The 72089-nt window shown below is 38.7% G+C and overlaps 1 non-coding gene across 1 annotated transcript; it reads right to left on the bottom strand.

Annotated features, from left to right (window-relative positions):
• Window positions 1-46960: 46960 nt before the first annotated feature.
• LOC114407895 lies at window positions 46961-47067 on the bottom strand. The gene has a single exon (XR_003665707.1). It is a non-coding gene; the product is annotated as a small nucleolar RNA R71 (small nucleolar RNA).
• Window positions 47068-72089: the final 25022 nt, after the last annotated feature.

The following is a 72089-nucleotide window of genomic DNA, read 5'->3' as shown; positions in this document are numbered from 1 at the left end:
AAGCATCGTTGCATAATTAAGTGAGGTTCCGTAACATTCCGTAAGTCAAAAAGGGGATGATTATGTAATCCGCAAGGTTCCGTAACATTACGGAAAGAAAACAAGTATCGTTACGAAATTCGTAAGTTTCCGTAACTTTACGAAAAAAGAATCACCAAAAAAAAAGCAGAGGGGGGTGTACTTAGTAAAAATGGGGGTGCAAATAGCACCCAGGCCCACTTGGGCTCTCCAGAATATTCCTCCAGAAGGCTGTTGCTTCTGGAGGAAGCAACCTGGCTCGCCTGGGCGAGCTGAGCTCGCCTGGGCGAGCTGGGCGGCAACCACCTCCCCTATTTTGCTATAAATAGGGGAGGAAGTGAAGAAGAAAAGGGTTCAGCCCCTTAGGCACTTCTCTCTCTTTCGAATTTGCTTGGAAAAATTGTTTCCGTGAAGAAAATCTAAGCCGAGGCGCTTCCAAAACGTTTCCGTAACGTTTTCCGTGAGGAATTTCGCAAAGGTTTCAACCGTTTTTCGACGTTCTTCATTCGTTCTTCATCGTTCTTCGATCTTCAACGGGTAAGTACCTCAAACCAAGCTTTTCGATTCATTCTATGTACCCGTAGTGGTCCACATTGTGTTTTGTGCATTTTTATTCTCGTTTTGTTTACTTTTTATACCCCCTCTTGACGTGCTTAAGCCATTTTACTTAAGTCATTTCTCGCTTAACTTAAAAATAAAATAAATTTCCACCGAACGTTTGAATTGTATTATCCGTTAACTTCGGTTAAAATGAATTCCGATCGTTTGGTCGTGCCGTAACCACGTTGGAAATCAAAAAAAGAGGTAAAAAATAATATAATAATAAAAAAAAAACATCTTTTAGCAAAATAAAGCGGAAAATCAATCGGACGTTTTTTCTTTGGGATTTCTCATTCTTAATCGAATTGACTAATAACTAAAGTGAAACTAAGGCTAAAATCAACTCGCCTAGTCAAGCTCGTCCACAAAAATAGGCTTTTGAAGTTTGTCATTTCAATTTCTCACTAAGTAAAATGGATCATTTTCAAGGTCCAACGCCTTAAAATGATCACCTCTTAAAGTAAAAAAGAATCACTTGATAAGAAAGAACTACGTAGGTCTGATTTCCTCATCGCAATTGAGGATACGTAGGAGCAAAAGCCCCGCTTTTGTCGACCACCCCAAGAGATCGTTAATGGTCCAATGCCTTAACGTTTCTCTCCTTTCAAAATCAAAAGACCGTTTAATGGTCCATCACCTTAGATGACCTTTTGTTCAATAAAAACATATTTTGCAAAAAAAGACAAAAACAACTTAACCAAACACTTTGTTCCGAAAGAACTACGTAGGTCTGATTTTCTCATCCCAAATTGAGGAATACGTAGGAGCAAAGGGAAACACCCTTGTCGACCACAAAAAAGGAAAAATATAAAAAGGATATAAGGACATAAAAGGGAACGTAAAAATCAAAGTCATGTTTGCACATTCGATTAAAGGCTGCCGTCCCTTGGGACGGACGTGTGGGGTGCTAATACCTTCCCCGTGCGTAAATACAACTCCCGAACCTTTCAACTTAAAAGTTCGTAGATCGCGTCTTTTCCGGTTTTTCCGACGTTTTCCTCGAATAAACGTTGGTGGCGACTCCGCGCGTATTCCTTTCATGGAACACGCATCCCGCGAGTCACGCGTCGCCCTCCCGCCGAAGGGTAGGTTGCGACACCTCTAAAACGTGAAGGTGCACACTATGGCTACCAATTCTAGATCATGCATAGGATAAATCCTTCTATGAGTCTTGAGCTTTGGAAGAACATAGGTCGCTACTTGGCCTCCTACAAGCACTTTTTCAAACTTAAATCTTACTTGGGATATTTTACTACTCCAACAAGGACCACCTCGACTAAGGAAGCACTTAATTGGTTAAGGTGACTGAATTCTCTATGAAACTTAGAATTTACTCACTACAAGGACCTTACCAAAGCTTCAACTCACTCGAGTCATCTCTAACAAGGGTTGAGGTAACTCAAGGAATCCTAGAACAACATCCAGGTTTGAATACTACTTAGGGGCATCTAATCTTAATCTTAGGTTTCCTCTCATCCCAAAGCAACTTTTACCTAAGAAAGATCTATAGTTATCTCTCACCTAGACGTAGCATACTCTACGGGCCATCCTCATCTAACTAAAATGTGTACTAAAATGCCTAACACGAAAGGTGATTACCAAGGGTCTATAAAAACTCTAAGATACTCCACATACTCCAACCTAACTCGAAACACACTAATGCACTAATCACCGAAACCGCTACAAGAACTAACTCAGGGTGGGAGATCCTGTCCATGCATCCCATGAACACACAGGGGCATCGATTAAAAACATTTTAATACTCATACTATACCTTGAACTATGCAATACACACAACTACTCAATTGTTCTTATAATAATTTTAACTTGCCACGCTTCAAAGTGATTAGACTCGTCAGGTTCCCATAGTGTAGCCCATCATAAAACTCGTCGCCCTTAAAGGGTCTTACAGTTGTGTGATTGTACAGTTCATAGCTCACAACTCAATGCATACAATATCTCAACACACATGTATCTTACAATTCAACGCATACTCAATTTATCATATACCCCCAATCTCAATCACAATGTTATGATCCCAAAGCAACATGTTATCACACTTCACGAATCATGTACACATCACACAATATTAATATTTACATGGCACAAAACATGTATATATTAAATCGAACTATATTATTTTCAATTAAAAAGAGTTAATAAATAATTAAACTAAAAATGCATTAAAAGTATTTATCATTGAATCTCAATTTATTAATTTCCTTCAATTTAATTTTATTAATTCCTAATTTATTTTAACCAATCATATACATATATATGTGTTATAATCATCAACATGTAATAAGCTTATGAAACCAAAACATGACAAATAATGTTTCAAACAATCTTATTCTCATGCTAATCTAGTACATCTTGTCCTGCTCTTTATATAGCTTTATGATTATCCAATTGAGTCAAGAGCAAAGCGCAACACTACACATTCATCTGGTATCATGGAGTATTATATAAAAATCTTTCCAATCATCATCAATAAGCAAAAAAATAGAGGTTGTCGACAGTTAATTGAACAATAATATATTAAAATCAAATAGATATCTCGTGACACAAATATACTAAAAGTGCACTCATTTCACAATAATAAAGCAATCAAACATATAATTTATAGGTATGAGAAACAAGAGAAAGACACACATTATAATCATAGATAAAATTTTAAAGCATGAAACAAGGGAATAGAACACACCAATTTCGTAACAATTTCGCATCGGGACATCAATTAGTCCGTCAAACATAGTTAATTCGCAATCAAAAGCATGAGAAAAAAATTGAATTTCATAAAACAACCCAAAACAACCTAAAATTGATCCTCTAGGGATCCCTACTGTTGGATTTCCCCTACGATTACTTTTTGTTCCACTTTTTCTTCGCTCAAATATATTCAAGGGAAATCCGGTTTGCTGGAAAGCGCACCGGATCGTCAAGTATTTAAAAATTAAAACGGATGAATCTGAGTATCGAACTCAGGGAAACTAGTCTAAGACCGGGTTAAATTCAGAAATAAGGCATTGTTGAAGGAAACATTGATAATTGATGGTTTAAAATAGAATTAAACTAGGTCTAGGATAAAAATAGTAAATAATGCAAGTAAGTAAAATTGACAGCAGTAGGTAGAAGTGTTGGGTCTTTCTAACAGACCAGCTGATGCATATAAGGATGTTTCTCTAATCGATCATGCTTTTGTGTTCTATGCTGTAGCCTAAATTACTAAACCTCGATCCCTAGTGGGACTAAATCAATCCAAGCTTCGTCCTCAGATCCCTTTTGTTGGACTAGGCTCAATTTAGATAGCCCTCCTATGTTTAGACTAACTTAAACTAAGCTTCATCCTCAGATCCCTCTTGTTGGACTAGACTTAGCTTAAATAGCTTACGGAAGTTTAGCCTAATTTAGCCTAAGCTTTGTCCTCAGATCCCTCTTGTTGGACTAGACTTAGACCAAACAACATTATTGTAACAACATTATTAAAACCAAAACTTAATCTGCAGATCCCTCTTGAAAGACTAAGTTTCAATTCTGCTTCATTCAAGTTCTAAGGCAACAATACATTTCCCAATGTTAAAATCACCTAACTAGTCACACAAATGGTTGATCAGACCAAAAGCATACAAAATTTAAGCATCGAAGAAGCATTGAACACAAGAAACAAAATCAATTAGATATGAAAATAATTACATCAGTTGTTCATTAGAAATCCCCAACAAAGGTATTTAGCCAGCCATTACAGATGAAACCCTAACAATAATAAGCTTAAAAAACCTAGGTATCTCTGCAAAAGCTGCTCCTCTTGCTGCCTCTAGAGCTCTTTTCCTGAAATAGGCACTGTGGTGTGCTGTGGAATTCTGTGCCCTGGCCCTTATTAAAGTTCTTAACCTAATTCTGCACAAGACAGGCTTTAAATAGGCTCTGAATTTGCGACGTTGTGCTTAGTGCTGCCCTCGCGCTTAGTGCTAGTAAGAGGATTTGAGCTTCGTGCCAGTCGTGCACTGAGCCTGGTTGAAGACAACTGTTGCGCTTAGCGCACCGATCTCGCACTTAGCGCACGGCCTTGATATTGATGCCCTGCCAGATTCTTCTATTGTGCTAAGCGCGTTGAAGCTGCACTTAGCGATGGATGTGCGCTTAGCCCACTGATGAGTTAAGCTCAACTGTCACTTTTAGCACTTCATGACTTAGCCCCATTTTCACCTGAAATTGCACATATTTCATCATTAAATCCAATAGACATATTCTAGAGACAACTTTAACCTTAAAACAAAATTTATTTACAAAATCACAACAAAATAACCATAAATTGGGTAACTATACAAGTTTTGGAAAATGTTTTTCTATACAAAAGTTAGTCGTATAAGACGACTAACACCTACACATGTTCATTATAAACCCCAAATGTGAGTAACTTATCCCTTACCTCTAAGCAGGTTCACATATGTAGTCAGGCAACGATAATGTGAATGTATGAATATAGGTTTTTGATGATGCCAAAGTATAGTCAAACAAGATTGCTTCAAGAAATATTCTAGGTTAAGCAAACAGAGATTACTTCAAGATTAAATCAAGACTAATAGTTTTTAAATTGATTAAAAAAAGGTTTTAGAATATTTTTAACGGTTTTTGAAAAAGGCATTTTTCCATTGGTAATCGATTACCAGGCATTGTAATCGATTACCAGAAGTAAAATTATTTTAAAAATCTTTTTCAGAAAGTTTGAAAATTGAAATTTGAAATTTGAAAATTTCAGAATTTTTTTTTGAAAAGACACATCTCTTCAAACCATTTTGAAAAGGAACAATGGTTCTATATATATGCGTGTCTGACTTCAAAAAGCAAGAGAGAGATTTTAAAAAGAGAACTTAATTTTGAAATGCTCTCTCAACAACTATTGGCCAAACACTTGCAAATCTATTGAGAATTCTTCTAGGATCTTCAATTTGTATCATCTACTCTAAAGGAGAGGAATCTTTCTGTTCATCTCTTAAACTTAGTTGTAATCAAGAGACTGGTTGTCTTTTGGATTGTGAGAATCTTGAACACAAGGGCGAGGGATCACAAGGTGTGTTCAAAGTTTGTAAAGGATTTATAGAGATAGTGGAAAATCTCAAGTGGGTTGCTTGAGGACTGGGCATAGGCACGGGAAGTGGCCGAACTAGTATAAATCGAGTTTGCAATTCTCTCTTCCCTTATCTCATTTATTTTATTGCAATCAATTTTGTCTTGCATGTTTAAAGAACATTAATTAAATTGATTGTTGCTTCTTCTTCTACATTTTGAGCATATCATTTAAAAGGGGTTTAAAGTTTGTTAGTGGGAAAATTTTAAAACTTAATTCACCCCCCTCTTAAGTTATTGAGGCCACTTGTCCAGCAGATAGCGCGTCTCTAGTGGTTCCCTTAGATACCTTAAGCTTTTATTCTGGTTGCTCTGCTAGGATTTCCAAGCATTAGAGAGAGGAAGAAGGAATTGGAGCCTGAATTTCACTGTCTCTATGTGAGGGCCATATCTCTCTCTTCATACATTTTTCGCAAATCTCAATGGTGGGAATGTGTGAAAATGAGCTTCAAAGGCGATGTCAAAATTTTAGGACATTTGAAGAGTTAACGAGTCTAGGATGATAGTTTTACTGGGATATGTTTAGATGTATGCTGGAAAAAGAAAAGATTTTGGAACAGGAAGAAGGGATAATGAATTTGAGAGGAAGAGAGAGAAGAGAAAGTATGTAGGTTTATAAAAACTACTATGACGTTAAAAGGGCTATTTATATGCCTGAGTACTTTGAGCCTATCATTTATCCTATTTTTTTTTTATTTTATCAGTTTATAAAAATGAACTCTATTTTACTCTTTTATTAAATAAATAACCAATTAAAACATCCATTTATTTTATAAAACATCATTTTACTATATTTATTTGCTAATACTATGGAACCCTTATTTTAATTAACAAAAACTATTTTCTCTCATTTATTTAATTTCTAAAGGAACTCTATTAATTTCTGGTCCACACAACTAATCATCAAAACTCAACTTCAACCCAATATCTCACCGCAAAATATTTACTTTATTCAATTAATTATAAAATTCAAAATACATACTTAATAAATATCATTATATGTTTATTTACCGAAAACTTGGGTAAATAAAAATAAACAAATACTACATTATATTGATATTGTGAAATAATTGTCAAAAAGGGAGAAAATGAAGTGCGGAGAGAAAAACGATGAGCACATCCACGATCATGGAAAGCAGAAACCACCGGATGGAAGCGGTGGAGTTGAGGCACAAAAACTATCATTCAAAGAGAAGGTGATAGGGAAGTGTTCTATATAATCAAAACCTAAGAATTTTCTTAAGGAGGGCATGATGAACATGGAGTATGAGGGAGGAAATGTATCGAAAAATGATTCACTACAAAAAAAAGCGCAACATAATGTCGATTATACAAAACCGATGTTTAAGTTAAAATAAAGTTTGAACTGAGTAAGTTTTTTTTATCGATTTGAAATCGACGACAAGTGATAACTTTTTTTTCTCTCTCACAAGTCGCCATCGCCTAAATTTTCTCTGCTTCAACCCCTGACTCAAATCCTCAGAAACTATAATCACAAAAAACTATAATAGTAAAAATGTTTCTTTCAAATATTCTTTGTTCTCTTTTCTCTTTATCCCTCTCTTCGATTGTTTCCATGATTGTTGTTGTCGCTATGAGGAGTGAAACGCCACCATGGCAACTAGTGGATCATTTGCCTTCATCGCCCACCAATGCCATTGATTAGAGCAATTCATTTAATTCCTCACCGAACCACTTCTTTGACACTGAAATCAGGTACTTTGCTTCCTCACTTTGAGAATAATTATCGTCTTTGTTGCATTTGGGATTCTTCAAAATTGATAGTGTGAAGTGTTGTTTATCACTCAATTAGAACTTAAACTGAAGTGTCATTTAGCTTGAGTGTGTAATTGTTCAATATTTCAATTTGTTGTTGCTTCAATGGAACCAATGAATTGTGGTTTCGATGTTGTAGGATGAATTTGTTCTCCGGAGTCTGGAGTCTTCTAATTTTTCACACATTCAACTAAAATTCATATTTCACTTAATTGAAGTGTTGTTTAGCTTGATTAGTGTGGAATTGTTTGAAATAGTTCAATTTTTTTAGTCTTCTAATTGCAGTTTTTATTTCATGTAATTTATATAATGTTTTTGGGAATGATGTAGGTGGTGATTGAGTTATTTCTTGGATTGTTGCTTTGTTTTTTGGCTACGCTCATTGTGTGATAGGATGGGCCTTTCTAGGCCCAAATATGGTGTTTTTAAGAGTAGATAGTTTTGATATTATCTTTTTAATATTTAGTTTTATTTTATATTTCCTAAAATACTACATTGTGTCACTTGTATGGTTGGCATTCTTTATAAATCCCTATTGAATAGGGTATGCACTATGTAAGGAATTATCAATGAATGAAGAATATGAGTTTTATCTAATTTTCCTTTGTCTCTTTAGCTTTAGTAGTAGTCTTTTTGGTTAATTTCTAGTAGATAGAAAATTGTTTTCTATCAATGGTGCTTTCACTAGCCTACTCATCTCCCACACCCACACCCACTACCACCACAACATATGGCCATTTATATTACCCTCCCCAGCCACTGCCACCACCGCAAATGGTAGACCCATGCCACCAACCATACAAAGTTTATCACCCACAATCACAACCATACCACAACCCCCATCCACAATCACACTCGTTCCCTTTGCACCTCCATGGATTCTTTTTTCTACCATTGGACCCTTAATGGTGGGTATCAAAACCATGTACAACAACCCACCCTTTTCCAACATTCCCAACCACCTTCACATACCAACGACCAAACTCTCAAATGCTACCCCTACAACAATTCACGCCTTTTTCCTCAACAACTCCCCACCCTCATACCATGTTTCCTTGCCCGTAATTGTTTTTTGCTCTACCCTATCACCAGCTCCAAAATGCCTCACCTCAAACACAACCACTCATTCAACCACTACACCCAAACCTTCATCGACCCCCCTCTCAATCCAAACCGACAACACCCCTACAACCCCCAAAGCCATGGAGGACATCTTTCACACCCTTACAACAACATTGAGTGCCTTAAAAACCCAAATGTCCCACACTCAAAAAGTCCACATCATGACACAACAACCCATAGAGAAGAAGGACCAAGAAATCTCAATGGTGGGTCACCGTTAAGATCTCTCTATCTCTCCATTCCTCTTGCGGAATACGTATCATCCTCCTCTTCAAACTCTTTTGGTCGTTGCCATTGCCTACCATAGACTTATTTGCATCGTCGTTGTTGTCCTTCGCACACACGATCACATCATCGCACCTTTTGTACTCGTGCACATCCCAATGATGTCGTTGTGCATGTATGAGAGTCCACCATGGTCGTGGACATGTTCATCATCGCTATCAATATAGTATTGGCAAGCTCCCATGATCGTAATCACATTTATCATCGTTGCAAGCGTCAACATCGACATCATTGATTTTGGGTGTGTCATACCCTAATTTCGTCTGGGGATTATTACTTGATGACATGCAACCTTTGATTGGCCGCTTTGAGATACTTGGCATCCTTTGTTGCACAATATGCGAAGTCCCGAGAAATGCCAGAAATCAAAAGGAAGCAGGCTTACGCGATCCGTGAAATTCCGTAATGTGGCGGAAATCGAAAAGAGGTGTTGTTGCGCGATCCGTGAGTTTCCGTAACTTCTTCGAAAGCTAAAAAAGAGTAAATATATGATCCGCAAGGATTCATAACCTTACGGAAAGAAAAATAGTATCGTTACGAAATTCGTAAGGTTTCGTAACGTTACGGAAAAAGAATTACCAAAAAAAGTAAAGGGGGTGCATTTAGTAAAAAGGGGGGGTACAAATAGCAATCAGGCCCACTTGGGCCTTCCAGATTCTTCCTCCAGAAGGCGGTTGCTTCTGGAGAAAGCAACCTTGCTCACTTGGGCGAGCTGGGTGGCAAGCTCCTCCCCTATTTTGCTGTAAATAGGGGGAGGAGTGAAGAGGAAAGGGGTTCAGCCTTCTTGGCACTTCTTATTCTCTCGAAATTGCTGAGGAAAATTGTTTCCATGAAGAAAATCCAAGTCGAGGTGCTTCCGTAACGTTTCCGTGAGTAATTATGCGAAGATTTTCAACCGTTCTTTGACATTCATCGTTCGTTCTTGGTTTTCTTCAATCTTCAACTGGTAAGCACCTCAAACCGAGCTTTTCAATTCATTCTATGTACTCGTGGTGGTCCACATTTGGTTTCATGTATTTTTATTCTCGTTTTCATTTACTTTCTGTACCCCCTTTTGACGTGCTTCAGTCATTTATTTAAGTCATTTATCACCTAATCAAAAAATAAAATAAATTTCCACCGATCATTTGATTTGTAATATCCGTTAATTTCTGTTAAAATGAACTCCGACCGTTCGGTCGTGCCGTAACCACGTTGGAAATAAAAAAAGAGGTAAAATAATAATATAATAATAAAAAAATACCTTTTAGTAAAATAAAGCGAAAAATCAATCGGATGTTTTCTCTTTGGGATTTCTCATTCTTAATCGAATTGACTAATAACTAAAGTGAAACTAAGGCTAAAATCAACTCGCCTAGTCAAGCTCGTCCACAAAAAAGGTCACTAAATGGGGTTTGAAAGTTTATCATTTCAGTTTTCCTTATCAAGTAAATGGATCATTTTTAAGGTCCAACGCCTTAAAATGATCACCCTTCAAGTAAAAAGAATCGCTTGATTCACTCTTAAGAAAGAACTACGTAGGTCTGATTTCCTCTTCGATGGAGGGTACGTAGGAGCAAGAGCCCCGCTTTTGTCGACCTCAAAAAAATAAAAAGAAATAAAAGTTAAGGTAACACAATTTCCACAATTCTTAAAAATAGGCTGTTGTCTTTTGAGACAAACGTGAGAGGTGCTACTACCTTCCTCAAACGTAAATACAACTCCTGAACTTAGAATTTTCGTTTTGACCGGTTTCCTTCAGTTTTTCCGATGTTTCCCACAAATAAACGTTGGTGGCGACTCCGCGCATCTTTCCTCCTTTGGAAAGCGCACCCGTGTGCCTTGCCTCGCTCGCCCGCAAAAGGGCATGTTGCGACAGTTGGCGACTTCACTGGGAACTTTTTGTGAGTTAGGCCTATTTTAAAGAATTGTGGAATTGTGAAACTTTGTGTGTGCCTTTGTCGAACTGTGTAAAATGTAAATAAATGTTGTCTATTTCACATTCTTTACACTGCATTCTAAGCACCCACGGGTTTGAGTGAGTAAAAAAGGGGCCCTATACCCGGGTTCATGGGAATCTAAGGAGTGGAGGTGAATCTATGATCATGCTAGGTCTCCGACTTGCTTGATCATAGTGAAACCTCGTCTAGAGCTTTCTCTCTTTATAATGTGTTGTCGTTGGTATTCCATACCGCCACAATATTATTATCTTGAGTGATGATACCTCTAGAAAATAGTCGTGGGAGCTATGAATTGGTTGGAGTAGTTATTAGAGACCCCTAGATATTATCCTATAGGTCCCTAAAATAGGGGCACGGAGCAAACACGCTGCGTGCCATTTTAAACACTGTCATGCATATAACCTAAAGGTCATGTACGCCTTTGTTGTATGATTATTTGAGGATATTGCCATGTTGTGTAAATCCCCCTGTTGCGCTTTTGCGCATCTGCATCATGCCGTCACACATGCATTGTATGTGGGTCTCGTCTTTTGTCGTGGGAAGTCGGAAGATCCATATCGTCTTCTTAACTGCACACATGGGGCATTGCATCCCCAAATGCGCAAGTAAGGAGAGATGATTTTCCGAGCTCTCGTGTCCGTAAATGCATTCATATCATGCATCGCATAAGCATCTCTTCATGGCATCATAATGAACATATCGTTCCTGCATTTGTCCGTTATCATATTCCAGCCTCACATTTTGCATGAGTCATTGCATCATCATACATATGCGTTCACTGTCTTTTTGATCTACAAATTGCATACCTTTTTGTTCTACATGTTTGCTCATACATGATCCTTGTGCCTTCCTCTACAAAACAAAAACAAAAAAAGGGAAGCGCGAAAATTCACGCTGCATTCTTAGTTGCATATATTCGGTACCATGAGCCAACCGTGTTGGGATCATAAACCCATTTCACTTAAAAACAAAATGATTGAACATGGTACCTAATGCATGGTTAACTAAGAAAGGATGTTTCTTCGGGCATCTCAATCTCATAATTACATTTTCCATGCATAGCATGCGTATTCCCGAGTCTTTCATCCCTATGAAATGTTGATGAAGTATTGGCGATCAAAATTGTCATTCCCTGGGTTATGGGGTTGAACCAAGCTCGTGCTTTTATGAAAAGATTCATCGAGTCAAGTTGAAGTATGGAAGTAACCATCTTGCAAAAGTTGGGGCAAAAGGTGGATTGTGTTACATCATTGCTTCAGCTACTGTCAAACACGTTTAGGATTGTTGATATCCTTGTTACTTCCAGTTTCACCTTGACAAAGATGTCATGGACCAAGTTGAAAATCTAAATTGATTCAACCCCATGTCCTGTGTAAAAATTCGCAATACTTCAACTATGCATCATTCGCATACATCCATGCTTTTCATTGGTTGCATTGCTCATTACATTCTTTCCTTGAAAAATAAAATAAAAAAAGGGAGAACTTAATCATTGTTATAAAAAAGAAAAGAACCCGCTTTATGACGCCCTTACCGAACCTGTGCTAGAGCTAGAGTAATGGGTGAAGTAGAGGAGATACAAGAGAAGATAAAGGCCGACATGGAGGCCATGAAAGAGCAAATGGCCACGATGATGGCCATGATGAGCATGAGGAAGATAATGGAAGCCAATGCGATTACAATTGCCGCTACCAGCATTGTTGCTAAGGTGAACCCGATGCCCCCATCTGGCCTCAACCAAATGAATCATCCAACCTTAGATATGATAGGCAAAGATTTGGGAAGTAGGGGCGGCCCCCATTATGCGCAAAACAAGCATGCCTTCCCACCATATGGCTTGCCTCTCAACTATACGCCACCCAATGTGGCGTACACTCCTAATAAGAATGTCAATAACTCCATTCCTATACCCATTGAGAGCCAACAACCCCAAACTGATCATGCACCTGTCTCTTAAACCGTGGGGGAGACACATGAAATTCCCCACCACAATCTAGCCGACTTCGAGCCTTGCCTCAGATATGCCACGGAAGGGCAAGCAGTTGGTGGTATACCGCTACAAAACCCTTTGGAAGGTCCTCAGTATCACCCACAACTACACCTCTTGCATTCCACAACAAGTAAAAACCCTCATGCTATGGCAGAAATGGGAAAGTTGGATCATCTAGAGGAAAGGCTCAGGGCCATTGAAGGAGGTGAAGATTATGCCTTTGCTAACCTAGAAGAGTTGTTCCTAGTACCCAATGTCATCACCCCTCCCAAGTTCAAGGTGCTGGACTTTGACAAGTACAAGGGGACTACTTGCCCCAAGAACCATCTAAAGATGTATTGTTGGAAGATGGGGGCATACGTAAAAGATGAGGCATTGTTGATACATTCCTTCCAAGAAAGTCTTACCGGGGTAGTTGTTACCTGGTACACTAACTTGGAACCTTCCCGAGTCCATTCCTGGGAGGACCTAATGGTTGCCTTCGTTAGGCAGTGTCGATATAATGGCTTCGGATAGGACGCAACTACAAAACATGTGCAAAAAAGGGGGCACGAATCTTTCAAAGAATACGCCCAAAGGGGGAGAACCTGGTAGCTCAAGTGGCACCTCAATGACGAAAAATGATGACAATGATAGTAGACATATCACCAGTATTCTACTATGGAAAATGGTGGGTTACACACCTTCAAGCTTCGCTGATTTAGTTTTCACCGACGAAAGGATCAAAGCAGGTATGAAAAGAGGCAAATTTAATTATTCTGCTTGGACGAATGAAAAAAAACTGGGGCAAGTGAAGAGGGTGAGAATGAGGGAGAAACCCATGCTGTGACTGCCATTCCTATACAGCCAAGTTTCCCACCAACCCAACAATGTCATTACTCAGCCAATAACAAACTTTCTCCTTACCCACCACCGAGTTATCCACAAAGGCCATCCCTAAATCAACCACAAAGCCTGTCTACCGCACTTCCAATGACGAACACCACCTTTAGCACAAACCAAAAACACCAACCAAGAAATGAATTTTGTAGCGAGAAAGCCTGTAGAATTCACCCCAATTCCAGTGTCCTATGCTGACTTGCTCCCATATTTACTCGATAATTCAATGGTAGCCATAACCCCAGCCAAGGTTCATCAACCTCAATTTCTCCGAGAATACGACTCGAACGCAACGTGTGCTTGTCATGGAGAAGCCCCGGGGCGTTCCATTGAGCATTGTAGGGCCCTGAAGCGTAAGGTGCAAGGTCTAATTGATGCGGGTTGGCTGAAATTTGAGGAGAATCGCGTGTAAATCCTAACATTGACAAGAGATGCCACACATGGGGCAATTTTGAAAGTTGTTGTTAGATGTCTCTAATGACTCATCAGGATTTTCAAGTTTATACCATTATTGTAAACCACAGTTACAACGCTAAATAGATGGATAAATTTGACATCTTTGTCCCTCATCCTCTCGTAATTACATCTTTGCTTCCACTGGGATGTGGGTGCAAGCCATTGGTTTGTTTGCTCAAGCGACCTATGCTCCTGAGTTTGGACTTCCAAGACCGTTCAATCAGAGATTACTCGTCTTGCATGTTGGTGGGGGTGCCGTAAAACAACGAGTAAAGTTCAAAACAAATAAGTTTTAAAAAAAATAATAATAAAAAAAAAGAGTTAAAAAAGAAAAGGGCATTTGATTGACTGTGTTTTCAAGACGTTCATGTGACCTCATTTTATCATTCCGGAAAGTTTGTCTTTTAGAGAGAAGTGAGTTATCAAGAATAGGATGTTGGACAAATGGCCTCAGTTACCTTAAGAAAAAAAAGGGTTGAATTAAGATACGAAGACTATTCCCCAATTAAACTTTCACTCTCTTCGGATTAACAATGCACCCTTAACATGAATTACTCAAAAGAAAATTCAAAATAAACTTCTTTAAAGCAAAAGATAAATAGCAATAAATAAAAGAAGTTTAAGAGAAGAGGGGAATGCAAACCTGATTTATATTGGTTCGGCCACTTCCTGTGCCTACGTCCAGTCCTCAAACAACTCGCTTGAGATTTTCCACTCTCTTTGTAAAACTCCTTTTACAAAGTCTGAACCACACAGGGACAACTCTTCCCTTGTGTTCAAGAATCCTCTACAACAAGAGACCCATGGTCTCTTAATCCCTTTTCAGAAATAAGAAGAAGAGAAGAAGAGATCTCTCTTAAAAGAGATAGATTGTACAATGAAGATCAATCAAAATTCCTTATTGAATATGCAAGTGGTTGACCAAGGAATCTTTTTTGAGAGGATAAAACATTTCAGTTCAGAAAAACTCTTAATCTTTTGAGAGGATAAAACTTTTTGGCAATGAAAAATCTCTTTAAATTCGTGTTTCCAAGTCACATATAAATAGACCTTTGATAGCCATTCATAAACCATTTGAATAGATGTGACTCTTGGGAATTATATTCTGAAAATCCCCTCTGGTTATCAATTACAAGACTTGTGTAATCGATTACAGGTTTTAAAAATTTGAATTAAAACATTTTCAACTGCTGGTAATCGATTACCATAGAGCAAATCTCAATTTGAAATGATAGAATTCTTTCAAACCTTTTGTTTGTTTTCAATTTGGAAACTTCTTCCTAAAGATTCTAGAGATCAACTTGATCATATATGTTGATTTTCTTGGATTCTTGTCTTGAATAAAACTTAGAAGCACTTGATCCTTTAGCATCATCAAGACATCAAAACATCTTGCTTCTACATAGGAGTCATTTGACTTAATCCATCAACTGAAAAATCCTGCAACTATTTCTCGTCCTTGGAAAATTCTTTTTGCAAGAATTAGCTGCTTCTTCCTCACTACGAGGTTGTGAAAACAAGACAACAATTGGTACCTCTAAGCCCTACACTGAGGCAATGAAAGGCACCATGCATAAACCTCAAATGAACCTAGGGGCAGATTAGAAGTTCTCATCCAATAGGTTCCTTGCTACAAGGTCATGACGAAAGACAACGATTGTACCTCAAAGCCTTACACTGGGGCAATGAAAGGTACCATGCAAAAACCTCAAGCGAACCTAGGGGCAGATTAGAAGTTTTTACCCAATAGGTTCCCAGCTACAAGGTCATGACGAAAGATAACAATTGGTACCTCAAAGCCTTACACTGGGGCAATGAGTGGCATCGTGCATGAGCCTCAAGTGAACATAGGGGCAGATAAAAAGTTCTCACCCGTCGATGTTTTTAAACAAGAAAAAAAAAGGGGGACAAGCCCTGGAATTTCAATAGATTGATTAAACGTTAAACGGCTCCATTGTCGTCACTCCAAAATGGTCAAGTGACTAAACCAAACAGAATATACACTCCGAGGGAGTTTCCGGAGAGATTTGCAAAAGATAGGATAAGGTTGCATGAATTATCACCTTTTTCAAAAGAACAGTCAATCTGTGTTTTCCAAAAAGATTAAATCAAAATCAAAATCACAAAATAGGGAAAGAATGTCATGAACATTGTACAACTTTCCATTGCATTGCATTGTTTCATATGAGGTCAGCGTTACCAAGTTTCACAACAAAGGTTGCATGCGTCTGCATCCCTAAAAATCATGTTAACTGCATAGATTTCCTATATCTCGTGTCCAATCTTTTTGGATGACCGACCCTCTCGATGAGTCGATATCTTGCTTTCTCCTAAAGGTGGACCCTTGGGTACTAGTACCTATCACCTTTAGAGGACTATATGTCCTCACCATCAGAGGACTGCACATCCTCGCCTGCAGAAGGCTGCACGCCCTCGCCTTTAGAGGGCTACGCATCCTCATTTTCAGTGTGCTCCATATCCACACCTTAGGAGAATATAAGGTCCTTTGCCCTTAGATGCTTAACCGAGACTTGCGCTCCCGGTTAAGGGGCCAGTAGTTTCCTTTTATCTGTTCCTGGGCCACCCCCTGATATTGGAGGGCGACCAACTATGCGAGCACATCTAGAGAGGGAGGCTATCACGCATCTACTATGCATACCGGGGCAAGATTTCCCTCGTGCCACTGCAAAAAGACGAGTGCGGATCATGCGCACCAACATGACCACTCTTACGTGGATGACGTTGCTATTTAGCAACATTCTGCCCAGCGACCACAATGCCAATCTCCCCCTGCAGATGTATCAGTTGGTCTGTGCCATCATGACATAGGTAAGTATGCACATGGCTCAATTGATTTCTGATGTGATCTATTGTTTGTAGGGATCGCGCCCACAAGACACCCAGAGGACCCGAAGAAGTCCAATAGGGCCCTAGGGTTTCCAGCTCTGGTTATGGGCCTCTGTCAGTCCTACAGGGTGCCCGTCCCCCAGCGAGTTCATGCCATCGTGACATAGGTAAGTATGCACGTGATTCAATTGATTTCTGATGTCATCTTTTGTTTGCAGGAATCGCACCCACAAAGACACCAAGTGGACCCGGAGAAGTCCAACAGGGCCCTGGGTTTCCAACTCTGGTTACGGGCCTCTGTAGTCCTACAGGATGCCCGTTCCCCCCGGCAAGGTCACGTCATCATGACATAGGTAAGTATGCACATCGCTCAACTGATTTCTGATTTCATCTATTTGTTTGCAGGGATCGCGCCTGCAAGACACCCAGTGGACCCGAAGAAGTCCAACAGGGTCTTGGAGTTGTCAAGCTCTAATTACGGACCTCTGTTAGTTCTACGGAGTGCCTGTCGCCCCCAGCAAGGTCATCAGGCCCCCTACTAATCGATCTTTCATCAAGAAGTACTGCGTCCCCAGGCAGGCGCAGGGCGAAACACCACAACAGCTTGGGGATGGCCGGCAGCGGGCAACAGACGCACCGCCATCACCTCTAGAGTTCACCTTAGCTCATCCACAAAAAGGTTAGAGCGTTGCTTACGACCCATGACCGATCGATAGGCGACCAAGTCCAAAGCCAAAGGTAAGCAAAGTACTAGGTCCGTGACCGACAAGCCATCACGCGTCCAGCTCAAGACGTTAAAGAAGCGCTACTAGGAGGCAACCTAGTACCTTTTAAATCTCTGCTTGTTATTTGATCACTTTTGTTTCTCAAGTCATAGCAGGACACACCTAGTTGCTCATGATCCTAGGTATTTGAATAAAACAAGCACAAGCTCGGAAGGTAGTCATACCTCACAATATATATATATATATATATATATATATATATATATATATATGTATGTTTAGGTAGAAAGATACCTTGGATATGCATGTATGTAGCAAAAAATACTTCACAAAATATATATATGTATGTTTAGGTAGAAGGATACCTTGGATATGCATGTATGTAGCAAAAATACTTCACAAAATATATATATGTATGTTTAGGTAGCAAGATACCTTGGATATGCATGTATATAGCAAAAATATCTCACAAAATATATATATGTATGTTTAGGTAGCAAGATACCTTGGATATGCATGTATATAGCAAAAATATCTCACAAAACATATATATGTATGTTTAGGTAGCAAGATACCTTGGACATGCATGTATGTAGCAAAATACCTCACAAAAATATACGTATGTTTAGGTAGCAAAATACCTCATGAAAAAAAAAGAGAGCGAGCAAGAAAAGAATAAGAAAAAAATAGAAAGAAAAATAATAAATAATAATAATAATAATAATAATAAAAAGTTGTCTAGCTAAAAAACAACATGCTTGTGAAAAGAGATAATTTCCAACTTTTCTTTGAAAGATTTTACTGATCTTAACCAGTTTTTGAAAAAAAATGTGTGTACACATTTGAAGGGTAAATGTTGTGAAAAGTTTTTCGAACACCCAAGATAGACTCGGATGAATGCAAAAATTGATAGAAGAACATATTTTGGAAATACTGGGTTGACTTAAAATAGGGAAAATGAATCCTGAGCCCTAGTGTCACATGACCATAAAAACTTGATGCTTGAGTGTCCACATGGGTGCATGCATGACCAGTTTTGCATAAAATTTCCTAATCATCATTGTTGCATGTGTATCATGGAAATAATGTAGGGCATCCCCTTTATCCCCGAACCGCTGGCCAAACCCTGACATATATCATGACCAGCCGTTCTACAAGCCTTGAGCCAAAATCCCAACTTATCATAAACCTTGACCCAGGGTGAGAATGTCAATCCTTGCCCTCGGAAAACAAAAAAAAAAGGAAAAAAAAAAGAAAAAATTCCCAATCAAAGAGTGGGAGAAAGCAAAAAAAGGAAAGAAAATTCCCGATCAAGGATTGGAAGAAAACAGAAGAAACATCCAGAAAGGTCTTTGGACCAGACAATACCTGAACAGTACAGAATTGTCACCAAGTAAACAAGAAAAAGGAAACCACGACCTAAAGTGGCCGTCTCCCTTTGATTGCCGACAAAATCCTGTGCACTAGTGACTTTCTCGCCACGCACTAAACAAAAACAGAAAAGGAAAAGGCAAAAACACTCAAAGCCAAATTCCCCACCTAAAAACCATTCCCAAAATAAGTTCTATTGATCCATGATCACGCATGTAATCTTTGATTTGATAGGAAATGATTTGCAAAATCAAGTCATGACATATCTATGGTTCGGAATTAGGATAAAACACTTACCTGTGTGAGATTGATACACTTTGAGTGATTTTCTCCTATCTTTGTTGGACCCAGTGTTTCCTCTAAATGGTTGTTTAGAAACGAAATGCTAACATCCAAAATCTCATTTACGGTTATGAGAAAATTTCATCAGCATACTCTCCTTCCCCGATAGACACATTGTTTTTCATCCAAAAAGCATATGTTGCTCTGATCAGTTGGAAGTTTTGTCTTTTTACTAAAGCATGTTCGCATTTTGGTGAAGAAAACACCGAGACTATTTTGAGTCTCACAGTTATCAAGAACTACGTAGGTCTGAGTTCCTCATCACAAATTGAGGATACGTAGGAGCAAAAGCCCTGCTTTTGTCGACCACCCCACTTTTTGTTACCGTGACCTAAGAGTCCGGTGGCATGCGGAGCCACATGACCGTGGGATCCCCAGATCCATATTCTCTTTTATGTTTCCTCTTTTATCTGTTACGTATCATTTTATTTTTGTTTAACTGAGGGACTAACATTTGTTTCATTTTGGTTGACTTTTGTTTTGTGCATACGTGTCGTTTGAACTGTTACGTTTGTATTTACTTCGTTGTTGTCAATAGTGTTTGTTGAAGTTCCAAAATCGCGTAGAATTTTTCATTTTTTAGGAACGTCATCCAAAATAAAAAAAATGAACCAAAATCATGGTAAAAAGAAAGAAGCGTTGTGAATAAATGTCTACGTATATAAAGAAAAAGAAAAAGGTTTTTATTTATATATATGTAAAAAGAAAATGTGTATAAAAGGATTTTGTGTGTGAAAACGATGTGTGAAAAAAAATTCTTGTGTGTGAGCAACGAGTGTATATAAAGAAACTTTTGTATGAACCACATGTGTATGTTGGGAAAAACGAAAAATCTTTGAACATGGATAGGGTTTGTGTATAGACTGTGTGACATAAAGAAAAAGAGTTCTGATGTGTATACGAAAAAGGGTTCGTCATGTATAGGAATGTAAGTGTACAAAGAAAAGCTTTCTCACAAATAGCAATAGGTGTATAATTTTGTGAATATATAAAAATGAAACAAAAAGGAAAAAGAAAGAAAGACCGCGAAGGTCGACATGTTATAGTTAAGAAGTATAAATCATTCGTAAAGAGCAAACGTATCTTCTGGAATCAAGGGACTGACGCTAAGAGTTTATTTTCCAGAATAACCAAGATAAAAATGGATGAATTCATTGAACTGATGAAAGAACATAATTTGGAAACGATGGGTTTGTTTGTGTAAATTCCCAACCGTTGTATCACAATGCCATAAACGGGATGATTGAGTGCCCACCTGGCTGTAGCCATGACTAATTTTGCACGTTGTTTTCAAATCATCATTGTCACACGTGCCTTGTGGAGTAATATGGGAGTTCGGCCCGAGACCGACACCTTGACACCCAAATTTGTTTTGCCCCAGATATCAAGATTGGGTTCCCACGATAAAAGACCCCATTGAAACACAACCTTAGACTTTTTTGAACCTTGGCCTATCAAAAGAATCCTCATCCTTTCCCCTGAAGCAAAGGACAGCGGAATCTCCTCAAGGGAGAGCAAATAGAATGCTAAAACCCGATTTCCCAAAGAAAGGAAAGGAGGAAGTGGAAAGAAAAGGAAGAAATGAAAAGAAAAGAAAGAAAAAAAACAATAAAAAAGAAAGAAAAAGAAGGATTCCCGATCGAAGATCGAAAGGAAGTGAAAATGGAAAAAGATCGGAGGAAAACAGAGTAATTCTCGATCAATGAAAGAAAGGGAATGGAAAATCTTCAGACCAGATAAATTTTCGGCAAAATAAGTGACTGTCGGCAAAGGAAAACCCATTTTTGGTGTCTCTTCCTTTCGAATTGCCATTCAAAGTCATTCTCGACTGGCGATATCCCACCCCACATGAACAAAGAGGAAAAGACCGAAACACCCAGCTTCCTCTCCAAAAAACACTACCCTCGAGAAAATCCTATTGGTCCGTGATCGTACGTTTGATCTTTGATTCAATAGGAAATCGTGTGCAAAATAAAGTCATGGTGCAGTTATGGTTTGGGAATAGGGTGAAACACTTGCCTGTGTGAGTTTTATACACTATGAGTGATTTATTTTCAGCTTAGCCCGATGTTTCCCCCGCATGTTCATTTAGAAGCTAAATGTTGACATCCTGCCCTTTCATTTTCGGTCACAAGGAAGATTACCCTTGGCACAAGTATATTATTTCTCTAAGATATGGTGCTCTCGCGAATGATTTATTTTTCGTAACTTCTTCGAAAGCTAAAAAAGAGTAAATATATGATCCGTAAGGATTCATAACCTTACGGAAAGAAAAATAGTATCGTTATGAAATTCGTAAGGTTTCATAACGTTACGGAAAAAGAATTACCAAAAAAAGTAAAGGGGGTGCATTTAGTAAAAAGAGGGGTACAAATAGCAATCAGACCCACTTGGGCCTTCCAGATTCTTCCTCCAGAAGGCGGTTGCTTCTGGAGGAAGCAACCTTGCTCGCCTGGGCGAGCTGGGTGGCAAGCTCCTCCCCTATTTTGCTATAAATAGGGGGAGGAATGAAGAGGAAAGGCGTTCAGCCTTCTTGGCACTTCTTATTCTCTCGAAATTGCTGAGGAAAATTGTTTCCGTGAAGAATTTGAATATGAATATAAAGCAATAATAAACAAAGGAGTTTAAGGGAAGAGAAAGTGCAAACTCAGATTTATACTGGTTCGACCACACCCTTGTGCCTACGTCCAGTCCCCAAGCAACTCTCTTGAGAGTTCCACTATCTTGTAAATTCCTTTTACAAGTTCTAAACACACAAGGACAATCCTTCCTTTGTGTCTAGAATTTCTTTACAACAAGAGACCCTCGGTCTCTTAATCCCTTAGAGAATTAAAAGGAGAAGAAGAATGAATCTCTATAGAAAGAGATAGATTTTACAGGTTGAGCACTCAAATAATTCCTTAATGAATTGCAATTGAATTGGCTAAGGAATTCTTAAGAGGATAAAATGATTTTGCTCTTTGAGAGGATAAACACTTTTGTTCTGAAAAACTCTGAGCAAATTCGTGTTATAAGTCACATATATATAGATCATTGGTGGTCATGAAAAAGCCCTTTGAGAAGTTGTGACTCTTAGAAAGATTTTTCTGAAAATCTTGTCTGGTAATCGATTACAGGAATTGTGTAATCGATTACAACTTTTAAAATTTGAATTAAAACGTTTATTAACTGCTGGTAATCGATTACCAAAATTGTGTAATCGATTACACAGTCTAAAATTTAAATTCAAATTTTAGTAGCTGTTGTAAAACATATTTGGCCACTGGTAATCGATTACATCCTCTGGTAATCGATTACCAGTGAGTAAATCCTTTGAAAAACACTTTTTAATTTAAATTACTTGGCCAAACCTTTTGATAATTCAATTATGAATTCCCTTCCTAATATACTAGTGATCATCTTGATGTTGTGACTTGTAATCTTGAAGTATTGTCTTGAATTTAATCTTGAAAAGCCCATTTGCATCAATTGCATCATATCATCATGATCATCATCAGAACACTTGCATCATATCATCATGATCATCATCAAAACATGAAAGGCAATTGCTTCTACAATCTCCCCCTTTTTGATGATGACAATACAATTCCTGAAATCAAGATTCAAGCAAGCAACAAACAATTGTATATAGATAAAATGTGCATTTACTCCCCCTATCTTTCGGAATTTATGATCACTTGATTTCTAAGTTTGTTAAGCTTTTCTACAACCTTTTCTCCCCCTTTGGCAACATCAAAAAGCCAAAGTACTCGGGAATCAACACAGATATAACAATGGAGTAGAAAAATGTAAATATCAAAGTATAAGGCATAACCATCCAAACTCACAAATAAGAAATAACCAAACCAGAATCCAAATAAATCAAAACGTCAAACACCACATAATGTCAAAGCAGAAAAGGCAGAAATCCAAAGACCACAAGATAGATAAAGTACTTAACATAATAATTTAAACTCTAAGAAACTGAATAGCCAAAATACACGGCTTATATAAGACATATAATTAGAAACTAAAGTCTAAGAAGGCGGAGGTGGTGGTGGAAGATCGAAACTCTGACGAATGTAACCTACATCCTCTTCAAGCTGTGTGAGGCGAATGTCCATGCCGGCAAAGCGTGTATCTAACGAGTCGAAGCGGTCACCAACATAAGAACGAAGACCCCGTAATTCAAAGAGGACTTCATTCATGAGTGCTGAATCATCGCGCTGAGGAGGAGGTGAAGGAGTACGTTCATCCTGAGGAGGGAGTGCATCCTTCTTCAGGCATTGACCATTCCGATCTTTACGGTACCCAAAGGAAGTCACGGCACCAGCACCAATTGCAAAGGAACGCTTGACTTGAACAAATGGTTCATCATCAAGTGGAATTTGAAAATGACGCAGAAACAGAGTAATCAAATGTGGATAAGGGAGAGGTGCATTGGCCCGTAATGCCTTATGCATTCGGTATCGAACCAAATGGGCCCAGTCGATCTGACGACCGGTAAGAAAATCCCACATAAGAATCAAATCCTCCTCAGAGGCTTGTGCTAAATTTGAAGACCGAGGAAGCAAAATCCTAACAATTATATAGTGCAAGATGCGATTATCAAATGTTAATGACCCGGCCAGCAATCTACCGGTCATTTCAGCTTGATCATTGCAGACCATACGACGAGCATCATGACTCGAATAATCAAATTTCCAGTCATTAACAATGGTGCCCTCAAAAGGTGCACCTTGACTGGGTAAATTAGTTAAAGAAAAGAACAGTGACTGGTCAATGACCATAGGAATACCATGCACCTCAGAAATAATAATGCCATCCTAAATTTTTAAATTGCAGTAGAAGACCTTTACAAGTTCAGGATAATATGGCAATTTTAATGACATGAAATCAACAAGGCCAGAATTTTGAAACACTTGATAGCAATCAAACGTTTCATCATTAAAGAATTCTACGTCTAGGTACTTAGGGTCTAAGATGATTCTAGAAGAAAACTGAGAAAGGTACCGTAGACGTTGATCATCAGAAGAAAACAATGTTGATGATCTTGGAGATGATAAAGATGGATGAGTAGGTGTTGTGGATGCTTCAAATGGTCCGTGGCGGCGATGGGCAGCAGCAGCAGCGGTGGAGGATGATCCCTTTCTCTTCTTCGATGGCTCTGCCATTTGATGAAGTTTTTGTGGATTTTAATCGGTGGAAGTGAAAGAGGAGTGAAAAAGAGGAAGATTGGGCTTTACGGGACGTGATTTGGTGAAGAATTGAGTGAGATTCAAAGATTTGAAGTTTTAGGTATGGAGGAGACGTGAAAGGAGGCTGTGGCTGCGCAGCAGCTCTGATTTCGTGAATATTTATAGATGAGGATGAATTGTAATCGATTACAGGGATTGGTAATCGATTACAGGACTAATAAGCCTACTGGTAATCGATTACAGGCTGCCTATTCATGTGTAATCGATTACACTGGATGGTAATTGATTACCAGAGCCTATCCTAGGCTAGTTTCTTAAGAGAATATCTATGTTTATGATTAACCACATCCAATATGATTAATTATCACTACTAATGCACTTAATTCAATCATTCAATCATTACATACACAAGAAATCATAAATTCTATCATAATAACAAGAATTCAAACAAGATCAATCAAAATAATCTATAAACAATCAATCATAAGAGTAAATTAATCAATCAATCCTTATTTTTCTAAATCTCTAACATCTAAGAGGCCTAATTCTCTTCTAATAGAGAAGAATACTTCCTTGGGGAGAGGTTTTGTGAAAATATCAGCAAGTTGATTCTTAGTATCAACAAACTCTAATACACAATCTCCCTTTAGGACATGATCTCTAAGAAAATGGTGTCTAATCTCTATATGTTTTGTTCTAGAGTGTTGAACTGGGTTTTTGGATAGATTTATGGCACTAGTATTATCACACTTAATAGGTATGCGATCAAGAATGATGCCATAGTCAGATAATTGTTGCTTCATCCATAAAATCTGTGCACAACAACTACCGGCAGAGATATACTCCGCTTCAGCAGTAGATAAAGCAACATTGTTTTGTTTCTTACTATGCCATGAGACAATAACCGATCCAATGAATTGACAAGTTCCACTTGTGCTTTTTCTATTAGTTTTAGATCCGGCAAAATCAGAATCAGAATATCCTATTAAGTTACATGTTGAATTCTTAGGATACCATAATCCTAAATTGATTGTTCCTAATAGATATCTCATGATTCTCTTTACTGCACTTAAATGTGATTGCTTGGGGTTGGATTGAAACCTAGCACACATGCATGCACTAAACATAATATCAGGTCTACTAGCAGATAAATAAAGAAGAGATCCGATCATACCTCGATATTGTTTTATGTCTATAGACTGACCAGATTCATCTTTATCTAAGTAACAACTAGTGCTCATCGGTGTAGACATGTGTTTTGAACTATGCATCCCAAATCTTTTGATCAATTCCTTGCAGTACTTGGATTGATTGATGAATATACCTTCTTGAGTTTGCTTGATTTGTAATCCCAGAAAGTACTTTAGTTCTCCCATCATTGACATTTCAAATTCACTTTGCATATCAAGGGAAAACTCCTTGCACAATGAATCATTAGTGGATCCAAAAATTATATCATCAACATATATTTGAACCAACAAAATATCATTATGCTTTCTCTTTATGAACAATGTGGTATCCACTTTACCTCTAGAGAATTCTTTTTCTAGAAGAAAATTGCTTAAGCATTCATACCACGCCTTAGGGGCTTGTTTCAAACCATAAAGAGCCTTTTGTAATTTATAAACATGATTTGGTTTATCCGGAATTTCAAAACCAGGGGGTTGTTCAACATATACCTCTTCTTGAATTAAGCCATTTAGAAAAGCACTCTTAACATCCATTTGATAAAGTTTAAAATCCATTATGGATGCATATGCCAAGAGCATTCTAATGGCTTCTAATCTTGCAACAGGAGCATATGTTTCTTCATAGTCTATTCCTTCTTCTTGATTATACCCTTTTGCTACTAATCTGGCTTTATTTCTAATAATTATACCATGTTCATCTAATTTATTTCTAAAAACCCATTTTGTTCCTATGACAGGATAATTTTCAGGTTTTTCTACTAATTTCCACACATTGTTTCTTTCAAATTGGTTCAATTCTTCTTGCATGGCAATGATCTAGTTATCATCTATTATGGCTTCTTTTATATTTTTAGGTTCAATCATAGATACAAAAGCCATATTATTGCATAAGTCTTTAAGAGAATGTCTAGTTGTTACCCCTTTTGAGATATCACCAATGATGTTATCGAGGGGATGATCTCTTGAAGCTTTCCATTCTCTTGGAAGTTCATCATTGGATTTGACTTCTACTGGAGGATCTTCATTGTTTCCTTTATCATTTCCTTTTGAATCTTGTTCATCAATATTCATATGTTCTAAAGAATCTGCAATATCATCTAGCATATTCTTTCTTGACAAGATAGCATTAGATTCATCAAAGGTAACATGAATGGATTCCTCAATATTCATAGTTCTTTTATTATATACCCTATATGCTTTACTTTGTAATGAATATCCAAGAAAAATACCTTCATCAGATTTTGCATCAAATTTTCCTAGATTATCTTTACCATTATTGAGCACAAAGCATTTGCAACCAAAAACATGTAGATGAGAAATATTAGGTTTTCTACCATTATATAACTCATATGGGGTTTTCATTAAAATGGGTCTTATTAAGGCCCTATTCATGATGTAACATGCAGTATTGACCGCTTCAGCCCAAAAATACTTTGGAAGAGAAGTATCATTTAATAAAGTTCTAGCAATTTCTTCCAATGACCTATTTTTCCTCTCAACAACTCCATTTTGTTGAGGGGTTCTAGGTGTAGAAAAATTGTGTTCAATACCATGTTCATCACAGAATAATTCAAAATCTTTGTTTTCAAACTCACCCCCATGATCACTTCTAATGGATGCAATCTTAAGATTTTTCTTGTTTTGTATGACTTTAGCAAGTTTTCTAAATGCTTGGAATGCATCACTTTTATGTGTAATAAATAATGTCCAAGTATATCTAGAGAAATAATCAACTATAACTAGGGCATAGTAATTTCCTCCAAAACTCATGGTTCTAGATGGACCAAATAAATCCATATGCAATAACTGTAAGGGTTGAGTGGTTGAAACAATATTTTTAGGTTTGAATGAGACCCTTGTTTGTTTGCCCTTTTGACATGCATCACATAGTTTATCTTTTTCAAATTTCAAATTAGGCAAACCAACTACTAAATCTTTTGAAATTAATTTATTTAAGTGATCCATGTTTATGTGAGCAATTCTTTTATGCCATAACCATGAATCATCATCTTTTCTAAGAAAGCAATGATTGTTTTCTAGTTTTATGCTTAAGTCTATCATGTAAACATTATTGACTCTATGTCCTACATGCTTTATATTAATGTCATGCTTATGTTCTATAAGACATTTTTGAGAATCAAATGATACTAGATAGCCTTTGTCGCATAATTGACTAACGCTAAGCAGGCTGTGATTAAGGCCTTCAACAAGTAGAACATTTTCAATGGAGTTTGAAGAATTTTTACCTATTTTACCAACTCCAAGGATTCTACCTTTGTTGTTGTCACCATATGTTACATGCCCGCTTTTCTTTGGAGAGATATGTGTAAAATTTGATGCATCTCCAGTCATATGTTTTGAGCATCCGCTATCTATGTACCACTTCTTCCTCAAAGACACCTACATAATCAAGTTTTTGACTTAGGTACCCAAATTTTATTGGGTCCTTGCATGTTAGTATAAACTGAGGATCCTTTTGGGACCCATATCATTTTAATGTTGCTGTAATTTTTCTTGAAGTAGCAAGTTGATATGCCATGTCCTCTTCTTCCACAGTAAAAACAAGTGATATAATTACATTTTTGTGTGGAAGTAGAAAAGTTTTTATGAAACTTTTGTTGTTTTTCAGATTTATACCCTAGTCCATTCTTATTGGAAACATATCTTTGTTTACTTAATATGATATCTAAATTATTTTTACTATAAGAAAATCTAGCAAGTGAATTTTTCAACTCTTTAATTTCTTTTTCATATTTTTCACAACAACTACAAGGATCTGATATTTTCTTGTCAGAAATAGTGGAGATATTAACTTTTTCATTTGTTTTAGAAATTGAGACTTCATTTCTAAGATGATCTAATTCTTTGTTTAATTTTGAGATTTCATTTTCTAAATTTGAAATTGTTTTCTTTGAAGATGAAACTAATTTTGCAAGTTTAATTGACTCTTTATGCAGATCAACAAATGCTTCTTGCAATTCATCAAAATAAATAGATAAGTTATTTGAAGATGTTACCTCTTCATCGCTTTCTTAACTTTTAGCCATAAGGCAGAGATTTATCTCTTCATTTTCTGAATCTTCAGAAGATTCCATATCATTTTCATCCCATGTGATGTATGCTTTCTTCAGTTTCTTTTCACTAAGATTTTTCTTTTCAGATTTCTCCATCTTTTTCTTGAAGATGGGACAATCAACCCTCAGATGTCCAGGTTGATTACATTCAAAGCATTTTAAAGTAGAGGATGAAGTTTCTGTCCTTCTCTTACTTTAAGAAACTTGTTAAATCTTTTTACAAAAAGACTTAGATCATCATCATCATCTGGATCATTTTCCTAATCACTTTCTTCTTGAATTAAGGATGATGCTTTAAGAGCAATTCTTTTCTTTTTCTTGTCATTTTCTTCATGTTGGTGTAATCTCAATAATTCCATCTCGTGTTCCTGCAACTTTCCAAATAAAGTGGCAAGGGACATATTAGACAAATCTCTTGATTCAGTAATGGCCGTTACTTTGGGTTGCCATTCTCTACTTAAACATCTTAACACCTTGTTTATGAGATCCTCATTTTGAAATTCTTTACCCAAGGCTGCTAGATGATTTACTATATGTGTAAATCTCTTTTGCATGCTTTGAATATTTTCATTTGCATTCATTCTAAATAATTCATACTCATGAGTTAGTGCATTTATTCTAGATCTTTTAACATCTGTAGTTCCTTCATGTGTTAATCGAAGAGTGTCCCATATTTCCTTAGCACTCTTACAATTTGAAACCCTGAAATATTCATCCATTCCCAGGGCAGATGTTATTATGTTTTTGGCTTTTAAATTGTATTGTACTCGTTTTCTATCCTCTTCAGACCATCTATCTCTAGGTTTTTCTATAGTTATACTTTCACTTGATGAACTGCCATCTATTGTAATTATTTCTACTGTGGTGGGTATATAAGGCCCTATTTCTATGGCTTCCCAAATATTTAGGTCTATTGCCTCAATAAAAATTTGCTTTCGGGTTTTCCAGTAATGGTAACCCTCTCCATTAAAGATTGGAGGTCTATTGATAGAATTCCCTTCTGGAAATAAGGAGTTTGCTGAGGCCATCTTTTTCTTGAAGCTTCTAAACTTTATACAAGAATGAAGCTCTGATACCACTTGTTAGACAAGTGGCCTCAGATATCTTAAGAAGGGGGGGGGGGTTGAATTAAGATATTCCAAATTACTTCCCCAATTAAAAATCTATTTCACTTTCTATTCAAGTTATAAATTCCCTTAACAATGAACTTCTTAAATATTAATTCAAATAAGAACAATTTGAATATGAATATAAAGCAATAATAAACAAAGGAGTTTAAGGGAAGACAAAGTGCAAACTCAGATTTATACTGGTTCGGCCACACCCTTGTGCCTACGTCCAATCCCCAAGCAACTCGCTTGAGAGTTCCACTATCTTGTAAATTCCTTTTACAAGTTCTAAACACACAAGGACAATCCTTCCTTTGTGTCTAGAATTTCTTTACAACAAGAGACCCTCGGTCTCTTAATCCCTCAGAGAATTAAAAGGAGAAGAAGAATGAATCTCTCTAGAAAGAGATAGATTTTACAGGTTGAGCACTCAAATAATCCCTTAATGAATTGCAATTGAATTGGCCAAGGAATTCTTAAGAGGATAAAATGATTTTGCTCTTTGAGAGGATAAACACTTTTGTTCTGAAAAACTCTGAGCAAATTCGTGTTATAAGTCACATATATATAGACCATTGGTGGTCATGAAAAAGCCCTTTGAGAAGTTGTGACTCTTAGAAAGATTTTTCTGAAAATATTGTCTGGTAATCGATTACAGGAATTGTGTAATCAATTACAGCTTTCAAAATTTGAATTAAAACATTTATTAACTGCTGGTAATCGATTACCAAAATTGTGTAATCGATTACATAGTCTAAAATTTAAATTCAAATTTTAGTAGTTGTTGTAAAACATATTTGGCCACTGGTAATCGATTACATCCACTGGTAATCGATTACATCCTCTGTGTAGCTAAGCTCTAGCTTCTCATCTCAAGGAGGTGAGCTTAGCTATTAGAGAGGTATGTGTAGCTAAGCTCTAGCTTCTTTAGGAATCTTCTTAAGGAAGTTTCTCAAGGAGGTGAGCTTAGTTATGAGATGGGTGTGTGTTGCTAAGCTCTAGCTTCTTAAGGAAGTTTTCTTAAAGAAGCTTCTCAAGGAAGTTTTCTCAAGAAAGCTTCTCAAGGAAGCTACCTAGTCTATAAATAGGAGCATGTGTAACACTTGTTGTAACTTCGATGAATGAGAGTCTTGTGAGACACACCTCAAAGTTTAACTTCTCTCCCTTTTTCTTCCTTCAATTTCATGCTCCCCCCTCTCTCTTTCTCTCCCTCTTTCTTTTCCTCCATTGAAGCATCCTCTCCAAGCTTCTTATCCAAGGGTCATCTTGGTGGTGAAACTCATTCTTCCATGGCTTATTCCCTAGTGGATGGTGTGGAAGCAAAGCTTCATGATGAATCAACAATGATTCAAAGGTGTTTTGATGATAACAATGATGACAACAAAAGATGATGACAAAAGTGATGAACAAAAAGCTCAAGTGAATCAAAGAACATCCATCTAAAGAGAATCAAGAACAAGTCAAGAGTTCAAGAATCAAGAAGAATTCAAGACTCAAGAAGAAAGCCTACAATCAAGAATCAAGATTCAAGATTCAAGATCTCAAGAATCAAGATCAAGATTCAAGACTCAAGATTCAAGAATGAAGAAAAGACTCAATCAAGATAAGTATTAAAAAGGTTTTTCAAAACTTTGAATAGCACATGAGTTTTTGACAAAACCTTTACCAAAGAGTTTTTACTCTCTGGTAATCGATTACCATATTGTTGTAATTGATTACCAGTAGCAAAATAAGTTTGAAAATATTTTCAAACTGAATTTACAACGTTCCAAATATTTTCAAAATGCTGTAATCGATTACAATGTTTTGTAATCGATTACCAGTGTCCTTGAACGTTGAATTTCAAATTTAAATGTGAAGAGTCACATTGTTTCACTCAAAAAGCTTTGTGTAATCGATTACACGTATTTGGTAATTGATTACCAGTGTTTGTTTTTGAAAAATCTAAAGATGTAACTCTTCAAAAAGGTTTTGACTTTTTCAAATGGGTTTTAAGTTTTTCTAAAAGTTATAACTCTTCTTAATGGTCTTCTTGATCAGACATGAAGAGTCTATAAAAGCAAGGCTTTGTTTTGTATTTTGAATCAATCATTTTTCCAATCTTTCTAACAAACTCATTCAATCTTTTACAAGCCTTGAATCTCTTGAAATCTCTTTGAACTTCTTCTTCTTTGTACCAAAAGCTTTCTGAAGTTTTCTGGTTTTCCAAACCTTGAAAACTTGTGCTATTCATCCTTTTCATTCTCTTCTCCCTTTGCCAAAAAGAATTCGCCAAGGACTAATCGCCTGAATTCTTTTTGTGTCTCTCTTCTCTCTTTTCCAAAAGAAGGAATGACTAACTGCCTGAATTCTTTTGTGTCTCCCTTCTCCCTTGTCAAAGAATTCAAAACGACATAGTCTGAGAATTCTTTTGATTCTTCCCATTCCCTAATACAAAAGCGTTCAAAGGTTTAACCGCCTGAGAATTCTTTTGTATCCCCATTCACAAAGTATCGAAGGTGTAACAGCCTGAGATATTTGTCTTAACACATTGGAGGGTACATCCTTTGTGGTACAAGTAGAGGGTACATCTACTTGGGTTTGACTGAGAATAAGAGAGGGTACATCTCTTGTGGATCAGTTCTAGTGGAGGGTACATCCACTAGGTTCAAAGAGAACAAGGGAGGGTACATCCCTTGTGGATCTTTGCTTGTAAAAGGTTTTTTACAAGGTTGAAAGAAATTTCAAGGACCACAGGTCGCTTGGGGACTGGAGGTAGGCACGGGTTTATGCTGAACCAGTATAAAAATCCTTGTGTGTTTGTTTCCTTCTTCCCTACTCTTTTACTTTCCGCTGTGCATTTAATTTCCGCTTTTACTTTCTGTTAAGTTTCTCTTCTACTCCTCTTTCTCTTAACAATTTAGTAAAAGCCTTAAAAGAGTAATTTTTAATTGGTAAAGTTCTAGGAATAATTAATTCAACCCCCCCTTCTTAATTATTCTGAGGCCACTCGACCCAACAGATGGTGCCTCCTCTCACCTCTTCTGCTTTGTCTTCCGCTGCATCTCCATGGTGGAAAATCACCATTAAAGGACCTCATTGAAGCTCAAAGATCCACCTTCATAGAAGCCCCACAAGCAAGCTTCCATCAAGTGGTAATTAGAGCACAAGAGCTTCAAGTAGGTGCTCCTTAAACCTCCATTAATTTTTTGCTTTACCTTCTCTTCCATTGTTATTTCTTCATTTTTTCTCCATGTATCTCCTCACATGTGTTTTGCTAAATGTTGTTAACATGATTCTTTAGAGTTTCCTCCGATTAAACTTGCTATAGAAGCTAGATTTGATTTTCTATGGTTCAAATTTCTTGTTCATGTTCTTGAACCATGAATTATGTTGTGTTTTGGTTCCTTTGAGTTTTGTATTGTTATTTTTTGTGGCTGAAACCTAAACCATAAAATTCTTACAAAATATTAAAGTAGAAGAAAACCTCAAAAATCTAGAGTGACTTGTTCACCTATTGTAGTTTTTTCATAGAAGTCATGTCTAGTCATGAAACTTGTCACATAAGATTTCTTATGCTGTGCTGAATTTTATTTTTCTTGTTTCTTTGTCTAACTCATTTGTTCATGAGTGTATGAAATTCTCTTAGCCTATTATTTGATTTGAGTAAAATCTTTCATGTTAATTAGTCCTTAACATGTTCATGCAAAATTCTTAGAGAGTCTTTGATTGTGAACCTTTTCTTGAACTTTTAGGTTTCCATATGATTGTGTCTATTGTGAATTTGAGTTTTGGTGATTGAATTGCTGGCTGAAATGTTGATCCTAAGTGAATATTGAACTTCTAAAACTGTGGTAAACAATCCTAGTGAGTTCAACATACATAGGAAGGTTGAAAGTAACCCCAATGCAATCAATATTCCATGCTTAAAAAAAATTGCTGGTGCTGGCAGCTTGGACATACAAAGTTGTAAAAATTACTGAGAATTGGTTACTTTTAATTTTGAGCTGATATTTTTAATTAATTTGATAGACATCTGGAAAAAAGTTATAAAAAAAGAACCAAGTGATTTGGATAAAAGGAAAAAATACTAAATATCACACAAGTTGGCAGAAAAATCAGTATCCACGAAAAAAAAAGTAAAAGGGAAGTGTGCTTGTTGTTTTGGCTCAAAATTTATTCTATAATTGGTGCCTATGTTATACCAATCTTAGTTCCGAAATTTCAATTGAAAATTACTGTGAAAAAAAGTTCCAAAGCTAGAGGTTTGTTGAGTGTTTTTTTTATAGTTTTTTTACTCTACTCTAGAGCCATTCTAAGTTTCTCTTTGAGTCCTAGCTTGCTTCTATGTCCTTTTCATTGCTTTAATTGTTGAGTAATCCTTGAAAAATTGTCTTGTTAAAACTCCATTGGTTTAGCTTTCATTTCATTTTTTTTTGTCTTTGATTATTGCTTGTCTCTTTGTTTCCTTGTTTGTGGGTTGCCATATAGGGAATTGGAAGGAGGATTGGTGCCATCCCTTGAAGAATTTGAGTCAAGAAGAAAGGGGACAACCACCTTAAGAGCTATTGGACTAAGAAGCACTCCAAATTGAGTGAATCACCAAAGAGAGAACAACCACCAAAATTGAGGACCGTTTTGTAATTTTGTAATTTGCAATTTACTTACCTTCATTGCTTTCAAGTTTTGTAACAAAAGGCCTTTCATTGTAAGTGTGTTGGGAGCCTCCAATAGGTTACCAAACTTCCATTTGTGTGTAATAATTTTGGGCAATTTTTCCTTAGGATAGTGAGTGTTTTGTTGGGAACCTTGAATGTGGTCATCCAAACACTCTTAGGATTCTCCTAGTTTACATTTCTTACTTACTTTCATAGCTTATTTCCTTTACCTTCCATTGTCAAACCGCCTAGATAGCTTTCCTTTTACCAATTAGTTTTTTACCTTATCTTTCACACCTCTTTTAGTGTTTATTTTGGCTAGTTTCAACCATAGTTTCTTTTACCTTTTGTTTACAAACCTTCTACAAGAAAGAACCACAACTTAGGAACCAACATGAGTTATCATTCATCTAGTGTTAATGGCAAGGATACTAGTCATAAAGACCCTTTATCTAGAATCTTAGATGAGTTGAGTTCCCTCAAGTTATGGAAAGAAAAACAAGAGAGAAAAGAAAAAGGAAAAAAAAGAGTGGAAGAAATAAGTCAAGATGAAAGAAAGAAAATAAGAGAGGAAGAAAGAAGAAAAATAATGAAAGAAATGAAAGTAGAAAAACATGCCTCCTATAGTAGTCATAATTCTTGCAAGAGCCTAAGTGAAGAACTTCGTGACTATTATGAAGGAAGGCATAGGTCACATCTTAGACCTCACTCCCATAGAAGAGAAAAGGAAAGAAAGCCTCAAGAGGCTAACATTAACCTCCCATACTTCCATGGGAAGGACAATGTAGAGGCTAACTTAGTTTGGGAAATAAGGGTAGAGCAACAACTTAAAAAGAAGTCTATATCAAAATCTTATGGTTCTCACTCTTATCCAAAGAAAGACCAAGGTCAAGGCATCTTAGGGGTGATACCTTCTAAGCCCAAAGATGATAAGGGGAAGACAATAGAAAAGCAAGCCCCTAAGGCTAGTACGCAAGAGAAAACTAGCTCTATAAAGTGCTTTAAATGTCTTGGAAGAGGACACATTACTTCTCAATGCCCCACCACAAAATCCATGAGTATGAGGGGCCGAGACATTTATAGTAGCCAAGATAAGGCTACTACTTCACCTTCCTCTATTGAAAGTGAAAAAGCAAAAGGGGAAAAATCTAGTGAAGAAATCTACCCCCAAGAAGAAGGACAACAATTAGTGGTTAAAGAGAAGCGTAAGGAGGTAAGTGTCTCCTCCAAGAGGTTAGCTAAGAAGGAAACTCATTTTACAATAAAGACAAACATTAAAGAAACTTTCCCTCTTAGACAACCTCCACATTTTCTCTTTTGTAAAAAGACACTTGCTAGCATTGCCACACCTCTTGGGCTTGAGTTTATTCCTCAAGTAAAGAAGTTGTTGGATGAGGGTTTGGTTCACAAGAGCTTAAATCCTTGTGCTTTGTTGGTGCCCAAAATAGGTATCATTAGGCACCAAGTCCGTAAAATAGGTGGTATGATGAATGTTTTGAGTGGTGCATCCCTCTTTTGTAAAATCACTCGTGCACCTAACATCTTCATGGTGTGTGTACATAGGGACCCATTGGGTAGGTTTGTTCTTATTTTTAGTTTCAATACAAACTTAGGTACTCATATGGGACACCTTAGGTTTGTTATACTTTTTGGTAGGAATAATCAATATGAAAATACAGAAAAAGGTATGTTTTATTGCGTTACTTTTCTTAATTTTTCAAATAGTGATCATGGGGTTCCCATGAACCCTAAGAGAATAAAGGTCATTCCTGAGTGGCCCACTCCACCAAGTATAAGAAAAATTTGGGGCTTCCATGACTTAACAAACTTTTACAAAAGGTTTGTCCCATATTTTTCTATACTTGTAGCACCACTTATTGAGTTGGTGAGAAACCATGTTCCTTCATGGGAAGATGCCCAGGAAATGGGTTTTCAGACCTTACCTTACTTCAACATACCAAACACCACTAATACATATGTTTTTGTTCTTTTTACAGGTGTTTAGGGAAGGAGCCCAGAGTATGAAGAACCTCAAGATTTGAGGTCAAATCCTTTCCAAGGTGGAGGGAATGATGCAATCCTACCCCGCAAGTGCATTGGATAGAAGACTCCAAGTAGATTGGGCCAGAGATCCAAGGGAAGGCCCTAGGGTTCTCATGAGCCTTAGGAAAGATTTTGAGCCCATGGGCTAAGTATGAGCCCGCATATCTTTGTAAATATTAGAATAGGTTTTTCCTTCGTTTGGGCCTTGTATTTTGGCCATTCTAGTAGTATAGGATTTTAGTCTTGTATTTCGAGGCATTTTGAGTAGTCTTTATAGTAGGGATTTTTTTGGTATTTTCATGTATTTTGTCATGGGGGTGAGCTTAGCTATTATAGGGGGTGTGTAGCTAAGTTCTAGCTTCTCATCTCAAGGAGGTGAGCTTAGCTATTAGAGAGGTATGTGTAGCTAAGCTCTAGCTTCTTTAGGAATCTTCTCAAGGAAGCTTCTCAAGGAGGTGAGCTTAGTTTTTAGATGGGTGTGTGTAGCTAAGCTCTTTCTTCTCAAGGAAATTTTCTCAAAGAAGCTTCTCAAGGAAGTTTTCTCAAGAAAGCTTCTCAAGGAAGCTACCTAGTCTATAAATAGAAGCATGTGTAACACTTGTTGTAACTTTGATGAATGAGAGTCTTGTAAGACACAACTCAAAGTTCAACTTCTCTCCCTTTTTCTTCCTTCAATTTCATTCTCCCCCCTCTCTCTTTCTCTGCCTCTTTCTTTTCCTCCATTGAAGCATCCTCTCTAAGCTTCTTATCCAAGGCTCATCTTGGTGGTGAAGCTCTTTCTTCCATGGCTTATTCCCTAGTGGATGGCGCCTCCTCTCACCTCTTTTCCTCTGTCTTCCGCTGCATCTCCATGATGGAAAATCACCATTAAAGGACCTCATTGAAGCTCCAAGATCCAGCCTCCATAGAAGCCCCACAAGCAAGCTTCAATCATTTTGCTAGGGTCATGACTACTGTAGGAGACATGTTTTTCTTTTCTTAATTCTTTTAATATTTTCCTTCTTTCTTCTTCCCTTATTTGTTCCCTCTCACCTTGATTTATTCCTACCCTCTCTTTTCCTTTTTCTTTTCTTTCTAGTTTTCCTTTCCATAACTTGAGGGAACTCAACTCATCTAAGATTCTAGAGAGAGAAGGTCCTTATGACTAGTACCCTCACCATTAACACTAGATGAAAGATGACTCCTATTGGTTCCTAAGTTGTGGTTCTTTCTTGCTGGGGTTTTGCAAAAGGTAAAAGCTAGGGTTTAAAAGAACTCAAGATAAGCGTGATAATCAAGAAGAAAGTATTATGTAATAACAAGATAAACTAGGCGTGACTATTAAATAAAATATGCTATACAAGTAATCAAGAAATTAAAGTGCAAGAAATGTAAACTAGGCGAATCCTAAGACTGTTTGGATGACCTTATTTAAGGTTCCCAACAAAACATTCACTATCCTAAGGGAAAATTGCCAAAAATTATTACACACAAATGGAAGTAGGGTGACCTATTGGAGGCTCCCAACTTACTTCCAATGAAAGGCCTTTTTGTTACAAAATTTGAAAGCAAAGCAAATTGCCAATTACAAAATTACAAAAAAAAGTCCTCAATTTTGGTGGCTATTCTCTCTTTGGTGTTTCACTCAATTTGGATTGCTTCTTATTCCAATAATCCTTAAGGTGGTTGGCCCCTTGCTTCTTGACTCAAATTCTTCAAGGGATGACACCAATTCTCCTTTCCAATTCCCTATATGGAAACTCACAAACAAGGAAACAAAGAGACAAGCAATAACCAAAAACCAAAAAATGAAATGAAAGTTAATCCAATAGTGTTTTAACAAGACAAATTTTTAAGGATCATTCAACAATTAAAGCAATAAAAAGAACACAAAAGCAAGCTGGGACTCCAAGAGAAACCTAGAATGGCTCTAGAGTAGAGTAAAAAGGACAAAAAAAATAAGACTCAAGAAACCTCTAGTTTTGGCACTTGTTTTCACACTAATTTTCAATTGAAATTTCAGAACTAAGATTGGTATAAAATAGCCACAAATTATAGAACATATTTCGAGCCAAAACAACAAGCACACTTCCCTTTAACTTTTTTTTTCCTGGACACTGATTTTTCCTGCCAACTTGTGTTATTTTTCTTATTTTTTAGTTTTATCCAAATAACTTGGTTCTTTTTTTCTAATTTTGGTCCAGATGTCCAAAAATTTCAGTAAACATTTCAGCTCAAAATTTGCAGTGACTAATTCCCAGTAATTTTTACAAGTTCGTATGTTCAAGTTTCTAGCACCAGCGATTTCAACCTAGAAATCAAGAGTAGTGTTTATGTTGCTTAAGGCCTTGATAATTACAATTTGTGTTTGCTTATGCTCATATTTCTTGAATAGCATAATTCAAGATAGCTTAAGTCTTATTTTGATTCACAAATCCAACCACAACTCAGCACCACAACTCAATTTCTTCATAGGCATCATATAGGAAACTTAGAAAACAAAACAAAGTTCAACAAGACTACTTCTAGGAATTGGTTTAGAACATGTTATGAACTAAATAACATGCATGAATTAGACTCAAAATTCAAAAGATAGGCTAAGAATGAAAAGAATACATGAACAAATGCATCTAGAATTCAATCAACAAAATCAAAATTCAACACAAACTTAGAACATAATGTGACAATTATTATGACTAAACATGACTCTAAGACAACATGGATTAAGTGATTTACACTAAGATTTTTGTGTTTTTTTTTCTAATCAATATTTTGGAAGAAAATTTAGATCTAAAGGTTCAGCACAAGAAGATTATGACTGAAAAATGATAGAACCTAAAATCAACACAAAAACATGATTCAAGAGTAGATCTATAAAATTTGAACCATAAAAATGCAAGAACAAGTGTAGATCTAAGATTTAATCGGTTCATTATTTTGAATCTACTCTAAACAGAACCAAACCACAAGACAATGGAGGATATACATGAAGAATAAGGAATTAAGGTGAATTGACCGAACAAAAAGATAGAGGAATCAAAAGAAGATCACCTAGATGAAGATGCTCTAATACCACATGATGTAGCTCCATGTGGAGATTGTAGGTCTTGGATCTTCATCAATGGATTCCTTTGCTTCTTGAAGATCATGGCAGCGGAATGGAGAAGGAAGAAAGATGATTGGAGATGCCACTTCAAGGAGAAGCTTACCACCATAGGAAGCCATGGATAAGAGCTTGAAGGTAAGAGATGAGTGGAGGGAGAGGGAGAGAAGGGGCACAAAATTTTGTGCCTCAAATGAGGTCTGAACTTTGAAGTGTAATTCTCAAATGATCAAAGTTGAACAATGCACACACATGGCCTCTATTTATAGCCTAAGTGTCACACAAAATTCGAGGGAAATTTGAATTTCTATTCAAATTTCACTTGAATTTGAAATTGAATTTGTGGAGCCAAATTGTGGAGCCAAAATTTCACTAATTATGATTAGTGAATTTTAGCTATATTTCAGCCCACTAATCCAAGATCATGTCCAAGATTCTCCACTAAGTGTGCTTAGGTATCATGAGGCATGTAAAGCATGAAGGACATGCACAAACTATATGATGTGGCAATGAGGTGTAACAAGCAAATGCTCACCTCCCCCTCTAACATTTAATTGGATTGGGCTTCTCCCAATTCAATTAAATTTATTTCCCAACACACATATCAAATATTCACTTAATGCATGTGAAATTATAAAACTACCCCTAATACAAAAACTAGTCTAGGTGCCCTAAAATACAAGAAGGGCTAAAAAATCCTACATTTCTAAGGTATCCTACCTACATTATGGAGCCCTAAATAGAAGGCCCAAAAATAATGAAACCTTAATCTAATATGTACAAAGATAAGTGGGCTCATACTTAGCTCATGGGCCCGAAATCTACCATAAGGCTCATGAGAACCCTAGGGCCTTCTCTTGCATCTCTGGCCCAATCTTCTTGGAGTCTTCTATCCAATGCCCTTGGGGGGTAGGATTGCATCATATCTATTATACCTCCAATCAATACATCAACATCACAACCCCACCACATCCATCGTGTCCTTTGTGTGAAAAAAATCAAGCTCAATTTTGTTAAGGACCTTAGGGGTAAGGTCCAAGGGAATCCATCAACAATGATAGGATGGGTCTTTTTAAGCTCAAATAGAGTGCTTTTAAGAGTATATAGTTTTAATGTTATCCTTTTAATATTAAATTTTATTTTATATTTTGTAAGATATTAGATTATGCCACTTGTATAGTTTATATTTTTTGTGAATCCATATTTAATAAGGTATGCATTGTGTAAGGAATTATCAATGAAATATGGATTTTATCTTATTTTCCTTTGTCTCTTTAGCTTTAGTAGTAGTCTTTTAGGTTAATTTGTAATAGATAGAATTTTTTTTTCTATCACTATGTTGAGGAAGTTTCTATCCATACACTCTCACTCTCAAGAGAACAAGTAACTAACTTAATGATAGGATGTAAATAAATGATGTTTTGGCTGGTAGTCTTGTAACTTAATTTTAGAATTATTAGTTTTAGAAGATTCAACTTTATGTTAGGCAATATAACCGAGTAACTTAAGTTGCTCTTATTAGGTATTATTTTGTTTGTGGGTAATTTTTTCCTTGAGCATGGGAGGATTGAAGCTATACAAAAATTAAAATAGAGAAGGAGATTAAGAAAAAAGTTTCAATGAAAACTTGATGCATTACTAAGCAAGAACTACCCAAAATCAACATCACTCCACCATACAGGTTAGGTGTTTTGAAATAGATGGACTTGATATTTCTAGGCAATAACATATATTTATTTTGTTAGGGATAAAATGAATCTTATGTTTGATAACAAGATTGCATTATCATGCAATATGGTTACTTAATTCACATGACCTCTATTTATACCCTAAGTGTCACACAAAATTGGAGGGAAATTTGAATTTCTATTCAAATTTCACTTGGATTTGAAATTGAATTTGTGGAGCCAAATTTTGGAGCAAAAATTTCACTAATTATGATTAGTGAATTTTAGTTATGGTTCAGCCCACCAATCCAAGATCAAGTCCAAGATTCTCTACTAAGTGTGCTTAGGTGTCATGAGGCATGTAAAGCAAATGGAGTGTAGCAAGCAAATGCTCACCTCCCCCTCTAAAATTTAATTGGATTGGGCTTCTCCCAATTAAATTAAATTTATTTTCCAACACACATCAAATATTCACTCAATGCATGTGAAATTACAAAACTACCCCTAATACAAAAACTAGTCTAGGTGTCCTAAAATACAAGGGTTGAAAAATCCTACATTTCTAGGGTACCTTACCTATATTATGGAGCCCTAAATACAAGGCCAAAAAATAATGAAACCTTAATCTAATATGTACAAAGATATGTGGGCTTATACTTAGCCCATGGGCCCGAAATCTACCCTAAGGCTCATGAGAACCCTAGGGCCTTCTCTTGCATCTCTAGCCCAATCTTCTTGGAGTCTTCAATCCAATGCCCTTGTGGGGTAGGATTGCATCATTCCTCCCCCTTGAAAAGGATTTGAGCTCAAATCCCGAGGTTCTTGAAACTCTGGACTTTTTTCCTCAACACTTGTAAAAAGAACAAAAACATATGTATTAGTGGTGTTTGGTATGTTGAAGTAAGGTATGGTCTGAAAACCCATTTCCTGGGCATCTTCCCATGAAGGAACATGGTTTCTCACCAACTCAATGAGTGGTGCTACAAATATAGAAAAATAGGGGACAAACCTTTTGTAAAAGTTTGTTAAGTGATGGAAGCCCCAAATTTTTCTTATACTTGGTGGAGTAGGCCACTCAGGAATGACCTTTATTCTCTTAAGGTTCATGGGAACCCCTTGATCACTATTTAAAAAGTTAAGAAAAGTAATGCAATAAAACATACCTTTTTCTGTATTTTCATGTTGATTATTCCTACCAAAAAATATGGCAAACCTAAGGTGTCCCATATGAGTACCTAAGTTTGTATTGAAACTAAAATTAAGAACAAACCTACCTAATGAGTCCATATGTACACAAATCATGAAGATGTTGAGTGCACGAGTGATTTTACAAAAGAGGATTGCACCAATCAAAACATTCATCATACCACCTATTTTAGGGATTTGGTGTCTAATAATACCTATTTTGGGCACCAACAAAGCACAAGGATTTAAGCTCTTGCGAACCAAACCCGCATCCAACAACTCCTTTACTTGAGGAATAAACTCAAGCCCAAGAGGTGTGGCAATGCTAACAAGTGTCTTTTTAAAAAGGAGAAAAATGTGGGGGTTGTCTAAGAGGGGAAATTTCTTTAATATTTGTCTTTATTTCAAAATGTCTTTCCTTCTTAGCTAAGCTCTTGGAGGAGACACTTACCTCTTTACACTTCTCCTTAAACATTAAAGGTTGTCCTTCTTCTTGGGGGTAGATTTCTTCACTAGATTCTTCCCCTTTTGCTTCTTCACTTTCACTAGAGGAAGGTGAAGTAGTAGCTTTATATTGGCTACTATAAATGTCTTGGCTCCTCATAATCATGGTTTTCTTGGTGAGGCATTGAGAAGTAATGTGTCTTGTTCCAAGACATTTAAAGCACTTTATAGAGCTAGTCTTTTCTTGCATACTGGCCTTAGGGGGTTGCTTTTCTATTGTCTTCCCCTTATCATCTTTGGGCTTAGAAGGTGCTGCTCTTAAGATGCCTAGACCTTGGTATTTCTTTGGATAAGAATGAGAGCCATAAGATTTTAAAGTAGACTTTCTTTTAAGTTTTTGCTCTACCCTTATTTCCCAATCTAAGTAAGCTTCTACATTTTCCTTCCTATTGAAGTATGGGAGGTTAATGTTATCCTCTTGAGGCTTTCTTTCATTTTCTCTCCTATGGGAGTGAGATTTAAGATGTGACCTATGCCTTCCTTCATAATAGTCACGAAGTTCTTCACTTAGGCTCTTGCAAGAGTTATGACTACTATAGGAGGCATGTTTTTTTTCATTTCTTTCATTATTTTTCTTCTTTCTTCCTCTCTTATTTTCTCTCTTTCATCTTGACTTATTTCTTCCAATCTTTTTTTTCCTTTTTCTTTTCTCTCTTGTTTTTCTTTCCACAACTTAAGGGATCTCAACTCATCTAATATCTTACACAAGGGGTCCTTAGGAGTAGAACCCTCACCATTGACACTAGATGAAGAATGAAGACTCATGTTTGTTCCTAAGTTGTGGTTCTTTCTTGTTGGGGGTTTGAAAACAAAAGGTAAAAGAAACTATGGTTGAAACTAGCAAAAATAAACACTAAAAGAGGTGTGAAAGATAAGCTAAAAACTAATTGGTAAATGGCAAGCTATCTAGGCGGTTTGACAATGGAGGGTAAAGGAAATAAGCTATGAAAATAAGCAAGAAATTAAAGTGCAAGAAATGCAAACTAGGCGGATCCTAAGAGTGTTTGGATGACCTCATTTAAGGTTCCCAACAAAACACTCATTATCCTAAGGAAAATTGCCTAAAATTATTACACAAAAATGAAAGTAGGGCTACCTATTGGAGGCTCCCAACTTACTTCCAATGAAAGGCCTTTTTGTTACAAAATTTGAAAGCAAAGCAAATTTCCAATTACAAAATTACAAAAAAAAATTCCTCAACTGTGCTGGCTATTCTCTCTTTGGTGTTTCACTCAATTTGGAGTGCTTCTTAGTCCAATAGCTCTTAAGGTGGTTGACCCCTTGCTTCTTGACTCAAATTCTTCAAGGTATGGCACTAATCCTCCTTTCCAATTCCCTATATGGCAACTCACAACCAAGGAAACAAAGAGACAAGCAATAACCAAAAACAAAAAAAAAATGAAATGAAAGCTAAACCAATAGAGTTTTAACAAGAAAAATTTTCAAGGATTATTCAACAATTAAAGCAATGAAAAGCAGCGCTTACCTTAGTTAATTTCTAATTAGGAGATTGCAATTTTATTTTATGTAGTTCAATGTTTATTTCGTTTTGGGCCAGAATAATGTAATAGGGCCCAGTGACTTTGAGTGACTCTTTTAAATAGCAACCTTGGGATTCGTGCAAGGCTATTCTGTTAGACTATTATTCAGAGCATATGGTTTATGGTTTTGACGTTTTTCTGTCCTAATGCTACTGTTCACGTAATGCAATTTTCTATTTTCTGCTTCTAATTACAATTTCGTTCTTGTTTCTTCCTTTGCTTTTATTTACGTTTCTGCTTCATTTATGTTTCTGCTTTTAGTTTCATTTACGTTTTCTACTTTCATTGAATCTATGGAAGGCTAAGTTTTCTGGTGTTGTTTTCTTCTGAGGACGAAGCTCAACTCTCTTCGAGGTTCTGTTTAAAATGTAGCTTTCTGGCAGTTTTCCCTTCACCAATTAACCCACATTCGTTAATATTAATTTGTGCACGCTTCGTGTTTGATTAATTGCCTCTGAGCCTAACTTGCGTTCATGCTTAATGGACGAAGGGTTAATTGGTGTATGTGTTGCCTAATCACGTATTGACAACCCTAAGTTGGTTTTCGCTTAGTAAATTAAAATAGGGTTGGATTTAGTGGTTAACTGTAATGGACGAATTCTCCATAACCTAGGATAAGAGAGTTGCTTCTGAATCAGAGGAAACAACCCGTTTTCAATACTATTAATTTCGTATTCTAGTTTGCTTGTTCCTTATTTCACAAAACAAACAACCCCCCCAATCGTTACTGTTACTGCAAGTATATTATGAACATTTGGTTTATCATTGCTCGTTAGGAAACAACCTAGGATCACTTCCTAGTTACTGCATTTTCATGTTTATTTGATTCGGGCACGACCTTGATCAAATTTGGCGTCGTTGCCGGGGAGCAGTGTCCAATGGTTCATAATAGCTAGTGTTGTGTTAGTGTTTAATTCTTTCGTGTTTTATGTTTAATTGTTAGTGTTGTGTAAGTGTATGTGTTAGTGTTGTTTAGTGTCTTGGTATTTTGTTTAGTGTGTGCTCTGTTTTAGTTTTTATATTAAGCGCTTCCCCTATTTCAGTTTTGGGACAGATTTAGCGACCACTTTCGCTTGCGGCAAAACAGAGTAGTAGTGGAAATCATGTAGCAACGAATTTTAGCGACCACCCTTGCTGAATTATTTTGGATTTTTTGTTTTAGTAGCTAGAGTTGTTATTTTTGGCTGAATTTTTTTTGTGGTAACTTCTTTTAATCTATATTTTGAGGGAAAAATAGCTAGAGCCTTTAGTTTCGTCAGATTTGAAAGTTCCAAAAAAGTAACAAATTTTATTTTTGTCAAAACTCAAACGACCATAACTTTTGCTCCGGTTATCAGAATCGCAATTATTATATATGTATTTGGGGTAGAAAGAAATTTCCTACACCGTGGCAGCTGGCCTATGGCCGGACGGCTAAGGTCTCCATCGTCCAAAAAAAGTGATTTTGTCAAATGTTTTTTATTTTTCAAGTTTTATTCACTTATTTTTCTTAACCTACCATTTTTAGCTTCCATAGTTAGACTTCGAATTTTTGTTTGAAATTTTATGTGCTATCTTCTCATAATTTTATAATGTTGCTCACAAAATTTCAAGTCATTTGGATATCATTTGAGGGTAGCTGTAGTTCAAACCTACACCTTTATTTACATGAGAAGGCAACTAGTTGTGCATGTTGAATGTAGTGTATGACTAGAGGCAATCCATATGACTTACAACCCTTTAATCCTGAGATAGATAGGACATTTCATAGATTAGTAAGGCATCATTTTGTACCTTTTGATCATCCTAAGCATTCCATTACTAGTGAGTCTGTGCATTCTGTTATTGGTGATTTTGAACATCCTGATTTTGAGCATTATAATTTTGAGCATTCTGATTTTGAACATTCTGAGAACATGGCACAACCTCCACCCCATGAGAGGACCCTAAGGGAAATGGCTGCACTTGATTTCACCTACGAAAGCTTGTGCATCCAATACCCTGATGAGGATGTCCCATATGTTCTTAAAACTGGACTGATCCATTTGTTTCCAAAGTTTCATGGCCTTGCAGGTGAAGACCCGCACAAACATCTGAAAGAATTTCATATTGTCTGCTCCACCATGAAACCCCCAGATGTCCAAGAGGATCACATATTTTTGAAGGCTTTTCCTCATTCTTTAGAGGGAGTGGCAAAGGACTGGCTGCATTACCTTGCTCCAAGGTCCATCACGAGCTGGGATGACCTCAAGAGAGTATTCTTAGAAAAAATTTTCCCTGCTTCCAGGACCACGGCCATCAGAAAAGATATTTCAGGTATTAGACAACCCAGTGGAGAGAGCCTGTATGAATACTGGGAGAGATTTAAAAAACTATGTGCTAGTTGCCCTCACTATCAAATTTCGGAGCAGCTTCTTCTCCAATATTTTTATGAAGGACTCAGTAACATGGACAGAAGTATGATAGATGCTGCCAGTGGTGGAGCCCTTGGAGACATGACCCCTACTGAAGCCAGAAATTTAATTGAGAAGATGGCTTCCAACTCCCAACAGTTTAGTGCTAGAAATGATGCTATAGTCATTAGAGGAGTGCATAAAGTAGCCACGAATTCATCTTCAGTAGCTGAAACCAAGAAGCTTGAAGGTAAACTAGATGCTTAGTTAACCTGGTAACCCAGCTAGCCTTGAATCAGAAATCTGTACCTGTCGCAAAAGTCTGTGGTTTATGCTCCTCTGCCGACCACCACACAGATCTTTTCCCTTCCATGCAGCAACCTGGAGCAATTGAGCAGCTTGAAGCTTATGCTACAAACATTTACAACAAACCTCCTCAACCTCAGCAGCAAAATCAACCACAGCAGAACAATTATGACCTCTCCAGCAACAGATACAATCCCGGATGGAGGAATCATCCTAATCTCAGATGGTCTAGCCCTCAACAACAACAACAGCAGCCTGCTCCTTCCTTCCAAAATGATGTTGGCCTAAGCAGGCCATACATTCCTCCACCAATCCAACAACAGCAACAGCCCCAGAAACAACAAACAGTTGAGGCTCCTCCGCAACCTTCCCTCGAAGAACTTGTGAGGCAAATGACTATGCAGAACATGTAGTTTCAACAAGAGAACAGAGCCTCCATTCAGAGCTTAACTCGCCAGATGGGACAATTGGCTACACAGTTAAATCAACAACAGTCCCAGAATTCTGACAAGTTGCCTTCTCAATTTGTCCTGAATCCCAAAAATGTGAGTGTCATTTCATTGAGGTCAGGAAAGCAGTGTCAAGGACCTCAACCTGTAGCACCTTCCTCATTCGCCAATGCAGTTGCCCAACTTCACTCTACTTCAGAAAAAGATGATGACAAAAATTTAAAGAGTAAGTTACCTAACAATTTCTGTGCAGGTGAATCTTCCGATGGTAATTCTGATTTGCAGAAGCAACATATCCCTCTTCCATTCCATCCAAGAGCAGTTCCCAACAAAATAATGGAAGAGGCAGAGAAAGAGATCTTGGAAACATTTAGAAAAGTAGAGGTAAACATACCTTTGCTGGATCCAATAAAGCAAATTCCAAGATATGCTAAATTCTTGAAGGAGCTGTGCACTAATAAGCGGAAGCTTAAGGGAAGTGAACGAATTAGCATGGGCAGAAATTTCTCCGCATTGATTGGTAAATCTGCTCCCCAAATCCCAGAAAAATGTAAAGATCCAGGTACATTCAGCATACCTTGTATTATAGGGAATAGTAAGTTTGACAATGCCATGCTAGATTTAGGAGCTTCTATTAGTGTTATGCCTATGTCTATTTTTAATTCTCTATCTCTAGGTCCCTTGCAGTCAACTGATGTGGTAATTCATTTAGCTAATAGAAGTGTTGCCTATCCTGCTGGTTTCATAGAGGATGTCTTAGTTAGAGTTGGTGAACTGATCTTCCTTGTTGATTTTTATATTTTAAATATGGAGGAGGGATTTTCTCAAGGATCAGTTCCCATCATTCTAGGCAGACCATTTATGAAAACTGCTAGAACTAAGATAGATGTATATGCAGGCACACTATCTATGGAGTTTGGTGATATAACTGTTCATTTTAATATTCTGGATGCTATGAAACACCCATCTGAAAGATCTTTTTGTATTTCGTGCTGAAATAATTGACCATGTTGTTGATGAATACATGACTGATCTTTATTCTAATCTGCATGCCTCTCACTCTTCATGCATTGAGTCTGAAATTGTACTTGATCATATGTCTGAATCTGTACGTGATGCTGAGAGTGAATCTGAAATTGATATTGATTGCATGTCTGGTGATGTTTTACCTCTTGAGATTGATTTTATAGAGTCAGATAGAACTAACCATGTTTCAGAAAGTACACATACCTCTGATTTTCTTTATGAGGTACAGGCTGAGAAACCATCTCCTTCTACCACTATCCAGCCGGCCACACCAAAATTGAAGCCTCTGCCATCAAATTTAAAATATGCTTACTTGGATGACAGCAAAAGTTTTCCAGTAATTATATCCGCCTCCCTTGCTGATGAGCAAGAGGAGAAGTTGTTATATGTTCTCAAGATGCATAAGAAGGCTATAGGCTGGACCCTGGCGGACATTCCTGGTATTAGCCCATTCACATGTATGCATCGAATAAATTTAGAGGATGGAGCTAAACCAGTAAGACAACCACAGAGAAGACTCGACCTGATGATTCATGATGTAGTGAAGAAGGAGATAGCCAAGCTTTTGCAAGCTGGAATCATTTATCCTATCTCCGACAGCCAATGGGTGAGTCCCGTCAGGTAGTCCCGAAGAAAACCGGCCTCACCGTGATAAAAAAATGAGAAGGAGGAGCTAATTCCTACTCGGGTGCAGAACAGTTGGAGAGTCTGCATCGACTATAGGAGGCTAAACCAGGTTACCAAAAAGGACCATTTCCCACTGCCATTCATTGACCAGATGCTTGAACACCTGACAGGTAAATCTCACTACTGTTTCCTTGATGGTTTTCTGGTTATATGCAAATCACTATTGCACATGAGGATCAGGAAAAAACCACATTCACCTACCCCTTCGGCACTTTTGCCTATAGGAGGATGCCTTTCGGCCTGTGCAATGCCCCTGGTACCTTCCAACGGTGCATGATCAATATTTTTAGTGATTTTTTAGAAAATTGCATAGAGGTGTTTATGGATGATTTCATTGTATATGGATCCTCTTTTGATGTCTGTTTGGATAGTCTGGAAAAGGTTTTGAATAGATGCATTGAAACTAACCTTGTTCTAAATTTTGAAAAATGTCATTTTATGGTTAAGCAAGGTATAGTTTTAGGCCACATTATTTCCAATAAGGGCATTGAAGTAGATCCTGCAAAAATTTCTGTTATATCACAATTGCCTTACCCCTCTTGTGTACGAGAGGTGCGATCTTTTCTTGGTCATGTAGGATTCTACAGGCGCTTTATAAGAGATTTTAGCAAAGTAGCCCTTCCACTGTCCAACTTGTTGCAAAAGGAGGTGGAGTTTGACTTTAATGATAAATGCAGAGAGGCTTTTGATTGCCTCAAAAGAGCACTGACCACCACCCCCATCATCCAGGCACCCGACTGGACAACCCCTTTTGAGCTTATGTGTGATGCATCAAATTATGCATTGGGGGTTGTCCTTGCTCAGAAAATTGATAAATTGCCCAGGGTGATATATTATGCTTCTAGGACTTTAGATGCTGCCCAAGCGAATTATACTACTACTGAGAAAGAGCTACTAGCCATAGTTTTTGCTCTTGAAAAATTTCGATCTTATTTGCTTGGTACCCGCATTATTGTTTATACTGACCATGCAGCTTTAAAGTACTTGTTGAAGAAGGCTGATTCTAAGCCTAGGTTGATCCGATGGATGCTCTGGCTCCAAGAGTTTGACTTGGAGATCCGTGATAGGAGCGGAGCACAAAATTTAGTTGTTGATCATTTGAGTCGAATCGAACGTGTGTCTCATGAGGATTCCCCCATTCGGGATGATTTCCCGGATGATCATTTATATATATTGTATAGTATTTCTGACTCTCTTTCTACTCCCTAGTTTGCTAACATTGTCAATTATTTAGTTGCTTCTGTTTTTCCTCCCTTAGCATCTAAGGCCCAAAAAGATAAAATTAAAAGTGATGATAAGCATTTTATTTGGGATGACCCTTACTTGTGGAAATTGTGCAGTGATCAGGTCATTAGACGGTGCATTCCAGATCATGAGACTGACTCAGCCCTACAGTTCTGTCATTCTTCCGCACCGGGAGGTCATCTGGGTGTTCAAAGGACTGCTCACAAAGTGCTTGATTGTGGCTTTTATTGGCCCACCATCTTTAAAGATGCGTGGAAGATTTGCAGCACTTGTGAGCAGTGTCAGAGAGCAGGAAGTACACTTACATGGCGACAACAAATGCCTTAGCAACCTATGCTATTTTGTGAGGTGTTTGATGTCTGGGGTATAGATTTCATGGGCCTTTTTCCTGTCTCTTTTGTTTATGTTTACATTCTCCTTGTAGTTGACTATGTTTCAAAATGGGTGGAAGCCAAGCCCACTAGAACTAATGATGCTAAGGTTGTTGCAGATTTTGTCAGATCTAATCCGTTTTGCAGGTTTGGAGTACCTAAAGCAATTGTTAGTGATCAAGGAACCCATTTTTGCAACAGAACAATGCATGCCTTGCTTAAAAAGTACGGGGTTGTACACATAGTATCCACACTATACCACCCCTAAACCAATGGACAGGCAGAAATTTCTAACAGGGAGATCAAGAGAATTTTAGAGAAGATTGTGCAGTCAAGCAGGAAAGATTAGAGTACCAGGCTTGGTGATGCTCTTTGGGCACATCGGACTGCCTACAAAGCACCCATAGGAATGCCTCCTTACCGGGTTGTCTTTGGAAAGGCATGTCATCTTCTAGTGGAGATTGAGCACAAAGCATACTGGGCAGTGAAGACTTGCAACTTCTCTATGGATCAAGCTGGTGAGGAAAGAAAGTTGCAACTGATTGAGTTAGATGAGATCCGCCTAGAAGCCTACGAGAATGCCAAGTTCTATAAAGAAAAGACCAAGAAGTTCCATGATAGCATGATAATTAAGAAGGACTTCATGGTTGGGCAAAAAGTGTTATTATATAATTCTAGGCTTGGGCTCATGAGTGGTAAGTTGAGGTCTAAGTGGATTGGTCCTTTTGTTGTTACTGTCGCAACGTGCCCTTCGCGGGCGAGCGAGGGCGAGGCTCACAGGTGCGCTTTCCAAAGGAGGCAAGATGCACGGAGTCGCCACCAACGTTTATTTGTGGAAAACGTCGGAAAAACCGAAGGAAACCGGTCAAAAATAAAGTTCGGGAGTTGTATTTACGCTTGAGGAAGGTATTAGCACCTCTTACGTTTGTCTCGAAAGACAACAGCCTATTTTTTAGAATTGTGGAATTGTGTTATCTTAACTTTTATTTCTTTTTATTTTTTGAGGTCGACAAAAGTGGGACTTTTGCTCCTACGTACCCTCCTTTGGAGAGGAAATCAGACCTACGTAGTTCTTTCTTAAGCGTGAATCAAGCGATTCTTTTACTTGAAGAGTGATCATTTAAAGGTGTTGGACCTTTAAAAATGATCCGTTTTACTTAGTAAGAAACTGAAATGATAAACTTTCAAAACCTATTTTTGTGGACGAGCTTGACTAGGCGAGTTTGATTTTAGCCTTAGTTTCACTTTAGTTATTAGTCAATTCAATTAAGAATGAGAAATCCCAAAGAGAAAACGTCCGATTGATTTTTCGCTTTACTTTACTAAAAGGTATTTTTTATATTATTATATTATTATTTTACCTCTTTTTTGATTTCCGACGTGGCTACGGCACGACCGAACGGTCAGAATTCATTTTAACCAAAATTAACGGATGATACAATTCAAACGATCGGTGGAAATTTATTTTATTTTTAGATTAGGCGAGAAATGACTTAAATAAATGGCTTAAGCACGTCAAAAGGGGGTATAAAAAGTAAATGAAAACGAGAATAAAAATACATGAAACAAAATGTGGACCACCACAGGTACATATAATGAATTGAAAAGCTTGGTTTGAGGTACTTACCCGTTGAAGACTGAAGAAAACGAAGAATGAACGATGAATCTTTGAAGAACGGTCGAGAATCTTCGCGTAATTACTCACGGAAACGTTACGGAAACGTTACGGAAGCGCCTCCGCTTGGATTTTCTTCACAGAAATAATTTTCCTCAGCAAATTCGAAAGAGAGAGAAGTGCCTAAGGGACTGAACCCTTTTCTTCTTCACTTCTTCCCCTATTTATAGCAAAATAGGGGAGAAGCTTGCCGCCCAGCTCGCCCAGGCGAGCAAGGTTGCTTCCTCCAGAAGCAATAGCCTTTTGGAGGAATCTTCTGGAGGGCCCAAGTGGGCCTGGTTGCTATTTACACCCCTTTTTTTTACTAAATGCACCCCCCTTATATATTTTTTTGTAATTCTTTTTCGTAACGTTATGAAACTTTACTGAAATTCTGATACAGAGGTCAGATGTCGTACCAGATGTCACGACATCACGCTTCAGAACATGGAGATTATTTTTGACTGTATGAACAGATTAAACAAGTAAATAACACAAGAGAATTGTTAACCCAGTTCGGTGCAACCTCACCTACATCTGGGGGCTACCAAGCCAGGGAGGAAATCCACTAAAATAGTGTTAGTTCGAAGATCTAACAGCCACTGTTTACAACCTTCTCACCTAACCACTACCCGTGCAACCTCTACCTAAGAGCCACTCTTAGATATGAGAACCCCTCTCACTCCCTCTCAATCACTCTCCCGTGTTTACAATTAAATCGAATACACACCAGAGATTACTCTCTGAACAAAAGAGATCAACTCTACACACTATAGAGATCAACTCTACACACTCAGGTCCAACACTTGATGTTAGGGTGACATCAAGGTGGCTCACAAAACACTCAAGTCCCAAAACTCACAAAATAACTCTTCAATCCCGGACTTGGTAGAAAACCTCGTGCAGCCTTCATGTTTATATAGCAATGTGCGTATCTGGGCTGCAACAACTTGCGCTGGATAAGATCTATCATTCTCCTGAAAATCTGCACTTAAAGATCTAAAAGATCAAGTTTGATCTTTTAGTTTTTATCTTTTAATCTTTAATCCCTGAACGAACTATTCAAGTTTGTAATTCGAACTTTAATTATCTTTTAATTCGTTCCTAAAGATAGATCGCCAAATCTGTTGCTAACTGCACATTAATCTGTTAAAGATATAACAGATTTATGTGTCCAGTATTTTCGGGCAGGATGTCCTGGACATCGTATCCGACATCGTGGATCCTGCACAATCTGTTAAAGATATAACAGATTTATGTGTCCAGTATTTTCGGGCAGGATGTCCTGGACATTGTATCCGACATCGTGGATCCTGCAGCTTCAATTCTTCATTTGACATTTTATTTTGCCTTGTGCATTGTGCAGCCCGATCTGATTCCTTGACATAACGTTGGACATCATGTGCAGCAACTCCAGCTTTCCTTCATTGTCTAAGTGCTTATGTTTTAACAAAATTTTAGCCAATCTTTTAAAGCTCAGTAGAGCTAAGCACTAACAATCTCCCCCTTTGGCAAATTTTGTCTAAAACATACTTAGACACTTCCTGAGCAGGTACGAGCAGTTATGCAAGTGGGATCAGCAACTTCCATTATCAGAGTAATCAAGCACAGCGGTATCTGTAGCGGCGATAGCAGAATTCTGCAAGTTGCAAGTCGTTTCCAGGATGTCAAGACATCTCACGTGACATCAGCTTTCTGCTCCCCCTGTCTCCATGCTCTAGCTGCAGCATCTTCTATCAGCTACTCGTAGTTACAGTAGCTTACATCAGTCATCATTAGCAGCAGCAGTCTCCCCCTCAAAATCATGAATCATGCATACATCGTATCATACAACTCCCCCTCAAAATCATGAATCATGCATACATCGTATCCTACTACTATACATCGTATCCTACTACTCAAAATCATAAATCATGCACATAATACTATTACTCCCCCTTTTTAGACAGAATTTGACAAAAGTAGAATTCATGCAAATATTACAGACCAATAGCAATCAATTGTTCAAAGGGACATGCCCCTATAGCTAGTAAAAGCAAAAATAAAGGTCTGATGGTCATGGGGTGGCCTCAGAATCATCATCATCTGATTCTGTCTCTTCTGCTGCATCTTCTTCTTCCTCAGCAGCTTCTTCTTCTTCCTCAGCTGCTTCTTCTTCCTCAGCTGCTTCTCCATCATCAATGCCACTTTCTGAGAGTCTTTTGATCAGCCGTTCCAGCTCCATTTTCTTCTCTGTGGTGGCTTTGATGGTTGCCTCCAGCACCTTGCATGTGTCCTTGAGTTCAGTAATCAAAGCATCCTTGGACACAGCACCTGAAGCAGCAGCTTTCCCTGATGTCGAGACAATGTCTGGGACATGTGTCCCCTCAAACAGTTTGTAATGCAGGGATAGAGGAGATTCTCTCTTCATCACAGAGTCAATGTTGTTTAAGATATTGGGATGTTGACTCAACATAATGCCACACAATACAGTTGGGAAGGCAATGGGTAATTTGACAGCAAAAGATTCTGAATGCTTAACAGTTTGATCAAAAATATAGTTTCCAAAATTAAATTTGGACTTGGTTCCAACAGCATACAGAAATTTACCCAAACCTGTGGCAACAGTGGAAGTGTGATTGGTGGGTACCCAGTTTGCAGCGCCAATCCTATGCAGAATTGCATACTTCACACTCAGCTTCCCTGCAGAAAGCTTCCCTTTCTTTGGCCAATGCTGGACTTGTTTGGCAGTGATTTCCTTGGCAATTTGATGCTCAGAAACAGCAAGATCCACCACTCCTTCAGTTGGTCTGCCCAGGTATTTGTTGATCACAGCAGGGGAGAATCTAACACATTTTCCTCTGACAAACACTTTCTGATAATCATCACTTTTTCTGTTTGTTATGTCAGAGGGAATGTTGACAATGAATTCCCTGACTAGGCTTTCATAACAGTCTCCCAACTTGGTGACTGTCTTCAGTAGTCCAGCAGCCTTGATGAGGTCCATGATCTCCTTGCAAGCCAAGGCATCTCTTCCCAGTTCTCTTTCAACAGCAAGTCTGCGTTGATATACAAATTTCCACCTTTCAACATTGCCAATGGAGTGGAATGAGATGTTGTCCAATGGTGCATCAGGGACATTTTCAGGCACCTTTTTCCCTGATTTCTTGGCCCTCTTGATGTCGGGAACATCTAGTTCGACATCATAATCAGAATCAGATGAGGAAATTTCTTTCCTCTTCTTGGAAGGGACTGCAACTTTGCTCCATCTGGATGTGGTAGGAGTGATTGGAGTGCTCTTCTTCTGGGCCATAGTTTTGATTCGTCCAGACCTAGTAATGGGGGTTTTCCCTTTTCTGCTTTGTAACCTTTCTGCAATGCCAGGTGCCAACCTGTTGGCAATGGGTTCCTCATCAGATTCTACTTCTTCAAGGTCAATGACGTCACCTGGAGCAGGTTCTGGTGCCCGTGGTGCAGGGGTCTTCTCTGTGGCTTGATCCTTTTCCTCTGTTGATTCCTCTTTACTGGATGAAGAGGGGACTTCAGCATTTGGGATGGAAGATGTTGGAACATCTTTGTCAGCATCAGGGACAGAAACATTCGGGGTGGAGGATGTTGGAACATCTTCATCAGCATCAGGGACAGACGCATTTTTCAGAATGCTACTCACAATACTGCGAATCTTCTTATCCATCTCCGGGTCTACTTCCCTAGGACTTGTTGCAGGGCTAGGGTTTTCAGAAATCTTCACTCCCTGTTGTCTTTTGGGAACCAGTTTCTCAGGAACAGGGGCTTGACCAGGAATCATTTGTATGGGTCGGATATGGAATTCAGGTTGTTCCTGGTTTGATGGTGCTTTGGTGGATGATGGAGATGATGGTACAGAAGGCGAACCAGGTGATGAAGTATCTTTTGGTGAGGTAGCCATGGAGAAGCAGAGCTTTTGAAATGGTTTCGTGAAATTCCGAGAGGTGTTGGGAAATGCTGATGAAAACAAGAATGCCACAAAAATATAAATTTGAATGAAGAATGTAGAGGGGCGTGTGAAGCAACGGTCGAATCTGTTTTGGCCCAGTAATGAATGTGCTATTAACGTTTGAGCACATTCAAATAGAAGTAATTGCTATAAGTCTTCTAGCAGACAAATGCCCAGCTTGCCCCTCAGTTTTTCAAACTGATTTGCATCCAATGCCTTTGTGAAAATATCTGCTATTTGTTCCTCAGTGTCAACATGCTTCAGTGTGATCACTTTATCATCAACAAGATCTCTAATATAGTGATGTCTAATGTCAATGTGCTTGGTTCTGCTGTGTTGAACAGGATTTTTAGAAATATTAATAGCACTCAAGTTGTCACAGAACAATGTCATGACATCTTGTTCGACATTGTACTCCTTGAGCATCTGCTTCATCCAGACTAGTTGTGAACAGCTGCTTCCTGCTGCAATATACTCTGCTTCTGCAGTAGATAGGGACACACAGTTCTGCTTCTTGCTGAACCATGAAATAAGATTGTTGCCCAGATAGAAGCATCCACCAGAAGTGCTTTTTCTGTCATCTGCACTTCCAGCCCAATCAGCATCACAATACCCAACCAGCATTGAATCTGAACAATGACAGTACATAATCCCATAGTCACTGGTGCCATTTACATATTCCAGAATTCTCTTTACTTGATTCAAGTGACTTATCTTGGGATTGGCTTGATATCTTGCACAAACACCTACTGCATAGGTGATGTCAGGTCTGCTAGCTGTTAAATACAGTAAGCTCCCAATCATGCTTCTGTACAGACTTTGATCAACACTGGTGCCAGCTTCATCTTTTGTCAGCTTCAAGTGAGTAGGTGCAGGTGTTCTTTTATGGCTGGCATTTTCCATCCCAAACTTCTTGACAATGTTCTTTGCATACTTGCTTTGTGAGAGGAATATGGAGTCTTCCATCTGCTTCACTTGGAGTCCCAGAAAATAAGTCAGCTCTCCAACAAGACTCATCTCAAATTCAGATTGCATCTGTTGGACAAAATGTCGAAGCATCTCATTCGACATCCCTCCAAACACAATGTCATCAACATATATCTGTGCTATCATCAAGTTTTCAGCATCTTGTTTGACAAAGAGAGTCTTGTCAATTCCTCCCTTCCTATACCCTTGCTGAGTAAGGAACTCTGTTAGCCTTTCATACCATGCTCTTGGAGCTTGCTTCAATCCATAGAGGGCCTTCTTGAGCCTGTATACATGATCTGGATGAGTTGGATCTACAAATCCCTTTGGCTGCTCCACATAGGCTTCTTCATTCAGGTATCCATTCAGAAACGCGCTCTTCACATCCATCTGGTACAGCTTGAATTTGAGGATGCAAGCTACACCAATCTGATGGACTCAAGTCTAGCAACAGGGGCGAAAGTTTCATCAAAGTCTACACCTTCAATCTGAGTGTAGCCTTGAGCAACAAGTCTGGCCTTGTTTCTGGTTATAACACCTTCTTCATTGGTCTTGTTCTTGAAGATCCACTTGGTGCCAATCACATTAGTTCCCTCGGGCCTAGGAACTAGCTCCCAAACTTCATTCCTTTTGAATTGCTCCAATTCTTCTTGCATAGCATTGATCCAGAACTCATCAGTCAGTGCCTCTTTCACATTCTTGGGCTCAATTTTGGAGACAAAGCATGAATTGGAGACAATCTCAATCTCCCTTGATCTTGTAGTGACCCCTCTGTTTGGATCTCCTATAATCAGCTCCTTGGGGTGCATCTTCTGGATTCTAATGGAGGGTTTCTTGTCAGGTTGGTTGATGTTTGGTTCATCTGTAGCAGAATCAGAGTTTTCTGCATTTTCTGCACTTTTAGCTGTATCTGCTACATTGTCTCCCGATGTTCTGACATCTTCTTCGACATCCTTCTTTCTTGCTGGAGTTAGATCATCAACAACCACATTGATGGATTCCATCACAGTTCTGGTTCTGGAATTGAATACTCTATATGCTCTGCTGTTTGTAGAGTATCCCAGGAATATTCCTGCATCACTCTTGGGATCCATCTTTCTCCTTTGCTCTCTATCTGCCAAGATGTAACATGGACTTCCAAAGATGTGGAAGTGCTTGACAGTTGGCTTCCTCCCTTTCCAGATTTCATACAGTGTGGTTGGAGTCCCTCTTCTAAGTGTGACTCTGTTGTGGATGTAGCATGCTGTGTTCATGGCTTCAGCCCAGAGATTATAGGGAAGTTCTTTGGCATGAAGCATGACCCTAGCAGCTTCTTGCAAAGTCCTGTTTTTCCTTTCAACTATGCCATTTTGTTGTGGTGTAATTGCTGCAGAGAACTCATGAGTGATGCCTTCAGATGTGCAGAATTCAGTAAACCTGCTGTTTTCAAACTCTCTGCCATGGTCACTCCTGATTCTCTTGATGACACAGTCTTTTTCTCTTTGAAGTCTTAGACTCAACTCCTTGAATACTTCAAAGGTGTCTGATTTCTCTCTGATAAAGTTGACCCAGGTAAATCTGGAGAAATCATCCACAACAACATAGGCATACCTCTTTCCTCCAAGGCTTTCAACTTGCATAGGCCCCATCAAGTCCATGTGAAGTAGTTCCAGCACCCTGGAAGTGGTCTGATGTTGAAGCTTCTGGTGGGACATCTTGACTTGCTTTCCAATCTGACATTCACCACAGATTCTGCCTTCTTCTATTTTCAGATTGGGAATGCCTCTAACAGCACCTTTGTCAATGATTTTCTTCATGCCTCTTAAGTGCAGATGTCCAAATCTTTGATGCCATATTCTGACTTCATCTTCTTTGGAGGATAGACATGTGGAGGAGTAACTGGTTTCTTGAGGTGTCCATAGGTAACAGTTGTCCTTTGATCTGCTGCCCTTCATTAGAACTTCACTCTTCTCATTTGTCACCAAGCATTCTGACTTTGTGAAGTTTACATTGAATCCTTCATCACACAACTGACTGATGCTGATCAAGTTTGCAGTCAGTCCCTTCACCAGCAGTACTTTGTCCAGACTAGGAAGTCCATCATGGGCTAGCTTTCCCATTCCAGTGATCTTTCCTTTAGAGCCATCTCCAAATGTCACATAGCTAGTGGAGCAAGGTTCAATGTTCACCAGGAATTCTTCAACTCCTGTCATGTGTCTGGAACAGCCGCTATCTAGGTACCAATCTTCCTTAGCTGATGCTCTAAGTGAAGTATGAACAACAAGACTAACAGTCTTGTGTTTTGGAACCCACACCATCTTCCTTCCACTGCTGCTACTTTGAGTTCCATGATGTGGATGGCCATGTAAATGATAGCAAAAGGGCTTTATGTGACCATACTTGCTACAGTAGTGACACCTCCACTTCTTTCTTTTGCTCCTTTTCTGCTGCGTTCCATGATGTCGAGACCGATGTTGTGACATCGTGGCTCCAGTGCTGTTTTTGGCAGGAACAAATTCTGTCATGGTTATTCTGCCAGCAGATTTATGATTAAACCCAAGTCCTCTCTGGTTTCCAACATTCTTCCCAAGCTGTAGCACTTCATCAAGCATATCTGAGCCTTTATTCAGCATCTTTATTGATTTTGTCATGTTTTCCAGTTTAGAGTTCAGAAAACCAACTTCTCCTTTAAGCTCAGATATCTCCTCTTCATGTGCCTCTTTCTCAGCCTCCAGATTTGCAATGACTTTCTTCAGTTGTGCTTCTTGCTGAAGGATCTTCTCACTTTTGATGCATAGTTCTCTATAGGATATAGCAAGCTCATCAAAAGTGATTTCACTATCTGTATCACATGAATCTTCAGCAGATTCAAATCTCCCAGTGAGTGCATTCACATCTCTGTCAGAATCACTTTCTTGTTCACTCTCTGTATCATCAGACCGACATACAGAAAGTCCTTTCCTCTGCTTCTTGAGATGAGTGGGACATTCAGCTTTGATGTGTCCATAGCCTTCACACCCATGGCATTGAACTCCTTTGCTGTGACTGGGCTTTTCCTCTGACCTTTTCTGGTATTCACTGCCTTTCCTGATGTCGAAAGGGATGTTCCGGACATGTGGTTTCTGCCTCCTGTCCATTCTGTTCAGCACTTTGTTGAACTGTTTTCCAAGAAACACAACTGCGTTAGTCAGTCCTTCATCAGTATCCAGGTCATACTCATCTTCTTCTCCTTCATCATTGGACACGAACGCCAGATTCTTGCTCTTCTTTTCAGTCCCATCCGAGAGTCCTAGCTCAAAGGTTTGAAGGGAGCCAATGAGTTCATCTACTCTCATGTTGCAAATGTCTTGGGCCTCCTCTATTGCAGTGACTTTCATGTCAAATCTCTTAGGCAAAGATCTGAGGATCTTTCTCACCAGCTTTTCATCTGTCATCCTTTCTCCCAAGGCAGTGCAAGCATTGGCAATTTCAAGAATGTTCATGTGGAAGTCATGAATACACTTTTCCTCCTTCATCTTCAGATTTTCGAATTTTGTAGCCAATAGTTGCAATCTGGACATCTTCACTTTGGAGGTTCCTTCATGAGTGGTTTTCAGGATCTCCCATGCATCCTTGGCCACTGTGCATGTGTTGATTAGTCTGAAGATATTCTTGTCAACTCCATTGAATAGAGCATTCAAGGCTTTGGAGTTTCCAAGTGCCAATTCGTCTTCTTCTTTTGTCCAGTCTTCTTCTGGCTTCAATCCATCAGTGGGCTTTCCTTCAGTGTCCAGCATCTTGGGATGTTCCCAGCCTTTGATGACAGCTTTCCAGGTTCTGCTATCCAGTGATTTGAGGAAGGCCACCATCCTTGCTTTCCAGTATTCATAGTTGGTTCCATCCAGAATTGGTGGTGTGTTCACTGGTCCTCCTTCTTTCTCCATGTTCATCAGAATTTATCTCCCTAGATCTCACTCAGTGATTTCGAGTGCCCGCTCTGATACCAATTGAAATTCTGATACAGAGGTCAGATGTCGTACCAGATGTCACGACATCACGCTTCAGAACATGGAGATTATTTTTGACTGTATGAACAGATTAAACAAGTAAATAACACAAGAGAATTGTTAACCCAGTTCGGTGCAACCTCACCTACATCTGGGGGCTACCAAGCCAGGGAGGAAATCCACTAAAATAGTGTTAGTTCGAAGATCTAACAGCCACTGTTTACAACCTTCTCACCTAACCACTACCCGTGCAACCTCTACCTAAGAGCCACTCTTAGATATGAGAACCCCTCTCACTCCCTCTCAATCACTCTCCCGTGTTTACAATTAAATCGAATACACACCAGAGATTACTCTCTGAACAAAAGAGATCAACTCTACACACTATAGAGATCAACTCTACACACTCAGGTCCAACACTTGATGTTAGGGTGACATCAAGGTGGCTCACAAAACACTCAAGTCCCAAAACTCACAAAATAACTCTTCAATCCCGGACTTGGTAGAAAACCTCGTGCAGCCTTCATGTTTATATAGCAGTGTGCGTATCTGGGCTGCAACAACTTGCGCTGGATAAGATCTATCATTCTCCTGAAAATCTGCACTTAAAGATCTAAAAGATCAAGTTTGATCTTTTAGTTTTTATCTTTTAATCTTTAATCCCTGAACGAACTATTCAAGTTTGTAATTCGAACTTTAATTATCTTTTAATTCGTTCCTAAAGATAGATCGCCAAATCTGTTGCTAACTGCACATTAATCTGTTAAAGATATAACAGATTTATGTGTCCAGTATTTTCGGGCAGGATGTCCTGGACATCGTATCCGACATCGTGGATCCTGCACAATCTGTTAAAGATATAACAGATTTATGTGTCCAGTATTTTCGGGCAGGATGTCCTGGACATTGTATCTGACATCGTGGATCCTGCAGCTTCAATTCTTCATTTGACATTTTATCTTGCCTTGTGCATTGTGCAGCCCGATCTGATTCCTTGACATAACGTTGGACATCATGTGCAGCAACTCCAGCTTTCCTTCATTGTCTAAGTGCTTATGTTTTAACAAAATTTTAGTCAATCTTTTAAAGCTCAGTAGAGCTAAGCACTAACATTTACGAATTTCGTAACGATACTTATTTTCCTTTCCGCAAGGTTACAAATCCTTACGGATTTATGTATTTACTCTTTTTGGCTTTCAAAGAAGTTACAGAAACTCACGGATTGCGCAAAAACACCTCTTTTCAATTTCCGCCACATTACGAAATTTCACGGATTACGCAAGCCTGCTTCCTTTTGGATTTCTGAGACGTCTCGGGACTTCATTTATTGCATGTCATCAAGTAATAATCCCCGGACGAAATTAGGGTATGACAGTTGTCCCTCTTTACTTACCTCTCATCGGAGATAAGAGGAAAGCAAAGATAGGACACTGATTTCGTCCGTCCTGCCCTTTCTGTGATGACGACTCTCGTCTCCATTCCTTCTTTTTTCTTCTGCACAAAACAAAATACAAACAATAACAAAGAACAATGAACATAATACACATATACACGTATACACATACTTGGCGAAGGAACCGATCTGGAAAACAACAGAATAACGTGCTTCCCAGTCACCAGAAGCTTCGCACTTGATAATGGAGACACATGAACAGCGCTAGGCAATGACATTCATGGCGCTCCGAACAAAGGTGGAGTATGGAGGATTGCCTTGAGGGTCCGCACTTAGGCAATCATGAAACTCAGCTCCAAACTCGAAAGTGGAGGACACATGAACAGCCCTAAGCAATAACATTCATGTGGCTCCGGAACAGGATGAGAATGGAGGATTGCCTTGAGGGTCCTCTCTTAGGCAATCATGGAACACAGCTCCAAACTCGAAAACGGAGGACACATGAATGACAACGCAATTCATTCACGTGGCTCCGGAACAGGATGAGAATGGAGGATTGCCTTGAGGGTCCTCTCTTAGGCAATCATGGAACACAGCTCCAAACTCGAAAATGGAGGACATATGAATGACAACGCAATTCATTCACGTGGCTCCGGAAAAGGATGAGAATGGAGGATTGCCTTGAGGGTCCTCTCTTAGGCAATCATGGAACACAGCTCCAAACTCGAAAGTGGAGGACGCATGAATGACAACGCAATTCATTCATGTGACTCCGGAAAAGGATGAGAATGGAGGATTGCCTTGAGGGTCCTCTCTTAGGCAATCATGGAACACAGCTCCAAACTCGAAAACGGAGGACACATGAATGACAACGCAATTCACTCATGTGGCTCTGGAACAGGATGAGAATGGAGGATTGCCTTGAGGGTCCTCTCTTAGGCAATCATGGAACACAGCTCCAAACTCGAATGTGGAGGACACATGAATGACAACGCAATTCATTCATGTGACTCCGGAAAAGGATGCGAATGGAGGATTGCCTTGAGGGTCCTCTCTTAGGCAATCATGGAACACAGCTCCAAACTCGAAAGTGGAGGACGCATGAATGACAACGCAATTCATTCATGTGACTCCGGAAAAGGATGAGAATGGAGGATTACCTTGAGGGTCCTCTCTTAGGCAATCATGGAACACAGCTCCAAACTCGAAAACGGAGGACACATGAATGACAACGCAATTCACTCACGTGGCTCCGGAACAGGATGAGAATGGAGGATTGCCTTGAGGGTCCTCTCTTAGGCAATCATGGAACACAACTCCAAACTCGAAAGTGGAGGACACATGAATGACAACGCAATTCATTCATGTGACTCCGAAAAAGAATGAGAATGGAGGATTGCCTTGAGGGTCCTCTCTTAGGTAATCATGGAACACAACTCCAAACTCGAAAACGGAGGACACATTAATGACAACGCAATTCATTCACGTGGCTCCGGAAAAGGATGAGAATGGAGGATTGCCTTGAGGGTCCTCTCTTAGGCAATCATGGAACACAACTCCAAACTCAAAAACGGAGGACACATGAATGACAACGCAATTCATTCACGTGGCTCCAGAACAGGATGAGAATGGAGGATTGTCTTGAGGGTCCTCTCTTAGGCAATCATGGAACACAGCTCCAAACTCGAAAATGGAGGACACATGAACAGCCCTAAGCAATAACATTCACGTGGCTCCGAAAAAGGGTGTTGGCGGGACCGAACGGTCCACCGGGTTTTTCCACCTAACAGGATAACATACTTTTTGCAAAGAAAAATAAATCATTCGCGAGAGCACCACATCTTAGAGAAACAATATACTTGTGCCAAGGGTAATCTTCCTTGCAACCGAGAATGAAGGGTAGGACGTCAACTTCTAGCTTTCAAATGAACACGCAGGGGAAACATGGGGCTAAGCTGAAAATAAATCACTCATGGTGTATAAAACTCACAAGGCAAGTGTCTTAACCTATTCCCAAACCAATAACTGCACCACGACTCTATTTTGCACGCGACTTCCTATCGAATCATAGATCAAACGTACGATCACGGACCAATAGGATTTTCTCGAGGTCAGCATTTTTGGAGAGGAAGCTGGGTATTTCGGTCTTTTCCTCTTTGTTCATGTGGGGTGGGATATTGCCAGTCAAGAATGATTCTGAGTGGCAATCTGGCTTTGGAGACTTTCTATCCTCTTTCTTTCATTGATCGAGAATTGCTTCTTTTCCCTTTTCGCTTCCTTTCGATCTTTGATCGGGAATCCTTTCTTTTCTTTCTTTTGTTCTTTTCTTTATTTTCATTTTTTTCTTTTTTCTTCTTTCTTTCCATTTCTTCCTTCTCTTTCTCTTCACTTTCCCTTCCCCATCCCTTTGGGAAATCGGGTTTTAGCATTCCATTCGCTCTCCCTTGAGGAGATTTCACTGTCCTTCGCTTCAGGGGAAAGAATGAGGATTCCATTTTTACAGGCCAAGGTTCAAAAAGGTCCGAGGTTGTGTTTGAATGGGGTCTTTTATCGTGGGAACCCAATCTTGATATCTGGGGCGAAACAAATCTGGGTGACAAGGTGTCGGTGTCATACCCTAATTTCGTCCGGGGACCTTTGCTTGATTACATGCGACCTTTCTTTGGTCCTTGTGAGGTGCTTGGCATCCATCATTAGGCAATTTGTGAAATTCCAGGACATGCCGAAAAACCAAAAAAATATTGAGGCACAATCCGTAAGTTTCCGTGACACACCGGAAATCAAATGGAAGCGTCGTTGCATAATTAAGTGAGGTTCCGTAACATTCCGTAAGTCAAAAGGGGGATGATTATGTAATCCGCAAGGTTCCGTAACATTACGGAAAGAAAACAAGTATCGTTACGAAATTCGTAAGTTTCCTTAACTTTACGAAAAAAGAATCACCAAAAAAAAGCCAAAGGGGGGTGTATTTAGTAAAATGGGGGGTGCAAATAGTAATTTTCGAATCTGGGCCCTTCTAGAGGTTTCTGGGCAATTTCTTGCTTAAGGTTGAAGTAACCTAGCTCACCTGGGCGAGCTGAGCTCGCCTGGGCGAGCTAGGTGGCCACCACACCCCCCATTTTGTTGGAAAATGGGATTCCGGGGCTTCCGGGACACCCGTAATGCTTCCGTAAAATTCCCATAACTCTAAATAAGCATAACTAACTTAATACGGGTGAGACGGAAGAGAAAAAAAGAAGAAAATCAAGTCCTATATGCTTCCGTAAGGCTTCCGTAACTTTTCCGTAAATTACGAAAGAAGGGGGGTGAACTTATCAAAATTGGGGGGGTGCAAATAGCAATTTCGAAATTTTGAATTGGGCCTTCCAGAACATTTTTTGAAGCTGGGTTGCTTCTGGAGGAAGCAACCCAGCTCGCCTGGGCGAGCTAAGGTCGCCTGGGCGAGCTGGGCGGCAACCTCCTCCCCCTTTTTCCTATAAATAGGCTGAAGGGGGCTGTTCTAAGGATCCCTCAGCCCCCTGGCTATGTATTTTAGCTGTTTTGGGTGAAAAAAATTGTTTCCGTGAAGAAAATCCAAGCCGAGGTGCTTCCGTAACGCTTCCGAGATGTTTCCGTAAGCAAATCCGTGAAGGTTTTCGTCCGTTCTTCATCGTTCTTCATCCGTTCTTCGTTCTTCAACGGGTAAGTTTTCGAATCCGAGACTTTCAATTCATTTCTTGTTTTTTTAAGCTTTCATCTTTATTTTCGATTTCTTTTCTTTCGTCTTTAACGCGCTTTTACCGTTTATTTAAGCCGTTTTCTCATCTAAATAATGATAAAATGAATTTCAACCGATCATTTGTGTTGTAATCTCATTTAATCACTTTTAAAATGAAATCTAACCGATCGTTCACACTATAACCTCGGTTAAACCAAAAAAAGTAAAATAATAATAAAATAATCAAAATATCTTGAAAAATAATAATAAAATATTCAAAATATCTTTGAATAAAATAAATTAAAAAAATCAATCGGACGTTTTTCTTTGGAAGTTTCCTTGAATGAATTGATTAATAACCAAAGTGAAACTAAGACTAAAATAGACTCACAAATCAAGTTTTGTCCGAAAATCACTAAAAACCGTTTTAAGGTCCAACGCCTTAAACGGTCCTCTTTGCTTTTATCGGTTAACATGGACCGTTCAAAAGCATAAAATCAACATGTAACTTTACCGCTTTTGAAAGAACTACATAGGTCTGAGTTCCTCATTGAGGATACGTAGGAGCAAAAGCCCCGCTTTTGTCGACCACCCCAAGAGATCGTTAATGGTCCAATGCCTTAATGTTTCTCTCCTTTCAAAAACAAGAGATCGTTAATGGTCCAACGCCTTAACGTTTCTCCCCTTTCAAAATCAAAAGACCGTTTAATGGTTCAACACCTTAAATGACCTTTTGTTCAATAAAAACATATTTTGCAAAAAAAAGACAAAAACAACTTAACCAAACACTCTGTTCCGAAAGAACTACGTAGGTCTGATTTCCTCATCACAAATTGAGGAATACGTAGGAGCAAAGGGAAACACCCTTGTCGACCACAAAAAAGAAAAAAATATAAAAAGGGTATAAAGGATATAAGAACATAAAAGGGAACATAAAAATCGAAGTCATGTTTGCACATTCGATTAAAGGCTGCCGTCCCTTGGGACGGACGTGTGGGGTGCTAATACCTTCCCCGTGCGTAAATACAACTCCCGAACCTTTCACTTAAAAGTTCGTAGATCGCGTCTTTTCCGGTTTTTCCGACGTTTTCCTCAAATAAACGTTGGTGGCGACTCCGCGCGTATTCCTTTCGTGGAACACGCATCCCGCGAGTCACGCGTCGCCCTCCCGCCGAAGGGTAGGTTGCGACAGTTGGCGACTCCACTGGGGACTGTTTTTTAGAGAGTTAGGCCATTTAATCTTGTGCAATGTTTTATCATGACTTTCTCCTTTGTTGGTTTCCCTTTATTTGTCTTATTTTCTTGTGTATATAAACTATTTGTTGCTTTTAGTGTGTTTTAGAATGTATGCATGAGGTAAATATTTATTCATTTGATGCACACAAACACTAACACTATTTGCACACACTGTGAGTGAAAAAGGGCCCTATACCCGGGTTCATGGGAACATAAGGAGTGGAGGTGAATCTGTGATCATGCTAGGTCTCCGACTTGCTTGATTACAGTGAACCCTCATCTAGAGCTTTTCTCTTTGAAAACTTATTGTTGCTAGTAGTCCCTACTGCTGCAATATGTTCTTCGAAGGGGATGATACCTCTAGAAACCATCAAAAGAGATATGACTACCTTGGGGGTTATCACTAAATGCCTAGTTAGTTCTCTCCCTTATAGGTCCCTTAAATAGGGGCACGAGCAGACACGCTGCGTGCCATTTTTCACACTGCCATGCATAAGTATCATATACCCTTTTGCTTATGTTCAGTAAATATCGTCATACTGTGTACATTCCCGCATTGTGTCTTTTGCATAGGCATCGCATATGGGTTCTGTCTTGATCCCTTCTGTAAACAAACCAACGGAGGGTCCGTGTCGCCTTCTTAAAAACGTGCGTTGGGGCATTCTGTTACCCCTAGACGTCGTATCTAAGAAGGGGACAAATTCCCCGAACCCCCGCTTTTCTAGATTGCATCTGTGTCATATGCATTCCATCATGCATTCATCCATCCCACCCATGATAGATGTCGGAGTTTTGATTCGCACTAGATTTTATTTCACTTTAGTAAAACATGGGATCAAGTCAAAAGCCTTCGCTTGAAAAGAGGTTTTATCAAGTCAAAATCAAGAGCTTAGAGGTCACCAGTTTACGAAAGTTGGGGCAATTAATGGGTCAACTTCAACGGCAAGCCTTCCGCAAAGCCTATGGTAAGATTTGGGACCTAGCTAGGGTAGAAGTCTCCATGGAACCGATTGCATCCCTTTCCCAGTATTATGACCAGCCCCTAAGGTGCTTCACATTTGAGGACTTCCAGCTAGTGCCGACTGTGAAAGAGTTTGAAGAAATCCTGGGATGCCCAATGGGAGGAAGGAAGCCATATCTTTTCTCTAGGTTCTATCCTTCCACGACAAGAGTTGCCAAGGTAGTGAAAATCTCAGCACAAGAGTTGGACCGGGTAAAGCAAAACAGGAATGGGGTAGTCGGAGTACCAAGGAAGTGTTTGGAGGAAAGGGCAAAGGCCTTGGCAAATCAAGGCGAATGGGCTTTCTTTTATTGACATCTTGGCGCTTTTGATCTTTGGAGTTGTCCTCTTTCCGAATATGGAAGGGTTAGTGGACCTAGCAGCGATTGACGCTTTCCTCGCCTTTCATCATGGCAAGGAAAGCCCGATCGTCGCCATTTTGGCCATGTATGACACGTTCGACCGGGGATGTGAAAAGAGCGGTGCAAGGATTGTTTGCTGTACTCCAGCTCTCTATGTGGGGCTGGTTTCACACCTTTTTCTCCAAGAAGGTAGGCCCGCCTATCCGCTACAAGGTTACCGCTCGTGCGTCGAAAAAGGAAAGGCGAATTGGGACCAACTCTTGGCTAGCATGGAGGGGCGTCTGTTAATTGGTTTCCTCGCTAGAAGGAAGGAAGAATCAGGATTCTATCTTCATGCGAAGGATGTCCAAATGTTCTCTTGATGGGAACAAGGGGTTGTATTAATTATAATCCCGTCCTCGCCATAAGACAGCTTGGCTACCCCATGAGAGAAGTGCCATCAGATGAAAGCATCATGCCTTTCATCGCATGGGGTTTCAGTGACCACAAACGCGAGGGTACTCCAAGGAGTTCGCAAGGCATGGGATGCGGCGTGAAGAAAGGACAGAGAGCTTAGGGGAAGCAGTAATGGGATCATCGGCGGCTATCATAAGTGGCTGAGAGTCCGAACACAAGGATTGGATTGGCTCCCAAATCTAAAGACTGTGAGGGACGATGAGGTTAAAGCTTCAGAAGAAAGTGATGAGGTACAAGCTCTAAAGGCAGAGCTTGAAAGAGCCCGAGTAGTCGAAGAGAAGTTCAAGTCCATAGCCATCAAAGTCTGAAAAGAGTATGATGAACTAAGGGACGTCAATATGGCCACCGCTGAAGCCTTGGAACGAGAAACCAAGAAGGCCCGAAAGGAAGAACACGTGCAAGCAAAGTTTTGAGGGGCTTTATAGGGCAGCAATAGTAAGCTCAAGCTCCGAAGAGGTGAAAGGAATCATCACGGGTCAAAGGCATGATCTTGAAGGACGAGCTAAAGGCTTACCTTAGGTCGAAAAGAAATTTGTCCCAACAGTTAAGCGAGACTGAAGGGAATATGTGGGCCGTCATCGATGAGTGCAAAGAGAAGCTAAATCTAGCGGCGACTCATGAGCAAAGGCTAGAGGATGAGTACGCCAAGATATCAGCAGAAAGCGAAGCAAGGGAGAGGGTAATTGATTCATGGCACCAAGAGGCAACAATGTGGACGGACCGATTTGCTCTTACTTTGAACAGGAGTCAAGAACTTCCCCGATTGCTAGCCAAGGCCAAAGCAATGGCGGACACCTACTCCGCCCCCAAGAAGATCCACGGACTTCTCAGCTATTGTCAACATATGATAGACTTAATGGACCATATGATTAGAAACCGCTAGGAAGTTTGTATTGTCGCTCAGATCTTGACTAGTTATAACTTTTTGAATAAAATGAGTTTATCCCACGTTTTTACTCCAAAAATCAGTGCGAATCAAATCACTCCCGCATTTTATCTCTAGCATGCATTGTATGTTGGTCTCGTCCTTTGTCACGGGAAGCCGGAAGGTCCATATCACCTTCTTAATTGTACACATGGGGCACTGCGCCCCCAAATGCGCAAGTAAGAAGAGATAATTTTCTAGGCTCTCGTGTCCGTAAAATGCATTCATATCATGCATCGCATAAGCATCTCTTCATAACATCATAATGGACATATCCTGCATTTGTCCGTTATCATATTCCAGCCTCACATTTTGCATGAGTCATGGCATCATCATGCATATGCGTTCAACAAACTTTTTGGTCTGCAAAATTGCATATCATTTGTTTTCATGTTTGCTCATCCTTGCGTTTTCCTCTACAAAACAAAAACAAAAAAGGGGGAAGCGTGAAATTTCACACTACATTCTTAGTTTCATGTGTTAGGCACCATGAGCCAACCATGTTGGGATCATAAACCCGTTTCACTTAAAAACAAAATAATTGAACATGGTACCTAATGCATGGTTAACTAGGATATGGTGTTTCTTCGGGCATCTCAATTTCATAATTACATTTTCCGTGCATAAGCTTAAAGTATGCCCGAGTCATTCATCCCTATGAGATGTTGTTGAAGTATTGGCGATCAGAATTGCCATTCCTTGGATTACGGGGTTGAACCAAGCTCATGCTTTTACAAAAAGGTTCATCAAGTCAAGTTGAAATATGGAAGTAACCGTCTTGCAAAATTGGGGCAAAAGATGAATCGAGTCACATCACTGCTTCGTTTACTGCCAAACATATTTAGGATTGTTTATGTCCTTGTTACTTCCAGTTTCACCTTGACAAAGATGTCATGGACCATGTTGAAAATCTAAATTGATTCAACCCCATATCCTGCGTAAAAATTCGCAATACTTCAACTATACATCATTCGCATACATCCATGCTTTTCATTGGTTGCATTGCTCATTGCATTCTTTCGTTGAAAAATAAAATAAAATAAAATAAAATGAACTTAATCATTGTTATCAAAAAGAAAAGGACACGCTTTACGGCACCCTTACCGAACTCGTGCTAGAGCTAGAGTAATGGGTGAAGCAGAGGAGGTGCAAGAGAAGATGAAGGCCGACATGGAGGCCATGAAAGAGCAAATGGCCACAATGATGGAGGCCATGATGAGCATGAAGAAGATAATGGAAGCCAATGCGGTTATAGTTGCCGCTACTAGCGCTGTCGCTAAGGTGAACCCGATGCTCCCATCTGGCCTCAAGCAAATGAATCATCCAACCTCAAATAT

This window comes from Glycine soja, chromosome 3 (assembly GCF_004193775.1).
Source record: "Glycine soja cultivar W05 chromosome 3, ASM419377v2, whole genome shotgun sequence".
Lineage (NCBI taxonomy): Eukaryota > Viridiplantae > Streptophyta > Magnoliopsida > Fabales > Fabaceae > Glycine > Glycine soja.
The sequence above is the reverse complement of the archived record's forward strand: the minus strand, read 5'-3'. Positions and strand labels throughout refer to the sequence as shown.